A 72,089-nucleotide genomic window follows, 5' to 3' on the forward strand; every position below is an offset into this window, starting at 1 on the left:
TGGAGGAACCAAGAATAACTACTAATAAATAAATGGTTTCTTTTCAAATAACAAAAATATTTTAAAATCAAATAGGGTGATGGTTGCATAATTTTAAGAACATACTAAGAAAACCCTGCTGGATTGTATGCTTTAATAGAGAGAACCTACTACATAAGTGTCTTACATTATTATCTAAAGATTACACTTAGTTCATGTGTATTATGTTTGCCTACATGTATGTAGTACACTGTGTGCATGTCTGGTGCCTGTGAAGATACAAGAGGGTGCTGGATCCCCTAGAACTGCATTTACAGATGGTTGTGAGCTTCCATGTGGGTGCTGTTGTGGGTCACGTGGTTTGTAGCTGAGAGATATTGAGGATTACCTTTCTCCTCCAGTAGTGCACAAACTGCCTTCCAGTACCATGAACTCTGGTTAGTGGGTGAAGAATTTAGTTAGACATCAGTTCAACTTCTCAGTGTTCAATGATAGAAATGTTACCTTCAGAAACAAGACCTTAACATCAGCTTTGCAGAGCCCCCAACAGCCTTGGAAATAGCCTGTGCTATTTGGGGATTCTGTGGGTCCCTTTGGTTAGGGACTCAAGAGGCTGTACCCTGTTCCTGGCACAGGAGGTTTAAGATGGTGGCATAAGATGTCTAATTGGAGCCTTGTCAAACCTGTTATGTTTTGAGCCCGTTTAGATCCCTTTCACATATGTATGGTAAGCTTCTGGGGTAGTCAGTTTCCATATAGTTATTCAAAGGGTTTGCAGTGTTGACTGTCCCTGCCCATATTTCTCCTTTACCTTTCTATCCCATCCTTCTCTCATTAAATCCTTCTAATCTAGTGTTCATTTATATCTTCATAACACTATACACTTTCCCCTTCCTTGAGAGATACTCTCCTCCCTTCTGGTCCTTTACCAGGTACCAAACATCTGTGGTTATTCAGATTGTAGTTCCCATTGCAGAACCTTTAAAGAAAACAAAACAAAAACAAACAAACAAACAAACAAACAAACAAACAAACCAAGCCGGGCAGTGGTGGCACATGCCTTTAATTCCAGCACTGGGGAGTCAGAGGCAAGCAGATCTTTGTGAGTTTGAGGCCAGCCTGTGCTACAGAGTGAGTTCTAGGAAATGATGAAAGCTACACAGAGAAACCCTGTCTCGAAAGACAAAAAAAAAAAAAAAAGAAAAAGAAAAAGAAAAAAAAAACAATATTTGTCTTTTTGGGTCTGGCTTGGCCCCATCAGGATGAATTTTTTTCTAGCTCCATCAGGCCAGTCTTAGGGAGGTATTTTCTCATGGCTGCAGGACTGTAAGGACCCAACCCATTCCCCAGTGTTTTGCTATGGAGGCCCTGCAGGTAGCTCTACCCCAAAATTCCGTTTGACAGTGCTTTGCACAGGGGCTGGGCATGGTAGGCTTTTGCCACTGGAGTCTGACATGGGCATGGGCGGAGCACGCGCTCACGGTTCACAGCTGCTGAGCACCATTGTGTGCTCACAGCACATCACAATGCCAGGGCAGCTGTGTTGCTAAGGGTGAAGCAGAGTTTTGCTCACACTGAACCGAGGACCTGCGCTAGCAGGACGGTCCTGTGTGTCAGTGGCGAGACTTTAACCGAATTTCAAATTTTTAGTGTACCAGTGTTCTATTTTTTACTTTAGGGTTTGGGAGGGAGTGGGTGGCTAAAGGGGAGGGCGGGTAGGGCAGGGAGGGCGGGGAGGGCCTGCGGAGCCTTAAGGCTCAACATGCAGGAGGACATAGACTACGATGCCCCTGCTATTCAAGCCCCAAAGAGGGCTCGCTGGTACAGCCGCCTGTGGCCCTCATGCCTGGGTCATGGGTGCTCGTGTCGGAAACGACAACCGAAATTTACCCTCTACTCCATCGGGTACGACCCTGTCGGGGAACTCCAAAGGGCGGCCAGCGTGGGGGACGTGACATCAATAGAGCGATTTATCGACTGCCACCAACACTATGTGAATGAACAGGACACAAGGCGCAGGTAATGGGGCCCGGGGAAGAGAAAGGGCCAGGAGGGACAGGAAGTGTTGGCGACAGTCAGGGCCAACTAAGGAGAAACACACCTTCCAGGACTGAGCCCAGTGGGGTTTGTGCCTGCTTTAGGCTTCTAGGCATCTGGGACCAGCACACCTTGGAAGGACAGCACAGGCCTTCTTTAAGAGAAGCAAAAGAAAGAATTTCAGTTAATTTACAAATCCTTTTACATTGTCTCTTTTAGAGCACTTTATTGGGCGCTTTAAAGCGATTTAGCTAATGAAACTACATACATTTTATTTTTATGTGTATATTTAAATTTGTTTTAGATTTATGTATATAATCTTTTTGCCTGCATGTATTTCCAAAGCACTACGTGCATCAGAAGGTGTTGGGTCTCCTGGAACTGGAGTTACCGACAGCCGTGGGTGCTAGAAATCTAACTCAGGTCCTCTACAGGTGAAACTGGAGCTTGTAAACACCAAGCCATCTCTCCAGCCGTTAATGTCTATGTTTTTAGTACTATGTTATATACAACACAGAAAATGGTAACATGAGATAAATTTTCACATAAAATGTCAACTTTGAGCCAAAGAAAGAATCACCAAGAAATCTTACATCATTGGGACCCATGTTTGCTGAGGGATCTTATAAGGACATTTTTACCATTTGTGTACATGGTGTGTGTGTATGTGTGTGTGTGTGTGTGTGTGTGTGTGTGTGTGTGTGTTTATATATATGTGAAGGCTACAGGTTGACATTATCTTCCTCAATTGCTTTTCACCTTATTAAAAAATTGTAGGTGTGTGTGTGTGTGTGTGTGTGTGTGTGTGTGTGTGCACATGTACCCCACATATCTGCAGGTAAGTGTATGAAGGTCAGAAGAAAGCTATATTTGAGAGTTGTGTGTTCTGCCATATTGTGGGTTCTGGGGGTTGAACCCAGGCCATCATGTCTGCTGGCAGGTCCCACCACCTGATGAACCACCTTGTGGTCCCTACACCTCATTTTTTGAGGCTGTTTCTCTCACCCAAATCTCTACTAGATTGTCAAGGTGCTGGGGGTTCTGAACTCAGGCCCTCAGGCTTGCATGGCAAGTGCTTTACCAACTGAGCTCTTCCAGCCACCCCAGCCCTTCTTTCCTATTTCTTATTTCACACTGTGTTCTAAAGGGGAACCAATGACACTCAACAGTAGAATTTCCATAGCCATAGCGCATATGCTTCTTGATAATTTCTGTAGTTCTGAGTGGTTATTTAGTCTTCTAAATGAGAGCTTTCTACAAATAATGAAAATAAAGTGTATTTTCAAAGTATTCTTTGCTTAACAAACGCATTCTTTAAAAACATTGAATTTTCAACTGTATTTGTCCATTCTGTCAATCCATTTATTCCCCACATGGAACTTAGTTATTATCTACTATACAGAAAACACATTCTACTACATCTCAAGATTCTCTCATTCTTAAAATCTTTGTTTCTCTGCCCAGTTAGCTTTCCTTACATTCTATAAATTTAAATATTGAATACAATGAACCATGCTCATTTGAATCTCTAGTTTCTTTTGGTTTAAAGCTTTTTGAAAATCAAAGCAAGGGAGCTATGATGCAATGGGTTATCTCCTTATAGAGACATTTGCCCAATTTTGGTGTGAGTCCATGGACACACTGGGGGTGCAAGGCAAAGCACAATGGCCTGCTTTGCTACCATTTGGTGTCTGAATTATCATGGGCACTCTATTTTCTGAAGACTAGGCTGTGTCCCTGTTGGCAGCAATATAGAAATATTACTTTTGGGTATTGAGAAATGAAAAAAAAATTCAAAGTACTGATAACTGAGGATTTAGATTTTTGTTTGTTGTTACTGCTATTTTAAACCTGTTTGCCTTTCATAGTCTTTTTTTTTTTATTTTTCGAGACAGGGTTTCTCTGTGTAGCTTTGCGCCTTTCCTGGGACTCACTTGGTAGCCCAGGCTGGCCTCGAACTCACAGAGATCTGCCTGGCTCTGCCTCCCGAGTGCTGGGATTAAAGGCGTGCGCCACCACCGCCCGGCTTTCATAGTCTTAAGTGCTAAAATTTACATAGATACAAGTGGCCTGTAGAATTGCCATGGGTCTGTAGATTGTATCATATTTCCCTTAATGTAAGCTACAGTGGAATGCATGATAACCTTTTATTTTGTATAGTAGCAAAGTTAAAAATATTGTTGTTAGCATCCTGCCCTCACTCCTCTACATGTGCAGCTTGGGGTCTTGTGTCTTATGTCGTCGAGACATTGGCGACTATGTGCATGCCTTAAAACGCCAGATGTAGACCCCATGCTGCTTCTTTGCTCTCGCTCTGTTCTCCACTCTCCTCCTGCCATCTCTCTCTCTCTCTCTCTCTCTCTCTCTCTCTCTCTCTCTCTCTCTCTCTCTCTCTCTCTCTCCCCCTCTAGACCTGGCTATCCTCTTTCCTATCCCCTTCCTCCTTCCAATAAAGCTCTCTGTAACTCTGGTAGTTGTGGCCCTGGCTTGTGACTTTTCCACTGGTAATCAGCTGCACCACCAGTGCCATTGATCCTTTCATTTGGTGCTGTTACTTGGATCCTCCTGCCTCTGCCTCCTTTAGCAAATCCTACTGGCGTGCGCCACCCATGGGCCTGTAGATCGTATCATATTTCATTTAATGTAAGGCACAGTGAACTACATGATAAGCTTTTATGTTGTATAGTATCAAAGTTAAAAATATTGCCAATTATAGTCATAAAATATCATGGCATAGATTTTAGCGATGCTAAAATGTAAAATAAAGAGTAAGGTCGGCACAGTGGCACTGACCTGCAATCCTACCTACTGGGAGAATTACCAAGTTCAAGGTCATCTTGGGGAATATAGTTTTAAAATTTGGAAATATATTTGAATAAAAAAATTTTGTGTCTGCACATTAAGTAGAATTCTGTTATTTCTCTTCATTGAAATATTGTGTTTGTTATCAGTAGGAAGACTAATCATTATTGTATCCGCCAAACACTGACTGTCAGGTGCTAGAAGCACCTGTCCATCCTCTTGAAGACATGAATTGAAGCATCACAGTAGCACGATGTAAGATAGCTACAGTGTTGAACCTCTATCCTGTGAATGGGGAAATTGAGTTATGGAGCACATAGAAAGCCTAATATATAACATAATATTGCCAATTATAGTCATAAAGTATCATGAATTGTAAGTGGTAGAGATGTCAGTGATGCTAAAATGTGAAATAAAGAGCATGATAGGCACAGCGGCACTGGCCTGCAATCCTACCTGCTGGATACTAATAATATATACCTAGTTTATAACAGCAATTAGAGTAGGATTTAAATCCAAGCTGAGTTAAATCTATTGGGTGTTCTGTTATGCAGACGGGCTACTCTGAGGAAGGGTGAAACTTGTGCTAGAGCACTTACCTGAAATGGGACGGCCATGCACTGTATCCCTAGCATATCAAATGAACACTTGAGTGGAAAAATAAGTACATAATAAAATCCCAGTTACTTCTCTTACATTAGAAGGAAATGAAGTTTGCTATCTAGTATTTAGAGTTGAATGTGCCTTCTATGATAATCTGTAATTTCCTAAAATGTCCTCTCAATTTGTAGGACGTCACTCCATTACGCGTGTGCCCACAACCACCCAGACGTGGTAAAACTGCTGTTAAGCAAAAAGGCCTTAATAGATGTCCGGGATGATGAAGGCTGCACACCTTTGATTAAGGTAGCTATAGGACAGCAGTTTGGGTATAAATTGGATTAGATCTTGTTCTTGTTTGTTTTTTTGTTGCTGTGATAAAACACTGACCAAAACCAACTTGGAAGAGGAAATGTTTATTTGGCCTACAATTCCACATCAAAGTCCAGTCCATCATGAAGGGAAAGCAGGGCAGGAGCTCAAATCAGGAACCAGAGGCAGGAACAGAAACAGAGATCATGGGGGGAATGCTGCTTTTCCATGGCTTTTTCCAAGGCTTGCTCAGCTTTCTTATACTACTCTGGACTACCTGCCCAGTTGTGCCACCACCTATAGGAAGATGTACCCTCCCACATGAGCCTCAATCAAGAAAATGTTCCACAGACTTTCCCACAGTCCAATCTGATAGAGGTAATTCCTCAAACAAGGATCCGTCTTTCCAGGAGTCTTCAGACTGTGTCAAGTTAGCAAAACAAATGAACAAGCAACCACCCTCACTACAACAATAACCAACTAGTACTAATGAGATACTTCAATATCTAGGTGTTGTGGCATAGCCCTGAAATTCTACCACTTGAAAAACTTTGGTGGGGAGATTATGAGTTTAGGCAAGCCTGGCGTTCTTAAGAAGACCTGTCTCAAAAACAGAGGGATAATATGCATAACCTAAGCAATTTGTCTGATCTAAGGGTTAATATTCAATGAAATTTTAGAAATATCTATCTTGACTTTCTTGAACTGAATATCTCTTTCTTTATACAATACCCACAGGCCACACAGAGGGACAACGTGGAGTGTATGTCCATATTACTCTTTGAGGGTGCAGATCCCCACCTGCGTGATTCCAATGGGAACACAGCCCTGCACCACGCTGTTTCAAGGGGCAACAAGTCAACTGTAAGAACACTTTTGGATTTCAAGTCAGACATAGAAGCAAAAACCGAGGTAAACATCATTCAACGACATCCCCAGTATGCTTCGAGCAATGACACTCAGATTCACCGATCACATGCCAAAGCTCAAGCAGTGTCAATGAATCTGTTCAGAGTAAAACATTTCTCCAAATATGTTTTTTATATTTTTATACGTAGTTTAAAGGAGCACAGCACAGCCTATTTTGTTTTAGAATAGGGCTTAATTTTAAAATCCTTTAAACAGATAAAGGATTTGGGCCCACACATACTACACACACACACACACACACACACACACACACACACTAAAAATAAATTAATTTTAAAGAAAATGTCTGTAGAATAAACAGATAGTAATTCTCAGTTTAGGGAAGAAATAATTTGGAAAAACAGATTAACCAAGTGCTCCAGAGAGGCCACTTGTATCACTCATTGAACAAAGGCACTCCAAACCTAGATGCCACATGATGGGGTTGGGGCAATGGAGTCACATCTCCATGGAGCTAAGAATCTTGGAACCAGTGAGTGTTTGTGGAGAGTTCTGGAAAGAGGGGTACTCACAGGCAGTGTTGGACAGGGCAATGGTGTGTCAACAGGAAGAGGCTAGCGGTGTGTGTGTGTGTCAATGTGCAGCAAGGGATGAAGGAAAATCTGTTTTTTGTGACTGATTGTTTGCAGAATCTGTGATAAATTTTCAGTTGAGAAGCATGTTGATTTATAAAGTGTAATTTTTTTTTTACAGTATGGCTTGACACCATTGAAAATAGCATTATTTGAACAACAAGAGGAAATGGCACAATTCTTAATACTGAATGGAGCAAATGAACCTTTGGAGGTTCAGTCATATAGGTAATGTTTCTTCTTGTTTACAATCTTAGTCCTGTTCTTGAGAGTGACAATTCTTTAAGTAAGGAATACTAAAGTGATAGGAGGAAGATTGGCTTCAACTCAGAGGCACATAGTGAGTGGGAGCTAGAAAAAGGGACTGTTCCAACTGAAACAAAAGAAGAGTGTGCATCAGGGCTCAGCTTCCCATTTAAAAACAACAGTTCATCATTCAAAATCTGATTTGATTGGTGATTTTCTATTAGTTAAGGAAACCACATTAATGTTTACTTTGAAAAGTTTCACCTTTAATTATTTTTAACAGTGAAATTTGTCATCATTTTAGTATTTTCATTGTTTCTTATATATTTTCCTTTAAAATGTTTGTTTAACATAGTTTTTGAAAATCATGTTGTCTCTTTGATCACTCACTCTGCTTTAAATGGCTTTTGAACAATCATGACAGTTAGATGCTATTACCCCATTCCATTCATTTTTTTTGTCCTGTCTGAAATGTCTTGAAACTGTGTTGGTCAGATGTGAATCTGTGAACCCACACTCCTGAAACAGCAGTCATGGTTAGGGACAGTTGTCCACAATGAGTATAAAGAAATAAGAATCAAGGTTGGCTCTGCTGGGGATCCCATCAGCAGTACCTTTGGACATGTTTCTGTAGAGAAGGTTCACACAACTGGGTGAGCCCAACATGGACGCAAGAAAAGCACAGCTATTGCATCAGAGTTCACGAACTAAAAACCCCAGGTACCTAGATCTTAGCCTTAGCCAGGAAGGAAAGGAGACAGAGAGACTGTGCTCCCCTCCCATGAGTTTTGAAACAGGCTGTGACTTTACATTACACGGCAACATTTGGTGATGATTTGGCACCTACTAGCACACAGGTAACAACAACAACAAATACAAGGCCACCTATAACCTGTCAACCATATGTTGGCTTGTGAGAGTAAAGGCAAGAGTTGCTGTCCTGTTCCACCAAATCCATCTCTTGGGAGAACTGTGGTGGTATTGTATTCCCGAAAATATTGTGCCCACTAATAAACTTATCTGGGGTCAGAGAAGAGAACAGCCACAACATTAAACATAGAGGATAGGCAGTGGTAGCCCACGTCTTTAATCCTAGCATTCTAGAGGCAGAAATCCATGTGTTCAAGGATACAGCCAAGCATGGTGACTCACGCCTTTAATCCCAGAAAGTGAGCCTTTAATCCCAAGGAGTGATGGCAGAAAGCAGAAAGGTATATAAGGCGTGAGGACCAGAAACTAGAAGCTTTTAGCTGGTTAAGCTTCAGGCTTTTGTGCAGCAGTTCAGCTGAGATCCATTCGGATGAAGACTCAGAGGCTTCCAGTCTGAGGAAAAAGAATCAGCTGAGGAATTGGCAAGTTGAGGTGGCTGTGGTTTGTTCTGCTTCTCTGATCTTCCAGCTTTCACCCTAATAACTGGCCTCAGGTTTGATTTTATTACTAAGGCCTGTTAAGATTCCTGCTACAGAGAACAGAGAAGGGACTGTGTGCTGTAGGTTCAGGAGAGGAGGGATGAACTAGGAGTAATAATTGAACTGGTCATGTACATATGGAACTATAAAATATACTTACTTACTGCCACCATTAGAACAAAGAATGTGGAAGAACCCCCTCTCCCTGTCCCTGTGTGCATGCCTGTGTGGTGGTGGTGATTTAATTGGGGCCCGAGTTTTTGCAAAAGAGAAAAGGTAGAAGGACAGCAGTAACTAATCATAATCAAGTGCTGAAGAATAAATTCAAAGTCATTTGGCTAGGCCTGTTTTCTCATGCCTTTAATTCCACAACTTGGGAGGCAGGAGACAGAGAGATCTCTGTTATTTCAAGGCCAACATAGTTCATATAGTAGGTGTAAAGTCAGCTGGGCTCCAGAGCGAGATCTTGTTTCAAAAAATAAAATGTTATTTGTAAATATCTAATGTAAGGTATCTTAGGAACTTAAAAATAAAGAATTTGGAAAACATGCTAAGTGTTCTTCATACAAACAATAAAATAATGATCACTTTTAAACATATGTCACAGTGAACACGCATCTTCAGAGAGGGCAAAACACAATAAGAAAAAGCGCGTCAAGTTCAATCAAGGTAAGATTTGTGTAGTGAACTACTCTATCTGGTCCTGTTAACCCTGAATAAAATAAGTAAGAGTAAGGATTTTAGCTCCCCAAAAGGAGTTAAGGAAATCAAGTATAAATGCGTTTACACGGTTTTCATATTCATTTCCTAATATTTGGGAAAGTGAGAATTAAGGAATTATTTCTCAGTACTTTTAACTGTGAAAATATATTGTCAAAACGTTGCTTATTTGATTTTAATATTGATCCATGTGCTGTTTTTGGATAAATGAGAATAAAACTTATGAACCTGGCACATGTCCTCCATGTCACATTGTAGTAAATTGGAATGTCGGAAATATGGCTTTTCCTTTTGTTTTTATAACAAAAAATGCCTTGTGTTTTCTACCTCACACGGTTCCATAGTTCAGTACCACTAACATGCAATTGTGCACAAACAAAACTTCAATAATCAATCACTTTCATTAATTAATTTCTGACCTAATGATGTAATTAAAACCGTCTGACTTTTTAAATTTCTTTGCAATTTCTTTCTCGATTTAGAGAGTTTTCACCTACCCCCTGTTGTTGTTTTTTTTTTTTTTTTTTTTTTTTTTTTTAGTAATCTCCTGTTTTAGGATGGAAGTGTTGTGCTATAGTGAATGTAATACATTTTAGGAAAACTTGTCAATCCTGACATGTTTTTCTTTTCTTTCCCTTTCCTTCTTTCTTTTCTTTTCTTTTGTTTCTTTTCTTTTCTTTTTTGTTTGTTTTGTTGGTTGATGGTTTTAGTTTTCTGGGGTGGTAGGGGTTGAACACAAGGCTTTGTGAGCATTCTAGGCAAGCACCCTACCTATTAACTCTACCTCTAGTACTTTTTCCCTTTAGTTTTTGTTAAATAGATCTGAGTAAGATGATACATCACTTACCTGCTGCAACACATGGTTTCCAGAAAAAAACAATAGACACAAAAAGAGAGTTGAGAAAATGACATTGTTCTATATTTCAGAGAATTAGCTGCTCTTCCATGGAGTCTAGAGAGACTCTGTTGCAATGGAAGGGGCACTATGCTGAGTTTGTGCATCAGCAACTGTTTCATGCTGTCTTTTATACCTAACTTGCAATTGACAATCACACTAGGTACTGAATCCAAATGACCTTCTTCTCTCTAGAGGTAAGATGAAGAGAGTCGATATTATTGTAATGCAGGCAACATTTTGTATCACTTTAGTATGAAATTTGCCTTTCCTGTCATTTGTGGTGGTGAGGACTGACTGAGGGCTCCTGCCTGATAAGCATAGGCTTTACTACTGAGCCACAATTGCAGCCCACTAGTTGGTGGGACAAATGCCCTTCCTAAGTCATGGGGAATGCAAAGAAGATGCACTAAGTTTCTCTTAATTTAAACAAGACCAAAAAATGAAAGTTTTATTAAAATAAAAGCAAAGTGCAGGTGTACAGTGAGGGCATGAGTGAGTTCATAGTTCATGTATGTAAACATGCACAATGACTCCATGTCAGAAGATGACCCACGGAATCTGCTGCTCCAGCCCCACAGGTGCTTCTCTGCTGCCCTCTCACCTGAGGCAGAGCTCAGGATGCATTACTACCAAGGGAGGGATCTTTCAAATCATTCTTTTCAGGAGAGATGATGGATGTTTTCATGGGCATCCTTGAAGCTGCACATAAGGCTGAGAACACAACTAGATCTGAGGAGCTTCTTCTCTCAGAGGGTTGAGGAGAGTAAGGATGTTGTCCTCACTCATGCTGCTCCTTGAAGATCTTTGTCCATCTTCTGTTTCTTTCTGTGAGGTTTCATTATGATACAAAGGACAGTAGCCAACATCTAGTCCTAGTGGTAGGAATTTGCATCCTAACATGAACAGTTCCAACTAAAAAGCTGAACAAGATACTTTGTTTTCCTGAAGAAAAAGTATGTATAGGCTCATAGATATTTTTTCCTTTTTGGCTCTCTATTTTGTTTGTTGTTTTATTTTTGAGACACAATCTCACTATTACATTCTGGCTGTCCTGGTCCTGGAAGTCATAAGGATCCACCTGCCTTTGCCTCTCAAATGCTGGGATTAAAGTTGGGTGCCACCACACCCAGTCTAGACATTTTTTCTAGTATCATTAGCCCAAAGTCAAACAAGAACCCCAAGAAGCTATTTTGTGACACAGTCAATTGGTGATACTTTTACTGGTAAGGATGCTGCTCCCCATCAGTCTGAGAGAGCTCATTAAGATCATCACAGTTGTGTATGGGTGTTTATTTTTAGGTATTATGCTTGATGAATTTATGTCTTCTTTGATGTGAAATATACAGAAAATGGAAGAATTCTACCTGAAGTAATTGCCTAGAGATGAATATTTTCTCTAGAATAATCTCTAGATTGGTCTTGAAGAAATTGATGCTAACAATGAGTCTAATCATTTTTATATGCTATATTTTTCTAGAGTTGAAATAAAATGCATTTTGTTTTTATTTTTAGAAATACATTATAATACTGACCCACGGCCTCTTTGCAGGTAAGGTTTAACAATACACTAATCCTAAGGAAATCCAAAAATAACTAAGTTATTTCTTGGATGTACTCTCAGATAGACACAATTTTATATACTGAATTTTTGCTTTGTGTTACAGTACCCACAGTATTATCACTATATTTTAGACTAAAAAGTTGTTCTTTTTAGTTCATATGGCCATGAGGTTTATACTCAACCAGCATTTCCCAAGTAGCAACTCTGTGTATTAGAAAATGAGGCTCCTTGTGTTATCCATACACACTGATGTCCATTTGATACCCCTTACCTTTTCAAAACCTTTCTGAAATCAACTTTTGAACTAGACCTTCATTAGGAGGTCTAGTTTGAGGCCTTTATCTTTTCTGAGAGCTTACAGAATTGGGGATCATTCTGAGTTTTCAGAAAGTATTACATGGAGCCCACAAATTACTTTCCTCTTTGGACACCATCTCCATGTGCAGAGGCACTTTTTGTCAGGTGTAGCACCCTTTCCCGGACGGCGGAAGACCCCAGGCCTTCCGTCTTCCAGAGTGCCCAGCAATGAAATCTCTGAATCTCAAGAGATGATCTCAACGTAGAGAGCCACACCACAGATGACTGTTATTTATGTCTCTCTAAAGGGGGTTTTGTCTTCCCTATCGGTTGGACATGAACATAGAGTTGAAAGCCCATTCCTGTTGATGATCTGCTGTCTCAGACACTTGGGTTTTGCAGACATTTAAAGGTTGTATTTCAAGCCAGTTCTCTGTTCCTTTTGATTGATTCCTTCCATACTAGAGGGCAATTATGTCATCTTCTTTAGTGGGGCTATGTATCAATAAAACATTTCCTACACATTATTGAATAGCTTGTTTACTCCAAGTTAAAAGATCCCCAATTGTCACAGCTAATGTCCAAAGTGCAGATTCATAATGTTCCAGTAGCTACAACTGTTTAAAGACACACCTTGCAAAAACCACATGTTACATTCTACTGGGACTTCTAAACAGTTCCACAGTAAAAAACCTGAAATTATCCAGTAAGTTTTATTGTTGTTTGCTCATGTTATTATCTTGGTAAGTTCATAGAATTGCTTGTTTGGCATAGAAACAGCAGATTGTGGTTTCAGGATTCACTCATGAATGGGCTGCTAAGGAACAGCTTGAATATACCCAAGGCCATGGTAGCTTGTAAGATTAACTAGCAGAAGAAGGAATCTATTCCGTGGTCCACAAACCAACCTCTTGAGAGATAACATCACAGTCAGTGAAAATTCCACAAAGTATGGTGACAGAGAAGGTGCTGTGGTACTCTAAGTGCACAGAATGACATGACAAATGAAATCACTAATTACACTGAGCACATGAATATAAAACCATGAGTTACTGCAGCCATAAAAAAGGGCTGGGGAGGAACTAGTGTTTTCTTTCGTGTGTGTGTGTGTGTGTGTGTGTGTGTGTGTGTGTGTGTGTGTGTGCCTCTATGTGTGTTTTTATTGGGCTAATTTTTGTGGACTAAATTCTCCCTTTCTTTCACATGAGACTAAGTTGTAAGGAAAGTGTCACCAAATAATTAACCGCTTGAAAGACAAATTAAAAGGTGTGGGTAAATCTCAAATGCAATGTATATTAGGAAATTAAGCAACAAATAATTCAAAGAATTTGGTAAATGTTTTTATATGGATATTAAAATATCACTTTTTAAAATATGCCACAGTGGAGAAAGACCATCACAACCGTTAAAATCAATACTGAAGACATCTGTTCCAATCCATTCAGGTAAGATTGAAGGTGAATAATCCACTGCTATTACCCTAATTGCAAAAAAAAATGCTTTGTTCTTTCAAAGAAGGAACTAAGGATATGAGATATAAATGTAGTTATATCCTTTTTGAACATGCCTTTAATGGTTTGGAATTCAGAATTATTTAACTAATAGTTTATGAGAAATTTCAAATCTCAAATTATATCATCTGAAACATGTTTATTTTACATGAGTCTCTGATGCATGAAGTATCTTTATATAAATAAAAAGGTTTCTAAGCTGGGCAGTGGTGGCGCAAGCCTTTAATCCCAGCACTCAGGAGGCAGAGCCAGGCGGATCTATGTGAGTTCAAGGCCAGCCTGGTCTACAGAGCGAGATCCAGGACAGGCACCAAAACTACACAGAGATACCCTGTCTTAAACAAACAAACAAACAAACAAACAAAAAAGATTTCTAACCTAGTCCGCAGTATGTGTTATCTATAGTCATGTGACAGCCATGTGACATGTTATAAAATGGATTTTTCTTTCATTTTTTTTATAATAAATACACTGTATTTATGTTACATAAAGTTTTTTAACCTAGTCCACAGTATGTGTTATCTATAGTCATGTGACAGTCATGTGACATGTTATAAAATGGATTTTTCTTTCATTTTTTTAAATAAATACACTGTATTTATGTTACATATTTTATATACATCAGGGTCAATAAAATGTGATCATGTAAAAAGAAAACAAAAAATACAGTATTCAGTTACTTTCATTAAGTTTTTTGGGACTAACTATAACTTTTTCTGGTTTTTTCCTTCCTATAATTTCTCAATTTAGACATATTAGACAATTCACATATGGTTTTATATTTATCTTTAATTTGCCTCCATTTAATGTAAATATACCTTGCCATAAGAAATAATAGGCTTATCAATAACTTTTTAAACCATGAATGGATTTTGAGTTCTAGACACAGTGCTGGGGATCCAACACTACCATTAGAAGCATTCTAGGCTGGTGCTCTCCCTATTGGCTACACTGCCAACACCTCTTCCCTTTAGTTTTGTCAGTTAGTGTAGTATATGTTGCTTCTTGGTTTTTATGCTACAAGACATAATTTCCAGAAAAATTTGCCAGAGTGGGAGGGAGGCTGAGAAAAGAACACTGTTCTGTAGTAGACGGCACTGACTGGTCCATCAAGTCTGGATGAGATTCTAAGAGGGAGAAACACTACAGGGTTTGGGCTTTCAGCAACTGTCACCATGGACACTTCCACACCTGCCTTGCCTTGGGAAAGCACAGCAACAAGTGAACAGTGTAGAGGAATCGGAATGACCCTCTTCACATAAGTGGTGAGGTAAAAAGAGTCAGTATTATTGTAATGTGGGTGAGTTTCTTCATTATTTCAGCATTGGAATTTTCTTTGTGGTGAGGAGGGTTGATGCAGGCCTCCCACATGCCAAGCATAGGCTCTACCATAGAGCCACAATCTCAGCACATTTGTTGGTGGGACAAATGCTCTGCCTCAGCCATGGGCAATGCTAAGATGTTTACACTCCAGTTTTACATACTGTAACTGAAAAAAAGAAATAAGAATTGTTTTTATTCCTTTGTAGAGGGCAAACTGTTAGCATAGAGTGAAAGCTTGACTCCTACAAGTTTTAAATGTGGAAACAAATAAAATTGTTTCCTCATAGAAGGAGTTTGGTAATGTTCCTTCTGTTTCTATTATGTGGAAAAATTTAGAGAGTATTGGAATTAACTCTTCTTTGAAAATCTGGTAGAATTCTGCTCTGAAACCATCTGGTCCTGGGCTTTTTTTTTGGTCGGGAGACTTTTAATGACTGTTTCTATTTCCTTAGGGGTTATTGGACTATTTAAATAGTTTATCTGGTCTTGTTTTAACTTAGGTATGTGGTACCTATCCAGAAAATTGTTCATTTCTTTTAGGTCTTGCAGTTTTGTGGAGTAGAGGTTTTTGAAATATGACCTGATAATTCCCTGGATTTCCTCAATGTCTGTTGTTATGTCCCCCCTTTCATTTCTGATTTTGTTGATTTGGATTCTCTCTCTCTGTCTTTTGATTAGTTTGGATAAGGGCTTGTCTATCTTGTTGATTTTCTCAAAGAACCAACTCTTTGTTTCATTAATTTTTTGTATTATTCTCTTAGTTTCTATTTTATTAATTTCACCTCTCACTTTGATAATTTCCTGGCGTCTATTTTTCCTGGGAGACTGTGAGGTTCTACTCCCTTGGAATTGGTGCTCTGGCCCCACGTTTCTTCTATGCTTCTCTTCCTGGAGGTAGAGTCCAGGTGCATAACTACTGCAGAAGTCTTTCCAATGGCTCTTACCATGGAAGGCGATAGCAGCTGAGAGTGAACTTCTTTGCACTGAACATGAGCAAGAGACCAGAGCTGGAACCCAGAGGCTTCAGCATCCTCCTCGGAAGCAGTTGAGGAGAGTATACACACTGACCTCTGTGTGTATATATTTGGCCACACTGGCAGCTGGAAATTCTTTGCAAAGGTCGTTGTCCTTGGTCTGTTTGTGTTTCTTATGTTCTGCTGTGCTGCAAAGAGCAGTCACTGTAGACTGAGCTTCCTTGTGTCTGGAATTTTCATCTTCAATGGAACAAGTTCAACTGAATCCTTGAAAAATCTCTTTTCACTTCTATACAGGATGTGTGTACTCACTAACAGTTCTCCTAGCACCACTAGTCCAAAGACTAATCCAGCAGCAGCAACACTGTGCTATCCCTTTAACACTTCAGTTTGTGATGTTGATTCTGGTTAAGATGCCAGTTTCTCTGTCTGATAGTACTCAAGGTCAAAGGAATTTCACACAACAGTTTATTTTAAGTAGTAACTTGTGATAAATTCATCTTCTGTATTTGAATATACAAGGAAGTGGGAATTAAGAGTTCTCCATGTATTTATTGTTTATCAATCAATATCCACTTTAAAGGGTATACAGAATTGGTGTCAAGTAGTAATAAAATATTGGCCTTGACATTTAATACCCATATTTTCTGCAGTTGCTTCTACCATATTTTGCCTTTTTCTTTTGCAGTTACTGGAAGAGTTAAAGAAAGACCTTCACTGTGGTAAGAGAGTCTGCATTTTAAAATACACTGAGTAATTAGAGAATATAAAATTCAGAAACTGTAACCATGTTTTCCTCTGTGTAAGACAATTTCAGCTTCTTTATTTTTTTGTTAATCAAAGCTGAATAATTATTTGTGGAGCACTCATACTGAAATGACTGATTATACCTCTGATACAGTATGAAATGCTGTTAATAAGCCATGGCTAGGGAAATGTTTCAGTGGATAAGGTGCTTACTGTGCATATGTGAGAATGGGAGTTTGGATGCCCAGAATCCACATGAGGCTTGATGGTCTTGTGTGCATCTATAATCCTGGGGAGCTCATGGTGAGATTGGAGGTGGAGACAGAGAATCCCCTGAAGTTTCATGAATAAATAGCCTGGGGTTTGGATTTGTTAATGAGAGACCCAGTCACAAAAATAAGGTTGAAGGTGAGTGTCAACGCTCATGTGTGTATTCCAGTCACCACACCAGCACACTGGCATGTATGTACCTGAAATCACACATACATACAAATACACTGCACATCACATGCCATGCACATATGTGTAACAATATTAGTTTGCAGGGCATTAATTTGGTTCACTGTTACATTTGGGTGAGCTGTCTGCTGGAGAGAGTGTGAGTAAACTGGCAAGGTTCAAGACTCTCCCAGGCTTTGCTGAAGATCGCCTCAGAGTGGCCTTATGGATATGCTTCTGTACAGAAGGTTAATAGTCCCCTCAATGAGTTCCACAACTGGGGTGACAAGGGATGTGTCAGGTAGGAAAAAAAAGTGGTTGCCCCAGAACTTATAAACCATAAGCCCTGAAACGTGGAGATCTTCAGTGTAGTGTGGATGGAGTAGAACTGAGGGGACAGTGTTGCTCTCCACTGCCTCATAAAGACTAAGCATTAAACAGAAACACTTGTAGAATATAAGAATAGTCCTGTCACAGTTTCATAATATGCTTGTGAATGGACTATCAAAAAGCATTTCGAAGCACCAAAAATGTAGTGAAGTCTGAATTGGTTGGCAGCTGGGTGCTTCAAGATAGAGTATACTTCACATTCTACCAAACCAATTTCTTGGGAGAGAGCATGACACACAATGATATGCCTAAAATGCCTAAAAATTTTCTTGACAGAGAAGAGGCCATGGTGCTTTAGGGGTAGAAGAAGAAGAATGAAATAAGAGCTTTAAGTGCTTTGAGCAACAAGAAAGTCATCAGTTACTGCAATCATCAGAAAAACGTGTGTGGAAAAACCACCATCCTCCCTCTAGTGTTTCCAGATGTGTGTGTGTGTGTGTGTGTGTGTGTGTGTGTGTGTGTGTGTGTGTGTGTGTATTGTATGTTGTACATTTTGCATATGTCTGAGTGCAGACATGAAGAGAAGAGGAGGATATTGGTTTCTTGTGTCATTCTCTCACTTACCCACTTGACATAAGGTCTCTGACTGAACCTGGAGCAGCTCTAGCAGCCAACAAGCCCAAATGATACCCTGTCTCTTCCACCCAAAGACTGGGTTACAAGTGCATGTGTCCATGTCCAGCTTTTTATGCGGTTGATGATCATTCAAACTCAGTGTGTTATGTGTGGGCATCAAGCACTCTTATTGACTGAGGCCTCTACCAGGCCACTGACTGTTTTGATTTTGATTTTTAAATAGAACTAAGAGTGAGTCTTTACTGAATGTTTTATAGATTGAGTTAAGTTGAAATTCACAAAAGCAACAAAAAACTGTAAAATTCGGTTGTATGTTGAAATACGTAATGCAAAATGTTGCTTAATATGCAGGTAACCAATCTTTCAACAGAGTCGGTCAAAGGACCAAATCCACCCATTATTGCATGTTTTTATCCTAAAGGCTCCCTGAAAAATGTGATGCTCTCACACCTGTCCCAGAGGATAATGGAACTCCATCCCTTCCTATGGTAAAGTGATCCTTTGTGAAATTCATTTTCTTATGAATGTTGTTAAAATGCAGCAGTAGTCTACCTACCTCAGTTTTGTATGAAAATATGGCCAGAGAAAAATATTTTGTTGGTGTGAACCATCACTTGATAAATTGTAAGTGAGCAATAAGTCCTGGTAGGGAGTGGTGACCCCATAAAGGAATGGACTGGAAAGACAGTGATAAGAAGACAAAGGTCAGTCCTCATGGATTAGATGTTTCATGTTTGACCAAGGATGTTGTGCAGAAATAAATACACCTTAGAGTGATTTGAAAACACGACTGTGGTAACACACCTGCATACATTTTAATGGGTCCAGTTGTTTCAGTGATCTAGGAATCGTCCAGGTGCTTTTACCTTTGGCATAAAGGCAGGTAGCTTCTATCTTCCCATGGACACTCCTACTTCAGGATCACATATGAGAGCCTCTCCTCTCTTTCTCTCTTTGCTTCTGTATTGACACTAGCAGGAAATAGTGCAAATTTAGCCACGTGTAATTGGCTCATCAAAACTTTTCATTATGAAGAGATTACAGCATGTTTTCTATTTGAATCCCTACGAGTATGTTGACAACTTCCCCTAGTTACATAATAGGAATCCTTGCCCCACTTACCAGCAGTTGTAGAAGGGAAGATTCAATTACCATATAGTACCACTCTAACTTCCGGATTTTTTGTTCTGTGTTTTAAAACAACATAACCTTACATTCTTTGTGCCACATGCAAACATTTAAAATACTGGAGGGTTGTAATTAGATACTTATCTATTCATATTAAAGCGACATCATCACCTTGAGCTGCTGGAGGTTAGGAAACTTGTTTGCTTGTACCAGGAGCACTAGAGTGAGGGTTTGTGTGAATCAGAAGTTGCATATTTATGGCTTTTGAATGTCAATCAATGGACAAAAGCAGTTTCCTAGGTACTATGATATGGAAGACACTAGTAATTACATCAGAGTTTATTTCTAAATGGAAAATAACATGTATTTTTGCCTCCCCACCATGATAGAGAAACACTGAGGGAAGAGGCCAAATTAAAATTAATAATCATGTCATATAAGATCAAAAACTCTAAAACCAAGGGAATTCAGTTTAATCTCAGCAACAGGGCAAGACCAAGTTTCTCAGTTCATGATTTTCTCTTACTCTAGGCTAGCATAATTACGTTTTGGTTTTTTTTTTTTCTTTTTCTTCTTAGTTTTTCTGAGACAGGGTTTCTCTGTGTAGCTTATCACCTTTCCTGGAACTCACTTGGTAGCCCAGGCTGACCCGGAACTCACTTGGTAGCCCAGGCTGACCTCGAACTCACAGATATTGGACTGGCTCTGTCTCCCGAGTGCTGGGAATAAAGGAGTGAGCCACGACCGCCCGGCTACCTTTTAGTTCTTGATGAGGTTGTAGTAATTTATAAATACATGAGCATATTTGAAGATATTTCACTTTTCAGTGAGAGTTTCTACTTTCCATGTTTCAATTTTCAGTACCTGCTAAGGAATAAAGTAGTTTCAAAATTGTGCACTCCAAAACAAAAGAATTAATTTCAGACCCAAACCAAGAAAGTTAATCCTCTACCTTTCCATTGCAGAAAACAGAAAAACATCTTTCTGATGATAGCAAGACCTGGGCATTAAAGAAGTTTAAAACTGAAGTCAACCTCCTTTCTCTGGGAGAGGTAATAACTGATAGCTTTAAAATAAAAAAAAAAATACTTAGTGGTAATTCCCACTAATTTGAAAACTAACATATTTGCTTGTGAGAGGAATGATGCTTCTGTGTTCCTATGTCTACATTATTGCAAATAGTGTCAGAGAAGAAGAACCCAGCCTGGAACATGTCCTTCACCTCCTTTAAACCCTCACTTCTGGGAACACCCGAACTAATGACCTTCAAAGGCTGCAGTTCTCATCCTTTCTAATGCTGTGACCATTTCATGCAGTTCTTCATGTTGTGGTGACCCTCACCATAAAATTATTTTCGTTGCTACTTCATAAGTGTAATTTTGCTAAGGTTATGTCTCATAAGGTCAATATCTGTATTTTCAGAAGGTCTTAGATGACCTCTGTGAATAAGAGTCCTATGATTACCAAATGGGTCTGACCCACAGGTTGAAAATCACTGTTTTAACGGGTAAGTGATAGTAAATTAGACTATGGAGAAAAAAAAATCAAAAGTTGAGCATCTTGCAACACCAAGAGAAGATCTCATAGAAATGAAGAGTATAAATAATGGAGACTCGGGTAGCTCATGTCAACATGAATGTACCCAACATACCTGTATATTTTAAATTGATTTATTTTATGTGTTTTAAAGTTTTGCATACATTCTCTCTGTGCACCTTGTGTGTGTGTGCTGCCCACAGACATCCAAGAGGGCATTTGATCCCCGGGAATTGCAGTTCTGCATGGTTGTCAGACAAGAAGTGGGTGCTGTGAATCAAACCCAGGCCCTCTGCAAGAGTAACAAGGGTTTTATAAGAATGAAACAAAAGCAATAAGTGTTTATACTACTGAGCCATCTTTCCAGACCCCAGAATGAATATGATTGTAATGCAGATGATCAGAGTGTAAGCCAAGATATCATAAGTTGTTATAAGTAGCCAGCACCAACATGTCTGCTACTCCCTAGACAACAGTCCTCATCAGCCTGCCAGTTTGACACATTGAAACCCAGAGAACATATAGGCAGGAAGAACATCAATAGCAGGCTGGGCATGGTGATGCCCACCTTTAATCCCTGCACTCATGAAGCAGAGGCAAGCTGGTCTTTGTCAATTCGAGGACACCCTGGTCCTGAGTTATTTGGTGGATGAGGGAAGGCAAGAAACCTGTGTGCCATAGCAGAAGTGTGGAGGTCAAAGGATAATTTATAGCAGTCAGTTCTCTCCTCTCACCATTTCAGTCTCAGGGATCAAATTCCAATTGTCAGTCATCCTGGCAAGTGCCTTTATCACCTTAGCCCTCTCACTGGCCCTCTGATTTATACATTCACTGTAAATATTTTAGTATTCACACACACACACACAAACACACAAACACACACACTCACACATACTCGAGTGTCAGCAGTGCATTCTCCTTGCAAGAATAGTGACGAGGGATCATCCCAGGAAACACAAGAATTGACAGCAAACCGCTTGACTACAATGCAGATATTGAAGCAAAAACCAAGGTAAACAGCATTCAACGACATCCCCAGTATATACCCAGCAATGACACTCAGGTCCACCCATCACATGCCAAAGATCAAGCAGTCTCAATGAATCTGTTCAGAGTGAAACATTTTTCTCCAAATATGTTTTTTATATTTTTATACATAGTTAAAAGTAACACAGCACACAGCCTACTTGGTTTCAGAATTGGGCTTAATTTTAAAATTAAACCAAGGAAAAAGACCCCCACACAATTCCCATACATACACAATAAAAATGAATTAGTTTTAAAGATAAATATCTGTAGAATAAACAGAAGTCTGTTGCAATTACAAAGTTACTGATGGGGCTTGATTCTCAGAGATAAGGCTGGAGTGGAAAATGAGAAAGGTCACTGGCACACAGGCAAGTTTGGAAATTGATCATTGAAGAAGACATACCAAGAAGACATTTTTTATTTAATTTGTTCAAATTTTCTATGTGTATAGGAAATGCTGTTCAGGTTGGGAGATAATAATTCACAGTTTAGGGAAGACATAGTTTGGAAAAATAGGTTAACAAACTGCTCCAGAGAGGCCACTTGAGCTCTCTTACCGAACAAAGGCACACCAAACCTAGATGCCACATAATGGGGTTGGGGCAATAGAGTCACATCTCCATGGAGCTAAGAAGCTTGGAACCAGTGAGTGTTTGTGGAGAGTTCTGGAGAGGAGGGGTGCTCACAGGCAATGTTGGACAGGGCAATGGTGTGTCCAAAGGAAGGGTCCAGCTGTGTGTGTGTGAACTTGCAGCAAGGGATGAAGGAAAATCTGTCCTTTGTGACTGATTCTTTACAGATTCTCTGATAAATTTTCAGTTGAGAAGCATGTTGATATATAAAGTGTAATTCTTTTCTTTACAGTGTGGGTTGACAGCAATTAAAATGGCTTCTAAAGGAAAACAAGAGATGGCCCAGTTTTCAATGGAGGACCAGGTTGAGTCAAATAGGTAATGTGTCCTGTTTTTTACAATCTTAGTCCTGTTCTTGAGAGTGACAATTCTTTAAGTAAGGAATACTAAAATGAGAGGAGGAAGATTGGCGTCAACTCAGAGGCACATAGCCTGAGCTGGCAAAGGGACTGTTCCAACCAAGACAAAACAAAACAAAACAAAACAAAAAAAAAAAAAAAACAAAGAAAAACAAACAAGAGAACATTGTGCGTAGGGCTCAGCTCCCATTTAAAAACAACAGTTCATCATTCGAAATCTGATTTGATTGGTGATTTTCAACTAGTTAGGGAAACCACATTAATATTGTTTACTTTGAAAAGTTTCAACTTAATTTATCACAGTGAAATTTGTGATCATTTTAGTATTTTTTAGTGAAGGTTAAATGCTATTACCAGACACTATTCTTTTTTTTTTTTTTTAATCGCTACTTCTTTTCTTTTTTTTGGGGGGAGTGGATTCTGTCTGAAATGTCTCAATGCTGTGTTGGTCAGATGTGAATCTGTGCACCCACACTCCTGAAACATCAGTCATGGTTAGGCACAGTTATCCACAATGAGTATAAACAACTATGACTCAAAGTTTTTGGCTCTGCTGGGGATCCCATCAGCAGTAGGCTTCAGACATGGTTCCGTAGAGAAGGTTCACTCAACTGGGTGAAGCGCAACATGGAAGCAAGAAAAACACAGCTATTGCATCAGAGTTCTCCAACTACAAACCCCAGGCACCTAGAGCTTAGACATAGCCAGGAAGGACAGGAGACAGAGAGACTGTGCTCCCCTCCCATGAGTTTTAGAACAGGCTGTTACTTAACAGTCCAAGGCAACATTTGGTGATGGTCTGGCTTCTACTAGCAAACAGGTAACAACAATAACAAATACAAGGCCACCTATAACCTGTCAACCATATGTTGGCTTGTGAGAGTAAAGGCAAGGGTTGCTCTCCTGTTGCACCAAGTCTATCTCTTAGATAACAGAGAACAGAGAAGGGAATTTGTGCTATAGGATCAGGACAGGAGGGATGAACCAGGAGTAATAAAGGAACTGTTCATGTACATATACAACTATAAAATATACCTACTGCATCAAATAGAACAAAGGATGTAGAAGAACCCCACTTCCTTGTCCCTGTGTGCCTGTCTGTGTGGGGGTGGGGGTGGTGGAAAAAGCAGCTTCAAAGCACCAAAAAAGGAGTGACTTCTGAGATTGTTGGCAGCTTGTTGCTTAGAGATAGAGTGTATTTCATTTTCTACCAAACTATCCTGGGAGAGATGATTAGACTCAATGAAATGCCTAAAAGTTTCTTGACAGAAAAGAGGCCGTGGTACTTTAGAGGTAGAGGGAAAAGAATGAAATAGGAGCATTCAGTGCTAGAGCACACAACCACAAAGCCATCATTTAGTTACTGCAACCATCAGAACAAAGTGTGTGCAAAAACCACCATCCTGTCTCTAGTGTGCATAGATGTGTGTTGCCTGGTTTGCCTATGTCTGTGTGCGACATGAAGAGAAGAGGAGGATATTGGTTTCTTGTGTCATTCTCTCACTTACCCACTTGACATAAGGTCTCTGACTGAACCTGGAGCAGCTCTAGCAGCCAACAAGCCCAAATGATACCCTGTCTCTTCCACCCAAAGACTGGGTTACAAGTGCATGTGTCCATGCCCAGCTTTTTATGCGGTTGATGATCATTCAAACTCAGTTTGTTATGTGTGGGCATCAAGCACTCTTATTGACTGAGGCCTCTACCAGGCCACTGACAGTTTTGATTTTGATTTTTAAATAGAACTAAGAGTGAGTCTTCACTGAATGTTTTATAGATTGAGTTAAGTTGAAATTCACAAAAGCAACACAAAACTGTAAAATTTGGGTGTATGTTGAAATACGTAATGCAAAATTGCTGCTTAATATGCAGGTAACCAATCTTTCAACAGAGTCGGTCAAAGGACCAAATCCACCCATTATTGCATGTTTTTATCCTAAAGGCTTCCTGAAAAACGTGATGCTCTCACACCTGTCCCAGAGGATAATGGAACTCCATCTCTCCCTATGGTAAAGTGATCCTTTGTGAAATTCATTTTCTTATGAATGTTGTTAAAATGCAGCAGTAGTCTACCTACCTCAGTTTTGTATGAAAATATGGCCAGAGAAAAATATTTTGTTGGTGTGAACCATCACTTGATCAACTGTAAGTGAGCAATAAGTCCTGGTAGGGAGTGGTGAGCCAATAAAGGAATGGACTGGAAAGACAGTGATAAGAAGACAAAGGTCAGTCCTCACGGATTAGATGTTTCATGTTTGACCAAGGATGTTGTGCAGAAATAAATACACCTTAGAGTGATTTGAAAACACGACTGTGGTAACACACCTGCATACATTTTAATGGGTCCAGTTGTTTCAGTGATCTAGGAATCGTCCAGGTGCTTTTACCTTTGGCATAAAGGCAGGTAGCTTCTATCTTCCCATGGACACTCCTACTTCAGGATCACATATGAGAGCCTCTCCTCTCTTTCTCTCTTTGCTTCTGTATTGACACTAGCAGGAAATAGTGCAAATTTAGCCACGTGTAATTGGCTCATCAAAACTTTTCATTATGAAGAGATTACAGCATGTTTTCTATTTGAATCCCTACGAGTATGTTGACAACTTCCCCTAGTTACATAATAGGAATCCTTGCCCCACTTACCAGCAGTTGTAGAAGGGAAGATTCAATTACCATATAGTACCACTCTAACTTCCGGATTTTTTGTTCTGTGTTTTAAAATAACATAACCTTACATTCTTTGTGCCACATGCAAACATTTAAAATACTGGAGGGTTGTAATTAGATACTTATCTATTCATATTAAAGCGACATCATCACCTTGAGCTGCTGGAGGTTAGGAAACTTGTTTGCTTGTACCAGGAGCACTAGAGTGAGGGTTTGTGTGAATCAGAAGTTGCATATTTATGGCTTTTGAATGTCAATCAATGGACAAAAGCAGTTTCCTAGGTACTGTGATATGGAAGACACTAGTAATTACATCAGAGTTTATTTCTAAATGGAAAATAACATGTACTTTTGCCTCCCCACCATGATAGAGAAACACTGAGGGAAGAGGCCAAATTAAAATTAATAATCATGTCATATAAGATCAGAAAGTCTAAAACCTAGGGAATTCAGTTTAATCTCAGCAACAGGGCAAGACCAAGTTTCTCAGCTCATGATTTCTCTTACTCTAGGCTAGCATAATTACGTTTTGGTTTTTGGTTTTATTTTTTTTTCTTTTTCTTCTTGGTTTTTCTGAGACAGGGTTTCTCTGTGTAGCTTATCACCTTTCCTGCAACTCACTTGGTAGCCCAGGCTGACCCGGAACTCACTTGGTAGCCCAGGCTGACCTCGAACTCACAGATATCGGACTGGCTCTGTCTCCCGAGTGCTGGGAGTAAAGGCGTGAGCCACGACCGCCCAGCTACCTTTTAGTTCTTGATGAGGTTGTAGTAATTTGTAAATACATGAGCATATTTGAAGATATTTCACTTTTCAGTGAGAGTTTCTACTTTCCATGTTTCAATTTTCAGTACCTGCTAAGGAATAAAGTAGTTTCACAATTGTGCACTCCAAAACAAAAGAATTAATTTCAGACCCAAACCAAGAAAGTTAATCCTCTACCTTTCCATTGCAGAAAACAGAAAAACATCTTTCTGATGATAGCAAGACCTGGGCATTAAAGAAGTTTAAAACTGAAGTCAACCTCCTTTCTCTGGGAGAGGTAATAACTGATAGCTTTAAAATAAAAAAAAAAATACTTAGTGGTAATTCCCACTAATTTGAAAACTAACATATTTGCTTGTGAGAGGAATGATGCTTCTGTGTTCCTATGTCTACATTATTGCAAATAGTGTCAGAGAAGAAGAACCCAGCCTGGAACATGTCCTTCACGTCCTTTCTACCCTCACTTCTGGGAACACCCAACCTAATGACCTTCTAAGACAGTAGTTCTCACCCTTCCTAATGCTGTGACCATTTCATGCAGTTCTTCATGTTGTGGTGACCCTCACCATAAAATTATTTTCGTTGCTACTTCATAAGTGTAATTTTGCTAAGGTTATGTCTCATAAGGTCAATATCTGTATTTTCAGAAGGTCTTAGGTGACCTCTGTGAATAAGAGTCCTATGATTACCAAATGGGTCTGACCCACAGGTTGAAAATCACTGTTTTAACGGGTAAGTGATAGTAAATTAGACTATGGAGAAAAAAAATCAAAAGTTGAGCAACTTGCAACACCGAGAGAAGATCTCATAGAAATGAAGAGTATAAATAATGGAGACTCGGGTAGCTCATGTCAACATGAATGTACCCAACATACCTGTATATTTTAAATTGATTTATTTTATGTGTTTTAAAGTTTTGCATACATTCTCTCTGTGCACCTTGTGTGTGTGTGCTGCCCACAGACATCCAAGAGGGCATTTGATCCCCGGGAATTGCAGTTCTGCATGGTTGTCAGACAAGAAGTGGGTGCTGTGAATCAAACCCAGGCCCTCTGCAAGAGTAACAAGGGTTTTACAAGAATGAAACAAAAGCAATAAGTGTTTATACTACTGAGCCATCTTTCCAGACCCCAGAATGAATATGATTGTAATGCAGATGATCAGAGTGTAAGCCAAGATATCATAAGTTGTTATAAGTAGCCAGCATCAACATGTCTGCTACTCCCTAGACAACAGTCCTCATCAGCCTGCCAGTTTGACACATTGAAACCCAGAGAACATATAGGCAGGAAGAACATCAATAGCAGGCTGGGCATGGTGATGCCCACCTTTAATCCCTGCACTCATGAAGCAGAGGCAGGCTGGTCTTTGTCAATTCGAGGACACCCTGGTCCTGAGTTATTTGGTGGATGAGGGAAGGCAAGAAACCTGTGTGCCATAGCAGAAGTGTGGAGGTCAAAGGATAATTTATAGCAGTCAGTTCTCTCCTCTCACCATTTCAGTCTCAGGGATCAAATTCCAATTGTCAGTCATCCTGGCAAGTGCCTTTATCACCTTAGCCCTCTCACTGGCCCTCTGATTTATACATTCACTGTAAATATTTTAGTATTCATACACACACACACACACACACACACACACACACACACACACACGTACACAAACACACACACTCACACATACTCGAGTGTCAGCAGTGCATTCTCCTTGCAAGAATAGTGACGAGGGATCATCCCAGGAAACACAAGAATTGACAGCAAACCGCTTGACTACAATGCAGATATTGAAGCAAAAACCAAGGTAAACAGCATTCAACGACATCCCCAGTATATACCCAGCAATGACACTCAGGTCCACCCATCACATGCCAAAGATCAAGCAGTCTCAATGAATCTGTTCAGAGTGAAACATTTTTCTCCAAATATGTTTTTTATATTTTTATACATAGTTAAAAGTAACACAGCACACAGCCTACTTGGTTTCAGAATTGGGCTTAATTTTAAAATTAAACCAAGGAAAAAGACCCCCACACAATTCCCATACATACACAATAAAAATGAATTAGTTTTAAAGATAAATATCTGTAGAATAAACAGAAGTCTGTTGCAATTACGAAGTTACTGATGGGGCTTGATTCTCAGAGATAAGGCTGGAGTGGAAAATGAGAAAGGTCACTGGCACACAGGCAAGTTTGGAAATTGATCATTGAAGAAGACATACCAAGAAGACATTTTTTATTTAATTTGTTCAAATTTTCTATGTGTATAGGAAATGCTGTTCAGGTTGGGAGATAATAATTCACAGTTTAGGGAAGACATAGTTTGGAAAAATAGGTTAACAAACTGCTCCAGAGAGGCCACTTGAGCTCTCTTACCGAACAAAGGCACACCAAACCTAGATGCCACATAATGGGGTTGGGGCAATAGAGTCACATCTCCATGGAGCTAAGAAGCTTGGAACCAGTGAGTGTTTGTGGAGAGTTCTGGAGAGGAGGGGTGCTCACAGGCAATGTTGGACAGGGCAATGGTGTGTCCAAAGGAAGGGTCCAGCTGTGTGTGTGTGAACTTGCAGCAAGGGATGAAGGAAAATCTGTCCTTTGTGACTGATTCTTTACAGATTCTCTGATAAATTTTCAGTTGAGAAGCATGTTGATATATAAAGTGTAATTCTTTTCTTTACAGTGTGGGTTGACAGCAATTAAAATGGCTTCTAAAGGAAAACAAGAGATGGCCCAGTTTTCAATGGAGGACCAGGTTGAGTCAAATAGGTAATGTGTCCTGTTTTTTACAATCTTAGTCCTGTTCTTGAGAGTGACAATTCTTTAAGTAAGGAATACTAAAATGAGAGGAGGAAGATTGGCTTCAACTCAGAGGCACATAGCCTGAGCTGGCAAAGGGACTGTTCCAACCAAGACAAAACAAAACAAAACAAAACAAAACAAAACAAAACAAAACAAAACAAAACAAAACAAAACAAAACAAAACAAAACAAAACAAAACAAAACAAGAGAACAGTGTGCGTAGGGCTCAGCTCCCATTTAAAAACAACAGTTCATCATTCGAAATCTGATTTGATTGGTGATTTTCTACTAGTTAGGGAAACCACATTAATGTTGTTTACTTTGAAAAGTTTCAACTTAATTTATCACAGTGAAATTTGTGATCATTTTAGTATTTTTTAGTGAAGGTTAAATGCTATTACCAGACACTATTCTTTTTTTTTTAATCGCTACTTCTTTTCTTTTTTTGGGGGGGAGTGGATTCTGTCTGAAATGTCTCAATGCTGTGTTGGTCAGATGTGAATCTGTGCACCCACACTCCTGAAACATCAGTCATGGTTAGGCACAGTTATCCACAATGAGTATAAACAACTATGACTCAAAGTTTTTGGCTCTGCTGGGGATCCCATCAGCAGTAGGCTTCAGACATGGTTCCGTAGAGAAGGTTCACTCAACTGGGTGAAGCGCAACATGGAAGCAAGAAAAACACAGCTATTGCATCAGAGTTCTCCAACTACAAACCCCAGGCACCTAGAGCTTAGACATAGCCAGGAAGGACAGGAGACAGAGAGACTGTGCTCCCCTCCCATGAGTTTTAGAACAGGCTGTTACTTAACAGTCCAAGGCAACATTTGGTGATGGTCTGGCTTCTACTAGCAAACAGGTAACAACAACAACAAATACAAGGCCACCTATAACCTGTCAACCATATGTTGGCTTGTGAGAGTAAAGGCAAGGGTTGCTCTCCTGTTGCACCAAGTCTATCTCTTAGATAACAGAGAACAGAGAAGGGAATTTGTGCTATAGGATCAGGACAGGAGGGATGAACCAGGAGTAATAAAGGAACTGTTCATGTACATATACAACTATAAAATATACCTACTGCATCAAATAGAACAAAGGATGTAGAAGAACCCCACTTCCTTGTCCCTGTGTGCCTGTCTGTGTGGGGGTGGGGGTGGTGGAAAAAGCAGCTTCAAAGCACCAAAAAAGGAGTGACTTCTGAGATTGTTGGCAGCTTGTTGCTTAGAGATAGAGTGTATTTCATTTTCTACCAAACTATCCTGGGAGAGATGATTAGACTCAATGAAATGCCTAAAAGTTTCTTGACAGAAAAGAGGCCGTGGTACTTTAGAGGTAGAGGGAAAAGAATGAAATAGGAGCATTCAGTGCTAGAGCACACAACCACAAAGCCATCATTTAGTTACTGCAACCATCAGAACAAAGTGTGTGCAAAAACCACCATCCTGTCTCTAGTGTGCATAGATGTGTGTTGCCTGGTTTGCCTATGTCTGTGTGCGACATGAAGAGAAGAGGAGGATATTGGTTTCTTGTGTCATTCTCTCACTTACCCACTTGACATAAGGTCTCTGACTGAACCTGGAGCAGCTCTAGCAGCCAACAAGCCCAAATGATACCCTGTCTCTTCCACCCAAAGACTGGGTTACAAGTGCATGTGTCCATGCCCAGCTTTTTATGCGGTTGATGATCATTCAAACTCAGTTTGTTATGTGTGGGCATCAAGCACTCTTATTGACTGAGGCCTCTACCAGGCCACTGACAGTTTTGATTTTGATTTTTAAATAGAACTAAGAGTGAGTCTTCACTGAATGTTTTATAGATTGAGTTAAGTTGAAATTCACAAAAGCAACACAAAACTGTAAAATTTGGGTGTATGTTGAAATACGTAATGCAAAATTGCTGCTTAATATGCAGGTAACCAATCTTTCAACAGAGTCGGTCAAAGGACCAAATCCACCCATTATTGCATGTTTTTATCCTAAAGGCTTCCTGAAAAACGTGATGCTCTCACACCTGTCCCAGAGGATAATGGAACTCCATCTCTCCCTATGGTAAAGTGATCCTTTGTGAAATTCATTTTCTTATGAATGTTGTTAAAATGCAGCAGTAGTCTACCTACCTCAGTTTTGTATGAAAATATGGCCAGAGAAAAATATTTTGTTGGTGTGAACCATCACTTGATCAACTGTAAGTGAGCAATAAGTCCTGGTAGGGAGTGGTGAGCCAATAAAGGAATGGACTGGAAAGACAGTGATAAGAAGACAAAGGTCAGTCCTCACGGATTAGATGTTTCATGTTTGACCAAGGATGTTGTGCAGAAATAAATACACCTTAGAGTGATTTGAAAACACGACTGTGGTAACACACCTGCATACATTTTAATGGGTCCAGTTGTTTCAGTGATCTAGGAATCGTCCAGGTGCTTTTACCTTTGGCATAAAGGCAGGTAGCTTCTATCTTCCCATGGACACTCCTACTTCAGGATCACATATGAGAGCCTCTCCTCTCTTTCTCTCTTTGCTTCTGTATTGACACTAGCAGGAAATAGTGCAAATTTAGCCACGTGTAATTGGCTCATCAAAACTTTTCATTATGAAGAGATTACAGCATGTTTTCTATTTGAATCCCTACGAGTATGTTGACAACTTCCCCTAGTTACAGAATAGGAATCCTTGCCCCACTTACCAGCAGTTGTAGAAGGGAAGATTCAATTACCATATAGTACCACTCTAACTTCTGGATTTTTTGTTCTGTGTTTTAAAATAACATAACCTTACATTCTTTGTGCCACATGCAAACATTTAAAATACTGGAGGGTTGTAATTAGATACTTATCTATTCATATTAAAGCGACATCATCACCTTGAGCTGCTGGAGGTTAGGAAACTTGTTTGCTTGTACCAGGAGCACTAGAGTGAGGGTTTGTGTGAATCAGAAGTTGCATATTTATGGCTTTTGAATGTCAATCAATGGACAAAAGCAGTTTCCTAGGTACTATGATATGGAAGACACTAGTAATTACATCAGAGTTTATTTCTAAATGGAAAATAACATGTACTTTTGCCTCCCCACCATGATAGAGAAACACTGAGGGAAGAGGCCAAATTAAAATTAATAATCATGTCATATAAGATCAGAAAGTCTAAAACCTAGGGAATTCAGTTTAATCTCAGCAACAGGGCAAGACCAAGTTTCTCAGCTCATGATTTCTCTTACTCTAGGCTAGCATAATTACGTTTTGGTTTTTGGTTTTATTTTTTTTTTCTTTTTCTTCTTGGTTTTTCTGAGACAGGGTTTCTCTGTGTAGCTTATCACCTTTCCTGCAACTCACTTGGTAGCCCAGGCTGACCCGGAACTCACTTGGTAGCCCAGGCTGACCTCGAACTCACAGATATCGGACTGGCTCTGTCTCCCGAGTGCTGGGAATAAAGGCGTGAGCCACGACCGCCCGGCTACCTTTTAGTTCTTGATGAGGTTGTAGTAATTTGTAAATACATGAGCATATTTGAAGATATTTCACTTTTCAGTGAGAGTTTCTACTTTCCATGTTTCAATTTTCAGTACCTGCTAAGGAATAAAGTAGTTTCACAATTGTGCACTCCAAAACAAAAGAATTAATTTCAGACCCAAACCAAGAAAGTTAATCCTCTACCTTTCCATTGCAGAAAACAGAAAAACATCTTTCTGATGATAGCAAGACCTGGGCATTAAAGAAGTTTAAAACTGAAGTCAACCTCCTTTCTCTGGGAGAGGTAATAACTGATAGCTTTAAAATAAAAAAAAAAAAACTTAGTGGTAATTCCCACTAATTTGAAAACTAACATATTTGCTTGTGAGAGGAATGATGCTTCTGTGTTCCTATGTCTACATTATTGCAAATAGTGTCAGAGAAGAAGAACCCAGCCTGGAACATGTCCTTCACGTCCTTTCTACCCTCACTTCTGGGAACACCCAACCTAATGACCTTCTAAGACAGTAGTTCTCACCCTTCCTAATGCTGTGACCATTTCATGCAGTTCTTCATGTTGTGGTGACCCTCACCATAAAATTATTTTCGTTGCTACTTCATAAGTGTAATTTTGCTAAGGTTATGTCTCATAAGGTCAATATCTGTATTTTCAGAAGGTCTTAGGTGACCTCTGTGAATAAGAGTCCTATGATTACCAAATGGGTCTGACCCACAGGTTGAAAATCACTGTTTTAACGGGTAAGTGATAGTAAATTAGACTATGGAGAAAAAAAATCAAAAGTTGAGCAACTTGCAACACCGAGAGAAGATCTCATAGAAATGAAGAGTATAAATAATGGAGACTCGGGTAGCTCATGTCAACATGAATGTACCCAACATACCTGTATATTTTAAATTGATTTATTTTATGTGTTTTAAAGTTTTGCATACATTCTCTCTGTGCACCTTGTGTGTGTGTGCTGCCCACAGACATCCAAGAGGGCATTTGATCCCCGGGAATTGCAGTTCTGCATGGTTGTCAGACAAGAAGTGGGTGCTGTGAATCAAACCCAGGCCCTCTGCAAGAGTAACAAGGGTTTTACAAGAATGAAACAAAAGCAATAAGTGTTTATACTACTGAGCCATCTTTCCAGACCCCAGAATGAATATGATTGTAATGCAGATGATCAGAGTGTAAGCCAAGATATCATAAGTTGTTATAAGTAGCCAGCATCAACATGTCTGCTACTCCCTAGACAACAGTCCTCATCAGCCTGCCAGTTTGACACATTGAAACCCAGAGAACATATAGGCAGGAAGAACATCAATAGCAGGCTGGGCATGGTGATGCCCACCTTTAATCCCTGCACTCATGAAGCAGAGGCAAGCTGGTCTTTGTCAATTCGAGGACACCCTGGTCCTGAGTTATTTGGTGGATGAGGGAAGGCAAGAAACCTGTGTGCCATAGCAGAAGTGTGGAGGTCAAAGGATAATTTATAGCAGTCAGTTCTCTCCTCTCACCATTTCAGTCTCAGGGATCAAATTCCAATTGTCAGTCATCCTGGCAAGTGCCTTTATCACCTTAGCCCTCTCACTGGCCCTCTGATTTATACATTCACTGTAAATATTTTAGTATTCATACACACACACACACACACACACACACACACACACACACACACACACACACGTACACAAACACACACACTCACACATACTCGAGTGTCAGCAGTGCATTCTCCTTGCAAGAATAGTGACGAGGGATCATCCCAGGAAACACAAGAATTGACAGCAAACCGCTTGACTACAATGCAGATATTGAAGCAAAAACCAAGGTAAACAGCATTCAACGACATCCCCAGTATATACCCAGCAATGACACTCAGGTCCACCCATCACATGCCAAAGATCAAGCAGTCTCAATGAATCTGTTCAGAGTGAAACATTTTTCTCCAAATATGTTTTTTATATTTTTATACATAGTTAAAAGTAACACAGCACACAGCCTACTTGGTTTCAGAATTGGGCTTAATTTTAAAATTAAACCAAGGAAAAAGACCCCCACACAATTCCCATACATACACAATAAAAATGAATTAGTTTTAAAGATAAATATCTGTAGAATAAACAGAAGTCTGTTGCAATTACGAAGTTACTGATGGGGCTTGATTCTCAGAGATAAGGCTGGAGTGGAAAATGAGAAAGGTCACTGGCACACAGGCAAGTTTGGAAATTGATCATTGAAGAAGACATACCAAGAAGACATTTTTTATTTAATTTGTTCAAATTTTCTATGTGTATAGGAAATGCTGTTCAGGTTGGGAGATAATAATTCACAGTTTAGGGAAGACATAGTTTGGAAAAATAGGTTAACAAACTGCTCCAGAGAGGCCACTTGAGCTCTCTTACCGAACAAAGGCACACCAAACCTAGATGCCACATAATGGGGTTGGGGCAATAGAGTCACATCTCCATGGAGCTAAGAAGCTTGGAACCAGTGAGTGTTTGTGGAGAGTTCTGGAGAGGAGGGGTGCTCACAGGCAATGTTGGACAGGGCAATGGTGTGTCCAAAGGAAGGGTCCAGCTGTGTGTGTGTGAACTTGCAGCAAGGGATGAAGGAAAATCTGTCCTTTGTGACTGATTCTTTACAGATTCTCTGATAAATTTTCAGTTGAGAAGCATGTTGATATATAAAGTGTAATTCTTTTCTTTACAGTGTGGGTTGACAGCAATTAAAATGGCTTCTAAAGGAAAACAAGAGATGGCCCAGTTTTCAATGGAGGACCAGGTTGAGTCAAATAGGTAATGTGTCCTGTTTTTTACAATCTTAGTCCTGTTCTTGAGAGTGACAATTCTTTAAGTAAGGAATACTAAAATGAGAGGAGGAAGATTGGCGTCAACTCAGAGGCACATAGCCTGAGCTGGCAAAGGGACTGTTCCAACCAAGACAAAACAAACCAAAACAAGAGAACAGTGTGTGTCAGGGCTCAGCTTCCCATTTAAAAACAACAGTTCATCATTCGAAATCTGATTTGATTGGTGATTTTCTACTAGTTAGGGAAACCACATTAATGTTGTTTACTTTGAAAAGTTTCAACTTAATTTATCACAGTGAAATCTGTGATCATGTTAGTATTTTTTAGTGAAGGTTAAATGCTATTATCAGACACTATTCCTTCCCCCCCCCCCTACTTCTTTTCTTTTTTTGGGGGGGAGTGGATTCTGTCTGAAATGTCTCAATGCTGTGTTGGTCAGATGTGAATCTGTGCACCCACACTCCTGAAACAGCAGTCATGGTTTGGAACGGTTATCCACAATGAGTATAAAGAACTAAGACTCAAGGTTTTTTGCTCATGCAATGAGCACAGTACTTGGTCCCACTGCCTTGTTGCCTCCCAAACTCATCAAGCCAATCAACTGTCTCACCTATTCAGAGGGTCTGTTCCAGCTGGGGGCCCCTCAACCAAATTCACCGAGTGTTCCAAAGAGCTCCCAGCAACTAAAAGAATGAGAAATATAAGTTAGACCACAGAAATTGTTTAAAATATTTGAAGATTTTTGGACTCGAAATCTCATAATCTTTGGCACTAGTATATATGATTAATAAATTTCATGCTTTATAATGAACTTTTAGGCATTTCCTAGCACCAGAAAAAAAATGATTCTTTTTTTCCAATAATATTGAAAATACATCACATAAAAATAACAGTTGAAAAAAAATAAAAAAAAAAAAATAACCGTTTAGTCCAATAAAACTGCCCAAGTAAAGTTGGTAGGTACATGGTTGTCTCCTATTCTAGAATGAGGGAATTACTTTCACTCCTAATGTGAATCTTGTGTTTTCTGAATGGCTAAGCAGAGAAATATAACTGTTAAATATTAGTTTCTATTTTTGTTTCCATACACTGTGACTTATGAGGAGGGCATCTTCTTGGAAACAAACACTCCAAAAGAAGCCACATCTGAGAATAAAACCAACAAAATAAGGCTCTACATTCTCACACCTTCTCCAACACAATGATACTAATGTCACTATATAAGATTATACTGATGATGCCACTGCTCCTGCTGATCCTGACCATGTCACCAGGGTTGTTCTTTATGCAACTGATAATTCTTGCTTTTCTTTGTAGTTGCTGCTGAAGCAGAACATTAATTCTTTAAAAGAAGAACACATCAAGTATCAATCTGTCAGGAAGATTTCATAAAAAATAGAAATTGTAAATTTAAATATTTATCTGAAAGGTGACACAGTATATATTGAATTCTGTAAGTGTTTGTAATATTTCCCATTAAAATGCATTATGCAAATATTTTAAGCTGTTTCTTGGTATTGTACAAACTGATCACCTGACCTCTCAGTTATGTGTTTAAGGGGGAGGATTTTATTATAGATACAGAGATAGAACAGATAGAGTCATCTGGAATGTCCAAAGCAGAAGAAGATGGTTGTACATAGTCAGCTAACTGGACCTGGCTAATGATAGACAGAAACAGATCAGAGAGGAAGAGAGAGAGAAAGAAACAGAGGAGGAGACAGAGAGAGAGAAGGAGAGGAACATGGAGATAGGAGGAGACAGAGACACAAAGACACTGAGAAGCTGTGAGAAGGGATGCATGTGAACTAGAGGGAGTTTAGGGGAGGGGAAGAGGGAAGAGGACCTAGGACACTAGCATAGACTTTGAAATGCATAACAAGTACTTGTGACGCTGAAGGAGCCTGGAGGCTAGCATGTGCCTCATTATGGTAATACGTACCACAGGCAGCCATTTTCTCTACTGCCAGTCATAAGAGAAATGACATCTTTGGGTAGAGCTTCACAAGTTTTTGAGGAATCTTGGCTTCTAGCTACCTTCCAGAAATCCTCCTAAAGTCCAGGTTGGGGCTGCCCTTAGAATTTTGGGAACTGGAGTTTTCTTTGGACATAACAGGTATCAATGAATCTTAATGGATTTTCCAAGTCACAAACCAGCCTTGTTGAGGTTTACATATTCAAACTGCTCAAACACAAGTAAAAACACCCCCCAAAGTGCCATATTGTCCTTAACATCCATAGAGTTCAAGTGTGGTTGCATACCTGCATTTCCTTTTCCTTTAATTTGATGACATCCCATCCCCCAGCATACATTCACTGCACAAAGTCCCTCACTGAGGGGAGGGGCCTTATGAGCCCCTCACTGTATGAAGATCATAGTGTCCTGGACACCCTTACACAGAAATCATCTACAACCTCTGCCTCCCTCTTCCAAAGTAGTCCCTGATCCTTGGAGTGTGTGACTCAGACATCCTGTTGAGGTCTGAGCACTTCATAGTTTTGCATTCTTTAAAGTTTGGCCAGGTGTGAGTCTGCGCATTCACCACAGCCCACTGCATAAATAAATGTCTCTGATGAGGGATGATAGTTGCCCTAATGGACAGGTATAAGCCTGAGTATTTAGAAGGCAGCTTGATGCCATGTAGTTTGAACAAAACAACAATAGAGAGCCTGCTGTATGGACTCAACGCATCAGCCATTAACTCAGATTACAATAGTGCATCAGTGCTGTGTTAAGGAAAGAAAGACACGCACTTCCACTTGGCGTCCTTCAACCAAAAACAAGTCCAGGTTTGGATTTTCTACTTCATGCTCCCTGTCTTCCCTCATCTGTCTGGTACATGACTCTGAGTCTGGGCCTGTCTGAAGAAGTCTGTCTGTCCCTGTCTCTGTTTTTTAACAGAGTCTGTGCCTGTCCCTATGTCTGTCAGTGTCTGTCTGTCCCTGTGTGTGAATGTGAGTGTCTGTCCCTTTTGTTGTGCTCTCTTTTATTGACTTCTCAGGAAGAATCACATGGGGAAGGAGTGGGATACTTTACAGAAATCATTCGTGGAGTCTTACAAGAAATTAAGCCAATAACTTCAACTGACCCCAACTCACCCAGACAACAAACAGTATTATAAACTCTATTGTTTACCCAGCAATGCTACTGTGTTCAACAGTTTTGGTGGATATTCATTGAAGAAGAGTGTTTTCAACTTCTATGTTTGCTATTTTCTGCAAATGATACACATGCATTGTTCTGGATGGGGGCATAGAAGAGAACATAACAAGATTACAGTTATGTACTAGTTTAGGTTGTAAAAGTTGATTATATGGGAAGTTCAAGGACAGTAATGGTGATTGATACATTGTTCTATAAAATGTGGGTTTAACAGTCAGTTTGAGTACACAGTAGGGCTCACAGTCAGTGGAAGGTGTGGGTGAAGAAGCATCTGGTTAACTGCCATCCTGGAGCCCTCAGGCATCTGTTTCTTGAAGGAGCAGAGAAGTCAAGTTGCTAGGGAAAGAATAGATTATTAAAACCTGCCCTATGACTGCCAGAAAGAATCCTGGTTGTTCTGACAAAGTCAAATGCACAAGGCAGAAGAGCAGATAGGCCCTTTATTGGGACTTCTTGGGAAACTGGAGGGTAGGGGGTCCCAGCTTCTGCACAGTTCATGTATGCTGAATAGGTGTCCGCTTGAGCCTGGAGAGATATACCAGCTTTAGTGCCGAGGAGCTTGGCAGTCAAAGGGGTGCTGAGGATCACAGTGTAGGGTTCTGTCCATCTGGGCTCCAGAAACTTAAGTGCTAGGTGTTTGAGGAGTACTTGGTCCCCCAGGGAGAGTGGGGCAGGTTCAGGGGGCAGTTAATTCTATTGGTGTGGGGGCAGGGAGATAGCTATCAGCATGTGAATGGAGAAGGGACCTCAGAAGGGAGAGGTAGGGGAGGCACCCTGCCAGTGAAGGAGTTTGGGCTGGAAGGTAGGTGACTGAGGAAGAAGGACCTTCCATAAAAGGATCTCAAAGGGCTTAGGCCTGTAAGAGAGCATGGGATGGCTCAGAGGCAGGTAAGGGCAATGAGGAGATGGGAGGGCCAAGATAACCTGAGTTCAATGGAGAGCTTTGGTGAGGGGTTGTTTGATGAGTCCATTGGCCCTCTTAACCTTTCCTGAAGATTGTGGATGATAGGGGATGTGGAGCTTCCAGGAAATGTTGAGAGCTTCAACATGAGCTCCATGACCCTTGAAGGGAAGGCTGACCCATTGTCCATATGTATGGTCTTGGCAGGCCAAATCAAGGGATGATGTGGTCCAGGAGTATTTGAGGCACTACATCTGCTGTTTCCCTGGATGTAGAGAAGACTTCTATCTATCCTGTGAAGATGTCAACAAGAGTTAGGAAATAATGGAGTTTTTTATGAGAGGGCATGGGGCTGAAATCAATCTACCAATTGTCACTCCATTGGTGTCCTCGAAGCTGGTGCAGATGATGACATATCTGGAGGGGCGCCTGTGGGTTGGCCTCACCACAAGTCTGGCAGGAGAGTAAACCTGTGAAATACAAGCTTAAATATGGGTGAGGTAAAAGAGGGCCTCTAAACAATGGAACAAAATGGGCCTACATGTGAGGTCTGGTGGATGTTTGAAATGATGGCCAACTCTGCTGACTCCCCATGGGAGACCTTGGTTTGGGGGATATGGGGATATGGGGTCACTTGGGAGGGAGGTCTGGGGATTAGGAGGAGGGAGGAAGTGGGGTCTGTGGGTGGTATGTAGAGTGAGTAGAAAATTTCTTTTTTTTTCTTTCTTTTTTAAATATATATATATATAATTTTACAATACCATTCAGTTCTACATATCAGCCATGGGTTCCCCTATTCTCCCCCCTCCCACCTCCTCCCCTTACCCCCAGCCCACCTTCCATTCACACCTCCTCCAGGACAAGTCCTCCCCCGAGGACTGCAATCAACCTGGTAGACTCAGTCCAGGGAGGTCCAGTCCCTTCCTCCCAGACTGAGCCAAGTGTCCCTGCATAAGTTCCAGGTTTCAAACAGCCAACTCATGCAATGAGCACAGGACTTGGTCCCACTGCCTAGTTGCCACCCAAACTGATCCAGCCAATCAAATGTCTCACCTATTCAGAGGGCCTGATCCAGCTGGGGCCCCCTCAGCCTTTGGTTCATAGTTCATGTGTTTCCATTCATTTGGCTATTTTTTTCAATAATTGAGTAAAACTGAAATTTATTATAAGCCACAGTCGTCCTAGGGACCTCCATGCTATATATATAGCCTCTATGGTTCTATGGGTTGTGGTCTGATTGTTCTTTATTTTATATCTAGAATCCACCTATGAGTGAGTACATACCATAACTGTCTTTCTGGGTTTGGGTTACCTCACTCAGGATGATTTTTTTCTAGTTCCATCCATTTGCCTGCAAATTTCATGCTTTCATTGTTTTTCTCTGCTGAGTAGTACTCCATTGTGTATATGTACCACATTTTTTTTCATCCATTCTTCCGTTTATGGACATCTAGGTTGTTTCCAGGTTCTGGCTATTACAAATAGTGCTGCTATGAACATAGCTGAGCATGTATCTTTATGGTATGAATCAGCATTCCTTGGGTATATGCCCAAGAGTGGGATGACTGGGTCTTGAAGTAGTTTGATTCCTAATTTTCTGAGAAACCGCCATACTGATTTCCACAGTGGTTGTAGAAGTTTACATTCCACCAACAGTGGAGGAGTGTTCCCTTTGCTCCACATCCTCTCCAACATTGGTTGTCATTGGTTTTTTTGATTGTAGCCATTCTAACAGGTGTAAGGTGGTATCTCAGAGTCGTTTTGATGTGCATTTCTCTGATGATTAAGGATGTTGAGCATTTCTTTAAATGTCTTTCAACCATTTGTGAAAATTTCTTAATAAAGAAAAATGAAAAAAATAAATGATGACCAGTGCCTGGTCCTGGGGAAGGATGAGACAGTTATTTAAGTAAAGCCATCCATTCTTTTCTGCATGGCCCCATTTTTTCAGGAGTTCGTCAGTCTCTTCTGGTTGACAACAGGTCTGATAGGAGGTTACCAAAAACAAAATATGCTCTGTTGATTCAGAGATGCTACAGGCCAGGCTCTGGGCTACTTAGTTTGCCTTGGCATTGTCTAAGGCTACTGGTTCCTTGGAGGACTGATGTCCTCAGCAGTGGATTCTACTACTGCAGTGGTAGAGGGCCTCCAAAAGCTTGGTTATAAGGGGACTGTTAACTATGGGAGTACCCTTGGTAGTGAGAAAGTCCCTTTCTCTCCAAAGAGCAGATGGATATGGTCTATTAAAAAGGCATATTTAGAACTGGTATATATGTTAGCCCATTGACCCTTGGCTTCTTGGAGTGCTCTATTGAAGGTCATTAATTTGGCCTTTTGTGAAGAGGTGCCCATTGGCGGGTGGGTCGATTCAACTGTTTTAATAGAAGTGACCACTGCATGTCCTGCCTGGCAGTTTCCTATCTGTCTATAAGAGAGCTTACATCAACAAAGATGGAGAGTTGGGAATTTGTGAGGGGTTAATGTAAGAGACTAGACTGGGGCAAGCATAAGACCTCCACAGCCTCTGGGCAAGTGTGAGAGGAAGTACCAGAGGAAGAAGTGACAGAAGGGGGATTGCAGGTTTTAGGGCAAGGATGAAGGTCAAGGTAATTTGGGGTTTTTCTAGAAACAGTAGGTAAAAGACTTGAACTTGTGATTGCCCAAGGAGGAAGAGACAGGAGTGACTCAGAACGTCTGAGAGGCAGTAGGTAGAGTATACCATGATTGGCTGGAACAGAGGAGAGAGTGTGGAAAATGGCAAATTCCAAAAAGTGTGTCAAAACCTGGTCAATTTCAAGTTTTACAGAAAATAGGAATGTAACCAGAAGTTTTCCTGTATCCTGCCCATTCTTTCAGCCACTAGGTCCCAAGTAAACACACAGAGACTTATATTAATTACAAACCAAATGGCCTATGGCTCAGCTTCTTGCTAGCTACCTCTTACAACTTAACTCAACCCATTCAAATTAAGCTGTTTTGCCATGTGCCTTTCTGGTATTACCTATGTTCCATTACATCTTGCTTCCATGGTCGTGGTCAGCATCCCTGTGACTCCACCATTTTTCTCCTTGTCTCTATGCTTGGATTCCATACCTGGCTCTATTTTGCCTTGCCATTGGGCATAGCAGCTTCTGGTAGCAACACATATTTACAGCATACAGAAAGACCATCCCACAGCTCTTCCCCTTTTCTGTCTAATCAAAAGGAAACTTTTTCATTGTATCATAGTAAAATTACATATAACAAAACAGTTATCCAACAAGAATTACTCTTACAATATCTAGTCTATTTGTATTTGGCAAAATTAAAGAAAATATTCTATCATTTATCCTATATTTGTGAGTCTCAAGTTTCATATCTAATTTACCTTTTATCCTAACCAAGAAAAACTATAATTATAACTATCTAGTCTTCAACTCCATCAAAGACCTCAGAAGGATATAATATTATCTGAATAAATAGGAAGCACATTGTATGCAACTTTCAAAATTCTAGAAATAACAGAGACATCTGACTGCCTAGAAGGTCACCCAAAGTTCTTATGCAATGTTGGGTAATCTATCTTCAGCTCACAGGCCTAGAGTCTCTGGCATACTTTTCAGTGAAGCAGGAAATTTCAAGGACTGTTCTGCCTAATGGCAAAGTTCATCAGTCACTTTTCTCTGTGTTCTGCAGTTCATACAACATACTGTCAAGCTGTCCAGGCAAGAGCAGTTTCTTGCCCCAATGGGTAGTCTTTTCCACATTGTAAATAAACTTCATAATGAGTTTCTTAATGATGCCCAGCAACCTCTTTGAAGTAATTGGTACTGCCAGGAGCAGACGTGTCTCACTGTCCAGAAAAGTCTAAATTCTTAAAACATTTCAAATGCCATATTCTGTAGATTTTGAAGTGTTTGAAGATTACCTATGTAATTGAAATATTTGTTTGTATATCTAGAAAATCTAACATGACTAAAAGTTTGATTATTATACATGACTATTAATTTGTATTTCTTAGCTGTATATTATATTTTTAAATGAACTGCAGAAAACATAATACCTTAAATGAGAGTAGAAATATACACACAGTATAACAAAATTAACATTAAATTTGCATAAATAAACCAAAATTCATACTAATGTAAAATATCTAAGATTAATTGTTGGTTTTTTGAATTAAAGTAGATTCAATAATCTACCCTTTTATCGTATGATTTCTATATCATATCCTCCTTTCTTCTTTTAGAAAGAGATCTCTGAATTTAACTCCTTTATTTAGCCTTTTTTTAAAACTATGACCAATAACAATTTGTAACCCCTTAAATGAAAACAAATATTTATAAAGAATACTTTGGTAGTTTGGTCATAGTGTTCTATACTACTTCCTGCTAATTAAGGGCACATTTTCATTTAATTCTGGAAAGTCCTTAATTTCTTTATTTCTTCCTTGATCCATTGGTGATTCATTTGAGCATTATTCAGTTTCCATGAAATTGTAGGCTTTCTGTAAATTTTGATGTTGTTGAAATCTAACTTTAAGCCATGGTGGTCTTGGTAAAATAGAGGGGGTTATTAAAAACAGGAGCATTGACCCACATCACCAATCACACAAGAATCAAAACTTCCAGGCCAGAAGAACTTAAGGTCATGGGAACAGGAAGAAAATTTTTCCCAAAGGGTCAATAGGAGTGATAGTGATTGGAACTATTTCCTTTTCTACCACCTGGTGCCTGGACCCCTGGATCTGGACTATGGAGAAACCTGCCTCCTGACTAATCCTACACCAAACCTCCAGGTTGTGGCCACTTCATTGGCTCTGTAACTTTCTCTTCCAAAGTTCATAACAGCTGCTCCAGGAAGTCTGTGAACCTGGTACAACCAGTGGAATGCATGATTGTGGGCCAGAGTTGCACCTCCCTGTCTGAGAATTTAGTATCTTGGTCAGAAGCTATACTGTGTGGAACACCATGATAGTTGAGAAGGCAGTTAGACCTTGAGTGGTAGTTTTGGTAAAATCATTACAGGCGGGAAATGCAAATATATAACTAGAATAAGTATCTACTCCAGGATGGACATAGTGTTGTCCATTCCACAGAGAAAGTAGTCCAATGTATTCATTCTTTTCACGGCCTTGTTGGCTGGTCAGACCAGGACATGGTGACATATCTGGTGCTCTGTGTTGGTCTCTGTTGTTGGAAGACCTGGCTGGCATTCAGCAGCAGCTGTAACCAGGTCACTCTTGATGAGTGGATATCCAGGTTGTTAATTCCATTCATAAACCCCATCTCTGATGCAATAGCTACTTTGAACTTGGGCCCATTGGGCAATAATGAGGATGGCTAGTTAAAGAGTCTGACTGTCTGCATAGTGGGTCATCTTATCTACTTGATTATTGACTTCATCCTCCTCTGATAAAGGTATCTTTTATCGGGCTGGAGAGATGGTTCAGTGGTTAAGAGCACTGACTGCTCTTCAGGAGGACCCAGGTTCAATTCCCAGCACCCACATGACAGCTCTCAACTGTCTGTAACTCCAGTTGCAGATTTTCTAACACGCTCACATAGACATACATGCAGGCAAAACACCAATTCACATAAAATAAAAATAAATTATTTAAAAAAAAAAAAAAAGCCGGGCGGTGGTGGCGCACGCCTTTAATCCCAGCACTCGGGAGGCAGAGGCAGGCAGATCTCTGTGAGTTCGAGGCCAGCCTGGTCTACCAAGTGAGTTCCAGGAAAGGCGCAAAGCTACACAAAGAAACCCTGTCTCAAAAAAACCAAAAAAAAAAAAAAAAGGTATCTTTTATCAGCACAAACAAGGGACAGGGATTTTCACATTCTTTGCTGATTTGAAGATCTGTCCAAATACTTCTTCCCCAAATGTCTTTCCAATTTTTCTTTATTTCCTTCTTTGTTTGTATTTTTTCTTGTCTCATACAGTCCCAAATGACCACAGTCTTCCCTCCCTCCACTTCACAGAGATGTACTACTCCTGTATTTTCCTACAGAAAAGCACAGGTCTTTTGGGGATATCAACTGAATACAACAAAACAAAATGTAATAATAGTGGGCAAAAACCTATAGCATGATTCTTAGAGATCTTATTAATAAAATTAAGCCTGAGGCTAGTTATTTGGGTGAATGCTGGAAGATCAGAGAGACAGAACAAGCCACAGCTTCCTCACCTCGCCAGTTCCTCAGCTGATCCTGTTTCCTCAAACTGGAAGCCTCTGAGTCCTCATCCAGAATGAATCTCAGCTGAACTGTTGCTCAAAAGCCTAAAAGCTTAACCAGCCAAAACCTTCTAGTTTCTGGTCTTTACTCCTTATATACCTTTCTGCTTTCTACCATCACTCCCTGTGATTAAAGGCTCGATTTCTGGGATTAAAGGTGTGAGTCACCATGCTTGGCTGTATCCTTGAACACATGAATTTCTGCCTCTGCAATGCTAGGATTAAAGGCGTGTGCTACCACTGCCTATTCTCTATGTTCAATATTGTGGCTGTTCTGTTTCTGACCCCAAATAATATTTTTAGGGTGCACAATATTTTGGGGAACACAATACCACCACAAAACCCCTCATATCAAGGCTAGAGAAGCCAACCCAGAAGGAAGAAAAGGTTTTCAGGTTCAGACAAACAGGTCAGAGACTTCCCTACACTCACCCTGTTAGGACTCCCACAAAACCCCTGAGATCAACAACCACAGTGTGTACACAAAGGACTACGTACAGATGCATGCATGCTCTGTGATGGCCTCTTCATGCTCTGAGCCCCTATGAGCCCTATTTAGTTGACACTGTGAGTTCTGTTCCCCTTGTGTCTTTGATGTCTCCTACAATCCTGTCTTCCCCTCTTCCTTGAGGTTCACTGAGTTCTGCTTAATGTTTGGCTGTGGATCTCAGTATCTGCTCCCAACAGCTGTTGGAGAAATCCCAAGTGATATCCACTGAACTAGACAACAATCTCTGAGTGTATCAGGATTTCATTAGGTATTGTCTCATTGATTTGTGTGTGTGTGTGTGTGTGTGTGTGTGTGTGTGGCATTGAAGACACTGTATAAACTTCCACAGCTGAGCACAGGTGGTTGGACTAAAATGGTCATCTTCTAACAAGAAACACCACTGGAATCCACAAACTGATTTTAACATTTTTATTCATTTGCTTTTTTATTTGGGTATATATTGTTTACAGAGATGGATGTGACGATGGAGACAAGAGGAGGACTGAACAAGGGTCCTCTGCAAGAGCAAAAATTGCTTTTGCAACTGACTCATCTCTTTAGTCCCATACACTGAGTTAGGAGAAAAAATGTCTTCATTCTCTTCCACTTCCCTTGTAAGCAAACATTCATGTTTATTTTCTCCTTTCCAGAGTCCTTGACCATAAGTTCTGCTCAGTCCAATCCAAACAGGTTTCTCCAAATAAACCCTGTTGTAATATGTTTGGGGCCAGCAACTAAAATGAATTCCAGTTTCCAACTCATTGACAAAAATCAAACCAGGACAGTAACGGCGTAGTATACCACATAGTTCAGCACTTCCCCTCCATTAACCTGACAACTCATTCTAGTTTCCCTGAGCCACCATGCTGTCTTTCCCCAGTTCCACTGGAAATGTTCCACACATACCATAGCCTAGACAGATGTCATTGGTAACAACATTTAGCTGCTGCTTCTGGGAGACAAGTGTAGGACAATGCTGACCAGGTCCTAGGATTCCTTCAAGCGTTTGAAAGGGGGCTCCAAGAAAGGGAGATGAGCAGAAGCCAAGGAACGGTATGCTTCAGCCACTAAATGGGGATATGAGCCCACCATTGCCTTCCAGCCTGAGGTCTCAGAGACCTCAGAAGCATGAGCTGTAATGAAATCCAGTGCCTGGGTTTTCAGCTGCCCTGAGCTGTGGAGGTCAGCCAGGAAGAGAGTGTGGGCAGCATTCTCCACAGAGAGGTCCCTGCAGAGGGCATCCTCACACATCACCTTCAAACGCTCCAGGCCATACTTGTCTGCAGCTGCCAGCAATGCATCTGCCATGCTGTCCAGGTCTGGCACCTTCCCAGTGTAAATGAAGCCCATCATTGCCTTGAAGACTTGTGGCTCCAGGTCAGGGATCTCAACACGCTTCTTTCTGCTCTCTTCCATGTCATGTTGAAACATGGCTCTGAAAACTGGAGAGCGAGCTGCTAAGATGGCCTTGTGAGCCCGGAATTCCTGGCCAGATACCACCAGGCAGCAGTCTGTGAATTGGGAATTCTCCCACAGCTCTCCTAGCTCATCTGCCAATGTGCATGGGGGAACTTGAATCCCTGGATTCCTGTTCTGGTCAGAGATTCTGAAGGAGTCCTGGACCACACTCACAGTGCAGAGCAGCCTGAGCTTGTCATCTGGGAGAAGACGAGGAGCATTTGAAAAGAGGAAATCTCGAAGGATGTACTTTTTGAATCCACAGGCACGGCCTGGCACGAACCTAATGGCTCTTGGGCTCCTCATAGTTTGTGTTTTCTCTCCTTCGGCAGTTATGATCCAGAACTGGAACTTTGCCCAAACATGACTCTTTAGACAGCTGAGCAAAACTAGGTTAACTGACAGGTAATCCGCACTTACTTCATCAACTCCATTCGGGTTTACTGTCAAACGCCATTTGCCATTGGCTTCTCTTGAGAAAGCTGGGCTTCTAATGACTTCTGTCCTTTCCTCCACAAGAAAACGCAAGTTGTTGATGGTCCACAAGTAGGAGAAATTCTGAAGGCTGATATGTGTGTGGTCCCATCTCTGGGCTGTCCCGTCTCCTGCCATTTCTCCTCCAGGTAGTTTGAAGGTTCAACTAGATCCAAAATGAAGAACTAGCAATTGTTTTCTCTTCACTTTGTGAGACGCAATAATAGACATGAATTACATGTTAAGTTTTTGTTTTTCGTCTATTCCCTTTTTGATGGGGCTAGAAACTTGGATCTCTGAAATTTTCTATACAGATTTTAATACTAGTTTCAGAGAAAACAGTCTAGGCTTACTTGGGGCTCTTACATCAGTCCATTTTTGGTCTAGATTGAATCTTAGGTCGATAGGTAACTGATTTTGACAATTATGCACAGCTGTTTAAAAATCTGGAAAATTCTATCACTCATATCAATAAATGTTGTACTATGGTCTCTAGAGTAACAGAACATATACAAGCAATCTCTCTGTGTATAAAGGAAGGGGATTTATTAGAATGACTTAGGGCTGCAGTCCTGCTAATCTCACATTGGCTAGCTGTGAAGGGAAAGTCCAAAATTCCAGTACTTACTCAGTCCAGGAGGTTGGATGTGTCCACTGGTCTTCAGTATGTGCTGGTGTTCCAAATAGTATCTAACACCAGGGGAGGGATGGACTTGCTGCAAGTTGAGGGCAAGCAATCAAATAGCAAGGGTTTCCTGCTTCCATGTCCTTTTATAGGCTTGCAGCAGAGGGTGTGGCCCAATTTAGGGTGTGTCTTCTATCCTCAAGATCTGGATTAAAGGTGGGTGTCTTCAGGCCCTGAGATCCAGATTAAATGTTTGAGTCTTTCTACATTCCAAGTATGTACTTGAAGTGGATCTACCTGTAGCATGAATCTTAAAAGTTCTTATTAATAAAATCAAACCTGAGGCCAGTTATTGGGGTCAATGCTGGTAGATCAGAGAGACAGAACAAGCCACAGCTATCTCACCTTGCCAATTCCTCCGCTGGTCCTGTTTCCTCAGACTGAATGCTTCTGTGTCCTCACCCCAATGGCTCTCAGCTGAACTGTCAGCTGAACTGCTGCTTAAAAGCCTGAATACTTAACCAGCCAAATGCTGAACCAGCCAAATGCTGCTAGTTTCTGGTCCTCACGCCTTATATATCTTTCTTCTTTCTACCACCACTCTCTGGGATTAAAGGCTGGCTTTCTGGGATTAAAGGCGTGAGTCACCATGCTTGGCTGTTTCCAATGTGGCCTTGAACTCACAGAGATCCACAGGGATTTCTGTCTCCGGAATGCTAGGATTAAAGGCGTGTGCTATCACGGCCTAACTAGTGGTTTTTCTGTTCTCTGACCCCAGATAAGTTTATAAAGGTAAACAATATTTTGGGGAACACAATACCACCAAATTTCCTCTCTTTTTGTCTAAAATTAAAGAAAGCTTATAGCTAATACAAGAAAAACTATCCAATAAGTATATACAATATATACAGCCAAAAATTACATTAATGATGTCTAGTCCATTAACATTTGACAGATTCAGATAAAAACTCCATTATATATATTAACAATGTCCAGTCCAGTAACATCTGATAAACTCAGACCAAAAAATTTTCATTACTTATCTTATTTAAAACAAGTAGTTCCTTTTTAAAAGTAGATTCCATAATCTCCCTTTTTATCTTATCATATCCATATTAATCCCTCTGGATCTCTGTGAGTTCAAGGCCACATTGGAAACAGCCAAGCATGGTGACTCAAGCCTTTAATCCCAGAATTCTCCTCTCTCCTTGTCCCACCTACTTCCTGCCTGGCCACTGGCCAACCAGTGTTTTATTTATTGACCAATCAGAGCAATTTGACATATAGACTGTCCCACAGCACTTTTTTTTTATTAAAATAGAAAAGGGGAAATGTGGTGGTATTCTAATTGTACTGAAATGTGATTTTGATTGTATGTTAATAAATAAAGTTATCCGGGGGTCAGAGCTATTAGAGCCATAGACAGAGTGTGGCAGTGGTGGCACACGCCTTTAATCCCATAGATCTCTGTGTGTTCAGGGATACAGCCAGCATTGGAGACATATGCCTTTAAGACCTACGGGGCTGTAATTCAGACGGTGACGAGGCAGTCACGTGTTTGGGTTTACAACCAATGAGAAGGCAGAATGACTGGAAAATCGAGTTACACACAGGAAATAGCTCTCTTTTCCAGAAACTGGGACACAGAGGAGGAAGGGTGAGATTTTAGCTCTGAGCTCTGACCTCTTGGCTTTCTCTTTTACATTGTTTCTGTGTTTCTTATTTAATAAGACAGTTGGTTACATCAACATCTGGCACCCAATGTGGGCAAAAGTTTCTACCTAAAACCTGAGAAAAGATTCTAAAACGGAGCAAAAAACAGCTTCCTAATTGTCTCTCTCAAATGAGCGGCAGCCTGCCGGTTTGAGCTACTGTCGGGTTCCTAGCGTGCGAGCTCGATCTGCAGTATGGCGGGAATGAGGCCTCTGCAAGTGGCACATTAAGCTGCGTGGTGGATTTAGCCTTTACTAGTACAAAACAAAAAGAGGTTTCTGGGCTACACGCTGCTTGGATAAAAGCACAGACCCACGATGGCTCCCAGAGCTGGCGGAAAACGTACCACCGCCATGTTGGGAAGCTGAAATGGGAGGAGCCAGCAGCCACAGCGCCTTTTCAGGCTTAGAAGGCTGCAGTTTAAAGCAATAGGCTCAAGGTAATATAAAACATAAGCCACATAAAGATGGCTACCACAGAGAGAATCTGGATTATGTTCTCTTTGATATTCGTAACTGAAGAGAAACATTTGATTGCGAAAGCTGTTGAGTTATGCCAAAATGTGTATTTTAAAGGTACATTAACTTCAAAATTTGGATGTAAGGATATGTTGCTTTGGAAAGGAGGCTCTGCTTTTGTTTCTACAGAAAGCCAGAGGCTATGGATTTGTTCCAGATTAAGATACATCAGGTTTGACCAGCCAAGACCACCTGAAAGGTCTCCGATGACACCATGGCCCAGATGATCCAACATCCAGAATCGTTTCAAGTCACGGACTACTCCATGATCCTGAAATTTTCTTTGTGTCCCTATAAGATACAGCGCCCCCCTCCAGCAGGAAGTAGTAAGAGAAGTTACGCCCAAATTCCCAAATATACCAAGCTGACTTTGGAGATGTGTAAAAGTTAAAACCTTCCTTTTAAAAAAAAAGAAAGGGGAAGTGCTGTGGGACGGTCTATATGTCAAATTGCTCTGATTGGTCAATAAATAAAACACCGGTTGGCCAGTGGCAAGGCAGGAAGTAGGTGGGACAAGGAGAGAGGAGAATTCTGGGAAGCAGAAGGCTGAGGCAGAGAGACACTACATCCGCCGCCATGACCAGCAGCATGTGAAGATGCCGGTAAGCCACCAGCCACGTGGCAAGGTATAGATTTATGGAAATGGATTAATTTAAGCTATAAGAACAGGTAGCAAGAAGCCTGCCACGGCCATACAGTTTGTATGCAATATAAGTCTCTGTGTTTACTTGGTTGGGTCTGAGTGGCTTTGGGACTGGTGGTTGACAAAGATTTGTCCTGACTGTGGGCAAGGCTGGAAAACTCTAGCTACATCTACCCACTTCAAATGAAGCATAACACTTCTCACTGTTGTGCCCTCCATGTTAGGGTTTTAGTTAATTCTATGTCTTCTTAAATTGGGAACCAAGAATAACCACCACAAGTGTATATTTTATTGTGATTCATCTTAAATAAAATAGGGATGGTGTCCATTCCTACACAGCTGTTATTTCCACTTCTCAGGGTTTTACACTAAAACACTCTCCCCATCCCCCAGAAAACCCTTACCCTTGCATTTTTGGAGTTATAATAACCCCATTTCTCCATTGTCCTAGCTATTCTCTCAGTCCAAGGATTAAGTAGAAAACCTATTATGGCAGGAAATAATGCTTATTTAATTCAACTCAAAACATTTGAGTCAAATTAGTTAATATTGAGACAAGTAAAAGGTCTTGCTAGTCATTATATTTATGTTAAAGGCAACCATTCAATATTGTTTGTCTAAGACTACCAGTGTGGTTACTGGTGATTAAATAGAAATTCATGAACCAGGCATGATGTGATAGTCTATGGCACTGATCAGAGTAGTCTGATGTCAGTCTAAAGCTCACTTGGTCCATGGAATAAATTCAAAAAGAGCCAGACATGCAGAGTGGGAAGACATCAAAAACAGAAGAAAGATGTAGAAATGAAATTATGATGACCTCTTGAATTCCTGCTAAAACATTTCAGATGCCAAAGTATGAGGTTATGACCTAGTATTTCAGATCAGTTCCATCCTCTTTAAGAAAGTAACTGATATGGGATGGAGAAATGGTTCAGCAGTAAACGTTGCTGGATACCCTTTCCAGAAGACTGCCATCCAATTTACTGCATTCAAGGGTACCTGACAACAGTTGGTAACTCCAGTTATCTAGTTACCAGGGGATCCGACAGCCTCTTCTGAACTCTGAGGCCACCATATATGCCCATGGTGCACAGACCCTCCTGTTAACAGGGCCCAGGCACTAGCAGGCCCCCACACCTAAGTACAACTGTCTCCATGACAGAAGTAGTATTCAAGGTGAAAAGTCAGCATTTCTGTAAAACACAGCAAAACCCGGCCACAACTAAAATGAAGGCTTAATCCACCTAAGTCCATAGTCTGGGAATATCTCTAAATGTTTAAATCTTGCTTGAAATACAGTAACATTATGGCTTCTGTAGTGTGACTTCTGGCTAAATGTTCTTGTTAACTGAAGATTCTCAACCCAGAATATGGTTTTGTGCTTAAAAGCCCACCCTGAGAAAGGCTGGTTGCTGCATCAGAATCCAGAAAGCCTCATATGGTTGCCAGCTGGCTAAAAAAAGACTTTCTATTGTCTTAAGTCCATGTTCAAGCAGTCTCTCTCTCTCTCTCTCTCTCTCTCTCTCTCTCTCTCTCTCTCTCTCTCTCTCTCTCTCTCGTGTGTGTGTGTGTGTGTGTGTGTGTGTGTGTGTGTGTGTGTGTCTCCAAAGCTTTCTAAGTGTTACTGTCAGTCTTGTTGTGCTGTATTGACCATTGGCTTTCTCTGTTGTATGGACACCCCTGCTGCATAAGACTTATGCCTTCTCCTCTTGGGGACCTGAATACTTTTGTCTGTGCCATGTCCCCCAGAGAACCACCTCCCTGAAATAAAAGCTCCACCTGCTCCCCTGATCCTAAACACATAAAGAAGAGTCACTGAGGCTACTAGTTAGGCACCTGACAAACATTCTTCACTGAGGAACCAAACTTTCAGAGGTCAAAACCAGTTGATTGATTTATCCTGGATTTAAGGAAGAGCAGCATTAAAGCCACAGGCTGGGAATTGCTGAGTGGATTGAAACACTGAAGGTATTGTCGAGTACTATAAGCTTAGTGAGTCCCTACAGACATGATGAACTGGACAGAGAAAGACGTGGGTAGCATTTTACTGATTACATGAAAAAGGGAACGGTCTCAAAAGCCCATCGCTGGTTAACTGTTGAATATATTCTGCACCTTTTAAAAACCAGAATACTGTCTCACTTTGAAAGCCCAGCAGAGTAAGCATGGAAGTTCAAAGCTTAAAGAGGACAGAACTCACCAGGGAAGCATGAACATTATGAGGTATTGAGAAGCTGAATCTTGGCAGTCAGCATGATGAAATTGAGAAGCACTTAGGATCTTTTCATAGCACACCCTGGAAGAGTGTTTCTAAGGAGAATTATCTGGGCGGGGCATGGGGAGGGGCAAGACAACCACTGAAAGTTGGTGGAGATATACCAGAGACTGTGAGTCTGGATGGAAAGAAGACTGCCACTTTCACAGGTTCCTTCCTGTCTCTGCTTCGTGACCACCATGTATGAATTGTTCCATCCTCATCTCCAAGTTGTGAACACTGAGACCCCTGACTGGGAAAGGAAGACACCTCTTCCTGGATCATGTTAGTGGAAGGATTTAGTGTAAAACCCTGAGAAGAGGAAATAACATCTGTGTAGGAATAGACACCATCCCTATTTTATTTAAGATGAATCACAATAAGCAGAATACACTTGTGGTGGTTATTCTTGGTTCCCAATTTAACGAGACATAGAATTAACTAAAACCCTAACATGGAGGGCACAACAGTGAGAAGTGTTATGCTTCAGTTGAAGAGGGTAGATCCACTTCAAGTACATACTTTGAATGTAGAAAGACACAAACAAACATTTAATCTGGATCTCAGGGCCTGAAGACACCCAAGTTTAATCCAGTTCTTGAGTCAGGAAGACACACCCTGAATTGGGCCACACCCTCTTCTGGAAGCCTAAAAAAGGACATGGAAGTAGGAAACCCTTGCTATTTGCCTGCTTGCCCTCAACTTGCAGGAAGTCTATCCCTCTTCCTGGCTGACCTCCACAGCACAGGGCAACTGAAAACCCAGGCACTGGATTTCATTACAGCTCATGCTTCTGAGGTGTGTGAGACATCAGGCTGGAAGACAATGGTGGGCTCATATCCTTATTTAGTGGCTGAAGCATATCATTACTGGGCTTCTGCTCATCTCCCTTTCTTGGAGCCCTCTTTCAAAAGCTTGCAGCAATCTTAGGAACTGGTCAGGTGTGACCTACACTTGTCTCCCAGAAGCAGCAGCCAGTGTGTCACCATTGATAACTGGGTAGACTATGGGATTGTGGTGCATTTCCAGTGGAACTGGGGAAAGACAGCATGGTGGCTCAGGGTATAATATAGCTGTAAATGAGTTGATTGTCAGGTAAAGGGAGGGGAAGTGCTGAACTATGTTGTATACTACGCTGTTACTGTCCTGGTTTGATTTTTGTCAATGAGTTGGAAACTGGAATTCATTTTAGTTGCTGGCCCCAAACATATTACAACAGGGTTTCTTTGGAGAAACCTGTCTGGATTGGATGAGCAGAACTTATGGTCAAGGACTCTGGAAAGGAGGAAATAAACATGAATGTTTGCTTACAAGAGAAGTGGGAGAGAATGAAGACATTTTTTCTCCTAACTCAGTGTGTGGGACTAAAGAGATGAGTCAGTTGCAAAAGCAATTTTTGCTCTTGCAGAGGACCCTTGTTCAGTCCTCCTCTTGTCTCCATCGTCACATCCATCACCGTAAACAATACCTATTTTAATAAAATGTCAAATGAATTAAAATTTTAAAATCAGTTTGTGGATTCCAGTGTTGTTTTTGTTTGAAGAATCCCATATTAGTCCATCTAGCTCTGTTCATCTGTGGAAGTTTATGCAGGGCCTTACTGCCACACTCATACAAAAACTATCAGACAATAACTACAGAAATTCTGTTTCACTCAGAGATTGGGTCTAGTCCAATGGACATCAGTTATGCTTTCTCTAGCAGCTGATGGTAGCAGATACTGAGATCCACAACCAAACATTAGGCAGAGCTCAGGAAAAATCTCAAGGAACAAGGTAAGGCAGGATTATAGGAGGGTTCAAAGACACTAGGTGAACAGAGCATACAGATTCATCTGAATAGAGCTCATTTTGTCTCCCAGAGCCCGAAGGGGCAATCACACAGCCTGCATGGGTCTGTATTAAGTCCTCTGCATACAGGCTGTGGTTTAGCGCAGTGGTCAGTGGGACACCTAAGAAGGGGAGTATGAGGAGTCTCTGACCTTTTTGTCTGATCTTGGCAACTTTTCTTCCTTCTAGGTTGGCTTCTCTAGCCTTGATATGAGGATTTGTGACTACTATTGTTACATCTTAGTATGTTGTGTTCAGTTGATATCCCCAAGAAAACTGTGCTTTTCTGAAGGGAAATAGGGTAGTAGTACATCTCTGTGGAGGGAAGGAGGGGAGACTATGGACAGATGGCATTGTATGAGAGAAGAAAACATAAAAACAAATAAGGAAATAAGGACAAATTAGAAAGACATTTGGGGGAGAAGTATTTGGACAGATCTGCAAAGGAGCAAAGAATGTGAAGATCCTTTGTCCTCTGTAAACTGCCATGAAAGGTGATTTAGGCAGAGGAGGAGGTCAATAATTAATTAGACATGATGACCCATACCATGGACTGTCAGTCTCTTTCCCAAGTCACTTTTGGTATTGCCCCATTGCCCATGATCACAGTAGCTGTTCTACCTGAGGTGGGGGTTATACTTGAGATCAACAACATAGATATCCACTCATCAAGACTTACCTGCTTACAGCTGCTGCTGAATGTCAGATCCGCCAACAGCAAAGACCAACACAGAGACCCAGAGATGTCACATTCCCCAGGCTAACCATCCAACAAATTCATGACAGGATGACTACATTGGACCTTTTTCTCTGTGGAATGGACAATACCTCATCCTTACTGGAGCAGATTCTTAGTCTAGATATAGATTTGCACTTCCCACCTGTAATGATTTTACCTAAACTATCACACAGGAACTAACAGAATTTCTTTTCTTTTTTTTTTTTTTTTCTTCGAGACAGGGTTTCTCTATGTAGCTTTGCGCCTTTCCTGGAACTCACTTGGTTGCCCAGGCTGGCCTTGAACTCACAGAGATCCGCCTGCCTCCGCCTCCTAAGTGCTGGGATTAAAGGCTTTCACCAACACTGCCCGGCTTCAGAATTTCTTTTTAACCATCATGTTATTCCGCATGGTATAGCTTCTGACAAAGATTAAATTCACAGAGAGACAAGTGAACCTGTGGCCCACAATCATGGAATCCACTGCTTGGTGCAGATTCACCAACATCCCGAAGCTTCTCTAGTGACGTTTAGAAGACATAGTTATGGAGCCAATGAAGTAACAACAACCCTGAGAGCTGGAGTAGTATTATCCGGGAGGCAGATTTCTCCATAGCCGAGATCCATGGGTGCAGGCACCAGGTGTTAGAAAAGAGAATAGTACCACTCACTATCACCCCTAGTGACCTCTTGGGAAAAATGTTTGCTTTCTTTTTACATGACCTTAAGTTTTTTGCTTGAAAATTTGCATTCCAGTGTGATTGGTGGTGTGGGGCAGTGCTCCTGACTGGAGCTACAACAAACAGATCATTGAACTGGAAGCTCAGACTTCTCCCAAGCTACTTTGAGCTTTGGCTGTCCTTAATCCAAAGCCAAGAAGGAAATAACAGTGTTGGAGGGATGAATGACCAAGATAAACATCAGGTAATTACATGGTTTCTCCACAATGGAGGTAAGAAAGATTATGGCATTCAGAAAAGAAATCGTATAGGGGTCCTCATGGTGCCACATTTTCCTATGATTAAATATGATGGGTGACTGTCACAACATAATGCAGAGAGATGAGAAAAAGTACAGACATACCAGGAATGAGGAAATATATCATAAATCCATAAAAGACGTCAGGGTGTGTAGTGATATTCCCACTGAAAGAAAGTAAACCACCAATCAATTTATTTTGAGTCAAATTAAATACGCTTTATTTTCTGCCATAATAGGTTTTCTCCCTAATCTCAGGTTTGAGAGGATAGCCAGGAATATAGAAGAAGTGGGATTTTTACACCCCCAAAAATGCAGGAGGTAGTTTTATTGTATAGGATTCTTTTGGCTATCCTGAGTTTTTTGTTTTTAAATATGAAGTTGGGTATTGTTCCTTCCAGGTCAGTGAAGAATTGTGTTGGAATTTTGATGGGGATTGCATGGAATCTGTAAATTGCTTTTGGTAAGATTGCCATTTTTACTATGTTAATCCTGCCTATCCATGAGCATGGGAGATCTTTCCATTTTTTGACATCTTCTTCAATTTCTTTTTTCAGGGACTTGTCTTATAGTTCCTTCACTTGCTTGGTTAGTGTTACCCCAAGGTATTTAATATCATGTAAAGGGTGATGTTTCTCTGATTCCTTTCTCAGCCCATTTGTCATTTGAATATAGGAGGACTACTGATTATTTTAAATTAATCTAGCATCCTGCTACATTACTGAAGTTGTTTATAAGCTGTATGAGTTCCTTGGTTGAATTTTTGGGGTCATTTATGTATGCTATCATGTCATCTGCAAATAGTAAAAGCTTGACTTCTTCCTTTCCAATTTGTATCCCCTTGATCTCCTTTTGTTGTCTTATTGCTCTGGCTAGAACTTCAAGTACTATAATGAATAATTATGAGGAGAATGGACAGCCTTGTCTTGTTCCTGATTTTAGTGGAATCACTTTGAGGTTCTCTCCATTTTCTTTGATGTTGGCTGTTGGCTTGCTGTAAATTGCCTTTGTTATGCTTAGGTATGTTCCCTGTATTCCTGATCTCTCCAAGACCTTTATCATGAAGGGGTGTTGGATTTTGTCAAAGGCCTTTTCAGCATCTACTGAGATGATGATGAAGATTTTTTTCTTTCAGTTTGTTTATATGGTGTATTACATTGACAGACTTTTGTATGTTGTACCGCCCTTGCATCTCTGGGATGAAGCTTACTTGATCATAGTGGATAATTGTGTTGATGTATTCTTGTAGTCTGTTTGTTGATATTTTATTGAATATTTTTGCATCAATGTTCATGAGGGAGATTGGTCTGTAGTTCTCTTGGTTTGTAGTGCACTTTGTTTGGCTTGGAAATCGAGGTAATTGTAGCGTCATAGAAGGAGTTTGGTAACATTCCTTCTGTTTCTATTGTGTGGAGCAATTTAAAGAGTATTGGTATTATCTCTTTTTTGAAGATGTGGTAGAAACCTACCAGATCTGGCTAGGAGAAGTCTTTCCAATTCAATGGTCTTAAGAAGCAAGCTGGTGTAGCTATCCTAATGTTCAGCAAAATAGACTTCAATCTAAAATCATTCAAAAGATGCGTATGTAAGGACATTACATATGCATCACAGCATAGATGAACCAAGATGAAGTTTCAATTCTGAACATTTTTGTTCCAAACACAAGGGCACCCCATATGTTAAGAAAACACTAGTAAAGTTTAAATCACACATAAAGCCCACACATCAATAGTGGGAGACTCCAACACCCCACTCTCACCACTGGACAGATTTGCTAAATCGAAACTTAACAGAGAAATAAGGGACTTAACCAATGTTATGACTCAAATGGCTTTTTGTATTTTCATATGAAGGTGAGAATGATCTTTAAAAAATTGTGTTGAGATTTTGAAGCAGAATGCTTTGAATCTGTAGACTGCTATTTTTAGATATTAATCCTACTGACCAATGAGCACGGGAGATTTTTTTCATTTTCTGATATCTTCTTCACTTTCTTCCTCAAAGACTTGAAGTTTTGATTATACAAGTCTTTCACTTGCTTTGTTATTGTTTTCCATAAGATATTTTATACTATTTGAGGCTACTTTGAAGTTTTTTTTTTTTCTGTGTTTCTTTCTCTGATTTCATTCTGGATCCTCTTAAGAAATTTTGGCGGTGGCTAACTAGTAATAGCAGTGACTCTTCTTTATATGAGTTTGGGGTCAGAGTTTCAGATACTGCTTCCCTCAAACTCTCTGGTCTTGGGTTTTTTTTTTTGTGGGGAGCCTTTTAGTGATTATGCTCTTTTATTAGCTTTTCATGATCTGTTTAAATTACATGTGTGATCTTGATTTCATTTTGGTCAGTGGGACCTATTCTTTCTGATGTGTTTATCTTAGTGTACTTAGAAGGATCTGGAAGAGTATTTCCAAGTAGGATTATCTGAGATGTTGGGAAAGACCACCACTAAAGTTTCCTGGAGTCATCCTGGAACTGTGGGTCTGGATGCATTCAAATGCAGGGAAGAAGAGAGCCACCTTCAGAGGCTCCTGGTTCTGCTTCCCACTCACCATGTATGAGCTCTTTACCTGCCATCCATCTTGTGAAAATTAAGACCTCTGACAAGTTAAGTAAAACACCCCTTCCTTGATGGTGTTTATAGCAGCAAGTATTGAAACAACATACAAGAGTAAATAGTAGCTGTGAAAATGTGACATGATCCCTCTTTGATGGAAGACTAACCATAAGAAATAAAACACGCTTGTGATGGCTAAACTTGGTTCTCAACTTGACTCTATCTGGAATTTACAAAACTACAAAATGGAGAGCACAACTGTCAGAAATTATTAAGATGAAAGTAGGGAAACCTCCTATTTGAAAATAGGGACTTTTAAGGAAGGTAGACACATTCCTTTATTCCAGACCTAGAGGCTGAGGGGGTCTGGATGTCAGATCATCTGGGCCATGGTGTCATTGGGGATATTTCAGGGGGTATTGGCTGGTCAAACTTGATGAATCTTAATCTGGAATAAATCCATAGCCTCTTGCTTTCTGTGGAAACAAAAGCAGAGCCTCCTTTCCAAAGCAACATATTCTTATATTCAAATATTGGAGTCAAGGTACCTTTAAAACGTACATATTGGCTTAACTCAACAGCTTTTACTATCAAATGTTTTTTTCTGAATTTAAAAGTCCTAAAGACAACACAATCTAGATTCTCTGTGTAATATCCATGTTCACATGGCTTTTTTTAATACTACCTTTATTGTCTCTTTAAAGACTTTATTTTTAAGAACTATTACTTTATATAACTGTATATGTTCCTTTTGATCTCTCTTTCAAGCCACATACATTTTTACACACCTCGTAAAGCATTTAAAGTCTTGTTTCATCTGAATATGTCTTATTGTGAATCTAATGTTTTTAAACTTCAGCATTACTAGGACTCAAATGGCAGCTTTGGCTGGTGGCTCTGCCCACTTCAGCTTCCCAACATAGCTGTGGTACATTTACCACCAGCTCTGGGACCCACCATCAACTCTTAGAAACAGTGGTTCTATGCTTCCATCAAAGCAGCATGTAGGCCAGAAACAACTTCTTCTTCTTCTTCTTCTTCTTCTTCTTCTTCTTCTTCTTCTTCTTCTTCTTCTTCTTCTTCTTCTTAACTAGCAGAAACTATATCCAATACACAGCATAGTGCACAGCTTGGAGGCACCTCTGTGTAACATAGCATAGGTCAAGCCTGCATGCCACGAAACCCCCATGGAGTACCTCAAACCCACAAGCTGCCACTAACTTGAGAGAGACAACTAGGAAGCTGTTTTTAGCTCCATTTTCGAATCTTTTTTCTCAGGTTTTAGGTGGAAACTCTTGCCAACCTGTTGGGTACCATTATGTTCTAGGCCAGCCAACCTCCCTGGCAGAACACTAGCATAAAGCAATCCTGATAAACAACATCTGCAGGCTCCAAATGTCCTTCTGATAAACGTTGTTGGAAAATTCCTCTGGACCCCAACCAGAGAGCTCAAAGGTTACACATCCTGACCTAGTCCTATGACACAAAGCCTTTTAACACCCTGCTTGCAAATTTTCCCTTAAAAAACTCCATTCTGAGAGCTCAGGGATGTCCTCCTTCCAGCCCCTGTGTCAGAGAGTTGGACACAGACCAAGCCCTAGCTTGCTTGTAATTCTTAAACCCCTGTGTGTTTCACATTGGATATCAGCTCTGTGGTGGTCTTGCTCTGGGGTCTTGAGATTCGGGCACAACAGCTACATCTCATCTCGCTCCAGTTAGTCCTGTCTTGTTGAGACTCTCTAAGCCTAGAGGACACAAATAAGTACAGATTCAATCAGCTCAGCCATTCTCATGGCTTTCCTGTAAGTCTGGCTCCAACATTACTTAACTGTCAATTCAGGAAAAAAAATCAATCAATATTTTTGGTCCCTTGATTTTGATTAATCTCAACTACGTGAGAGGGAAACTGTTCATTAAAGGAAAAAAAATTGACAGAACCAAACTGAAACACACACACACACACACACACACACACACACACACACACACACACACACACTCTAGACCAAAGGATTACCCAACACATGTTCATACACATGAACATACAAGGAGAATCAGGTGAAGTCTCACACAAATTCTTAACCATGGATAGTGGCACCATGCACACAACTCTTGTTTGACCACAGAGAAAGTGCCTTTACCAGACATTCCTCAAGACTTGAGAGCCAAACAACTCCTAAACTGTTTCCTTCATTTGTGGAAATGATAGATTCCTCTGAAGTGTAATGCAGCAATTAAGCAAAGGATGTCTTGAGAGCCTGGAACTCAGGAGGACCACACCCTAAGACAGTCTTGTTCTCCATACCCATCCCTACATCAAGGGGCTCTGAGTCCCACACTGTATCTATTTCTGGTCTCTGGGAACTCAGTGGAACCTTCCTAAATGTAGGGTAATTACCAGAGAACACTGCTAGGACATGGATGTAATCCAATAGAAAGTCTGGATTGTCAGGCTTTCAATTTCCCTGGGTGTTTGGGGACCCACTGTACCATGGAGCCTTTCTAGGGTAGCTCTCAAGCACAGATTGCATATTCTGAATTCATACAATTCTGTTAAAAAGAAGAGTTAGCCAGAACCAGAATAAAGCAAGCAAAACAGTAGGGGGAGAACATAATTGATTTATTATGCTGTTGTTTTAATTTTGGCAGCTGGTGCTGTGGAGGTGATGGATTTTGTAGTCTGAGCTGTACTTCCCCATGGGATCTGGTGATATCTCACACATATTTTGGACAGTGAAGCAGCTGGCCATGGCACGCTTCTCCTATGAGTCCAGCAGGGTTTTTGTTTTTGTCTTTCAGGAGAATGAAGACTGAGGAATCTGAAGAACACTGGACAAATAAGACATATCCTCTAGAAAAAAAATGTCCCAAGAAAAGGAGTAAATTGGCCTATTGGTATATCACATATAAAATTTCATAAATCTTCCTAAATGATTATTTCTGCTTTTCTCTACATACATTTAACACAAATGCACTTTATGTAGCCCCAGTTCAATTAAAAATTAAAGCTGTTTTTGGAATGGAGAATGGCTCTCTCCTTCTCTAAACCCAAGCATGTTGGTAAAAGGAAAATGCAAAATCTGTGTATCATGTCAGAAAAAAGAGCCATCTGATATGGGACAGAAGAAAACCAAAAAATTAAGGAACTATTTTATTGCCATTAATCTCAAATCTTTGGTTCAGTTTCTATTCTTTAAACTTTTATTAAGGTATGAATTTTACAACAAAAATTATAAGATTTATATATATATATATACATATACATATATATTAAGCCTTTGTATGATTTAATTGTCATATAGTGTATGAACTAATTCTAGTGATTAAAAAGGCTTCATTTAGTTGCCTATACATGTTTTTTGTGTTGATGTTTCTATCAGGTTTATGTATGGAATCATGCCCAGGTCTAACAGCAAATTTGAAGTCTCCAAAAAGATGATGGAGTCCTACTATGAAGGGTCCACATGGACAATAATAATACCACTAAGCTGACATCATCACCCAAAGATCAGCTTTGGACTACAAACTGCTGCTCAGAACAATTTCGAGATGGCTAGCTGAGATGATCCAGCCTCACAGACTATTTGAACAAAGATTTGAGATAAGGCGCCCTGCACTTTTGCATTATGCAGAGACTGGACCACAAATGATACATCTACCACTCCAGAACTTGACAATTAACCCCAAATTTGTCTTTTCATCATCCTCTAAAGACGTCTTCACCAAAGAGAGCAGAATGTAATTTCAAGAACACAACGCCCATATACCCAATAGATGGGATGGGTGGTTTTTGGTTTTTCAATGTGTTTTGGGTTTGGGATAGTTGTCATTGTTAAGGATGGTTGGTTATAAGTTGTTATTGTTAATGGCCAAGAAAGAGGTTAAATAAAGGAGATTATATTTTAGATTCTTATTTGAAAAAAAAGAAAAAAGAGGATATAGATAAGAGGTAGATTATTGAATCTACTCTGAAAAAAAGATATAGAAATGATAGAATAAAGGGTAGATTATTGAATCTACTCCGAAAAGAAAAAAAGTACAGGATATAGATATGATATAGACAAAAAGTTATATTATTGAATCTACTTTTAAAAGCCAACTACTAGTTTTAAATACATTGGATTGGATTTTATATATTGTATACAAATTATATATATATATCTATTGAGATTTATATTGTTAGAAGAAAACGCTCTACATATATTTCTAATCTTGTCAGGATATTGTAGCTATACAGTTTCTTTAACAATGTAATGCAGTTTGCTAATCCTTGGATGTTATTATTACCAAATATCAGAATATAAAGAAAGGAAAGATAGTAGTTAGACATTACAATCAAACTTGTAATCATATTAGGTATGTTTTCAAGGCCAAGCAGTGATAAATTTTTGATAGACAGGTCATCTTCAAACCCTTTGGAGATCTACAGAATAAGGCATTTAAAATGTTTTGGTAACACAGATTTTATTTCTTTTATAATGACTATGAGACATTTCTGCTCCTAGCAGCAACAGTCTACTTCAGAGAAGATATGGCCATTGAAAAAGCTATATAAAGAGATAACTTTCATTATTGCAAATGTTAGCCCCTGTGCAAGTAAGTGCCCTTGCATTGACTGCTGACAGTATGCTATCCAAAATGGACAAAAAGTAAACAAAACAAAGGATTACCAATCCTTGCCAAGATAAGAGTGGTTGCAGCTTTGGCACCAGGTGTCCCCTGAGGCCAGGACAATGTGGCACCATTGCTGAAGTGGCTTTGCAATCTGGAAAAGGTACAGTGTCCCTTTCTTTGAAGACATCTAAACAGGCAGTGGACCGATGGCTTCTGGTGTTTAGTGGAACAGTAGCTGAAATATTTATTCTTGAAAGAGGAACTAGGCTGATAGAGTCTAACCTCTCAAAGGTAGACTGGCATTTAATAAAGGAGATGAAGTCACCCACAAGCCAGGGAAGCTGAATTCCAAATACACCAGCAATTTCCAGAATTTAAAATCCTGAATCATGACAAGATACTGGCAGAATTCACGTTTATCTGGTACATGGAATACTCAAACCCAATGTGAGATCGAGCTGTAGGCCTTGTGTACATCCCACTTCACAAATGAGTCTGTCAGACATGCTAAACCTGTAGGCCAAAGATGATGCTCCAAGGTGCATAGAAACCTCAGGTGACTGTTCAGGCAGTTGGCTGTTTTTGTAGTAACTCATTTTTTAGAAGTTACTTGTTTGCACTTCCTGTTTTACTAGTTAATATTATTTCCTTCTCGGGTCTCTGAGGGAGTTGAAGATGAGATATTTATGGTTACAGTTTTCCTTGTTAAGAAATTTCAGAAAAGAATTTCACTAAGGAGGTGTAAGTTTATAGATTTCAAAGACACCATAAGATGCTTTTCTATTGGTAATACAAGATAGAATAGAAAGTGAATTAGGTACATTTTGGACTCAACAAAATAAGATAGATAAAGAAGCCATTTCTATGAATTTGTCGAATGCAAATGGACTACACATTGTTGATGTATATTTTGCTTGTTTATATTGTATATAGTTATTGTACTAATGTATATAGTCTTTCTCATATTAGTTATAATTTTTTTAGACAAAAAAGGGGAAATGTGGTGATATTTTATTTGTGCTTTAATTAAGTTTGCCTTGAGATCAGAGGAAAGCCAGCCACTATAGTAAACATAGAAGTCAGAGAATGCACATCCTTAATCCTATCACTTAGCAGGCAGGGTCTCTGTGTGTTCAAGGTAGGGAACAGAGCCAAGCATGGTGACACATGCCTTTATTCCCAGTACCAACCATAGAGACCTAGAGGTCTGTACAGACAGACAGAGGGTGACTGAGCTGTGTAGGAATTGGAAGTGAGGGAACTGGACTAAGAGGGCCAATGAGAGGGCAGAAAAGCAAGGTTATAAAGGCACGGGCAGACAAGAAGTAACTTGCATTTGGAATCTGCAGAGTTGGTGAGGTAAGGTTGGCTGGTGGCTTTCCCTATTTTCCTGATCTAATGCTTTCACCCCTGTATTGGCTGGGTGGTTTTATATAATAAGACCATTTTAGAAATTCTTCTACACAAACACATAGGGAGAGACAGAGAAAGAGATGGAGAGAGTGAGACTGAGAAAGAATGAGAATAAGAGACAGATACTTAGCAACACAGAGACACAGAGAGGGAGACACTATAAAGACAACCAGAGGTGGTTACCACACTTTCCCACACTAGAACAAAGGGAATGAGACTCTCTCTCAGTGTGTGTGTGTGTGTGTGTGTGTGTGTGTGTGTGTGTGTGTGTGTGTATGTGTAATTATTAGAATGATGTACAGGCTGTCTGTATTCTTGCTAATCCAACAATGGATGGCTATGAACAGAAATTCCATACATCCAAAGGATGCTCAGTCAATGAGGCTGGATATCTCAGCTGGTCTTCAGTAGATGCTGGAATCCAAAAGGAGTAGGCTCTAATGCCAGTGAAGGTGAACAAGCAGGCAAACATGCTAGGAAGGTAAGAGCAAGAAGGCAAAGCACAAAGACTTTATCTTTAGTGTGTCTTTACAAGCTTTCAGCAGAAAGTATGACCCAATTAAAAAGGTGTTTTCCTGCCTCAACGCCCAGCATAAAGGAGTGAGTCTTCTTGCCTCAAGATCCAGATAGAAGTGGTTCTTCCTACGTGGTGGTGAGTTCAAGGCCACATTGGAAAGAGCCAGGCATGGTGACACATGCCTTTAATCTCAAGAAGTGAGCCTTTAATCCCAGGGAGTGATGGCAAAACCAGAAAGATATATAAGGCGTGAAGACTAGAAAGTACAAACATTTGGCTGGTTAATCTTTTAGGCTTCTAGCACCAGTTCAGCTGAGATCCATTCAGATATGAGGACTCAGAGGTTTCCAGTCTGAGGACGCAAGATCAGCTGAGGAACAGGCAAGGTGATGTTAGCTGTGGCTTGTTCTGTCTCTCTGATCTTCCAGTGTTCACCCCAATAACTGGCCTCAGGTTTGATTTTATTAATAAGACCTATGATTTCTGCTACATCTGACTCCCAACGTTCATAGTATGAATTCACAAAAAAGCTGCTTGCCTGTGGCCTTGTGGGCCCCTGCTCAGACCCGAGTTACTTTGAGCCAGTTTGATGAAGCACACTGGCTGGATTTACTGAAGGAGGCAGAGGCATGAGGATCCTGAGTTTGAAGCCGGCCTAGGAATCTGGCTAAGGAGAAGCTTTGGCTGAGGATCAACCACAAAGGTGGCAGTGGAATCATGGATGCAGCCACTGCCGCTCCCAGTTGCTGGCTGCTTCTCATCCTGTTGGTGACTGCGGTGATGCTGCTACCTGGGACGAAGTGTTTACTGCTGCTTGTTCAGAGAATTGCCAGGACCATCATGTTACAAGAAAGCATCAACAAAGGTCAGTTTGGAAATGTTTGGCAAGACAAATGGTGGGGAGAAATTGCTGTCATGATTTTCTCTTCTAGGGAAGAATGTTCATGGATCTCAGAGACCGACATTTATCAGACTGTGATTACTTCAAACCACAGAGGAGACAAAAAGAAAAGTCTGCAGGGAATCATGACCATGCTTAACAGCAACTTTGAAATCTTTAAAAAGCTGATGGGATCCCACAATGACGATTCCACACAGACTATGATAAATCTATTAACACCATGGAAAGATCGACTTTGGACTACAAACTACTCAGAACAATTTTGAGATGGCAAGCTGAGATGATCCAGCCTGACAGACTACTTAAACAAGGACTAGAAACAAGCCCTGCACTTTCTCATTATGCAGTGACTGGACAAATGATACAGGACTTGACAATTAACCCAAAAACTTTTCTTTTCAGGATCCCTTAAAGATGTCTTCACCCCCAGAAAGCAGGAAGTAATTTTAAGAAAATGACACCCACATTCCCAAGAGGTTGGATGGGAGGTTTTTGGTGTTTAATAAGTTTTGGATATTGTCATTGTTTATGACGTTTGGTTACATGTTCTCAATTGGTGTAGGGTGTGCTTATGTCTCCAGTTTTCACTTGTGTTCCTGGGGGCTGTTTTCTTGGTGAGGGGGCTGCAGAAAGGGCAGCTAGCCACTCTCTGGGGCTCCAATGAAGTGGGGGAAGGGGTACAGGATGTGCCCCCAGGGCTTGGGACTAGAGACCTGGTGTTATCAGTTCAGAGATGGGGCCTTACCTATTCCCAATCTAGGCAGATTGGTCTTTTGCCTGGTTTTCACTAGTGTCACAGGGGGCTGTTTTATTGGTGAGGGGGGCAGGGGAAGGGTCAGCTAGCCCAACTCTGGGGCTCCAGTGGCTTGGGGGAGGGGTACAGGATGTGCCCCCAGGGCCTAGGGGCTAGGGAACTGGTCTGCCCAGTCCAGAGATGGGGCTTTACCTGTTCCTAATCTGGGCAGGTTGGGTTTATGTCTCTGGTTTTCATTTTTTTTTTTTTTTTTGGTTTTTCAAGGCAGGGTTTCTCTGTGTAGCTTTGCACCTTTCCTGGAACTCACTTTGGAGGCCAGTCTGGCCTCGAACTCACAGATCCTCCTGCCTCTGCCTCCCAAGTGCTGGGATTAAAGGCGTGTGGCACCAGCGCCCGGCCTGGTTTTCACTTTAAATGCCATATTCTATAGGTCTTTGAAGTATTTGAAGACCATCTATCTAAAATATATCTCTATATGATTGTGAAAACATACTTAACTATCTATAAATTTGATGATGATAGACAACTAACTGCTGATATTTCTTGAATATCTTAAATAGTGTATAATAATAGTTTTCAAATATTAGAACTTTAGATTATATATTTTAAAACTGCATAGGTATAGTATCTTAAAAAAAAGTAGAAATATACAGACAGTATAACAAAATTGACTTTAAATTTATGTCAATAAACTAAAATCCATACCAATGTAAAATATTTTGAGATTAACAGTTGTTTTTAAGATTAAAGTAGATTCAATAGTCTACCCTTTCTTAAATCATGATAATCTACTCTTTTACCCATCATTTCTATATCATATCCCCTTTTCTTCTTTAGAAAGATACTGACTGTGACCATTAACCATTTATAACCAACCCCCCCCTTCAATGAAAACAAACATTCATAAACAATATTTTGGGAATTTGGGTGTAGTTCCCATGACTCCTTCCTGCTGATTGTGGGTGTTGGTAATCTTTTTTTTTTTTTTGTTTTTTTGAGACAGGGTTTCTCTGTGTAGCTTTGCGCCTTTCCTGGGACTCACTTGGTAGCCCAGGCTGGCCTCGAACTCACAGAGATCCGCCTGGCTCTGCCTCCCGAGTGCTGGGATTAAAGACGTGCGCCACCACCGCCAGGCTGGTGTTGGTAATCTTATGGGGACCCTGAGAAAATTTACAATTATGGTAAAGTCCTGAATGGGGTATTTTGTGCTGCTGGTCGATCTCAGCCAGAAGCATTGAAACTGTTTTGGATGCAGAACTCAGAAGAAACTGTAAGTGAGGTGTATTGAATTGTTGGATCATCTGGGACATCTGTTTTATTGGTGTCCGGTCCACTTGTTCTGAAAATATAGAAACTTCTAAAGGTAGCATATGTATCTGCATCAGTATAAATATAAACTGTATTGTATACAAACCAGTCAAAGATAATTTTTGTATTATATTGAGGCAGGTAAAATATATGTTACATGTCTTATAGTTACTTTAGGTTTATTTTCTCATGTCTGTATTTAAGATTTCATGGGGTCTTCCCAAATAAAATCTGATTTTTTCTTAATCCATAATAAATATATAGTTTCTCATTTCCTGTGTAAACAAAAACAGAACCTCTTTTTTCAAAGTAACATATCTTCTGACTTAAACATTGCAAACAAGATTTTTCCAAAATGTACAGGTTGGTTTAATCCAGCAGCCTCTACAACTAAATGCCTCATAGCAGTTAAAAATCCCAAGACATCATAATAATATACAGAATCTAAACTGTCTATGTATTTCCATCTTTATTTAGCTTTTTTATATTATTTTATTTCCTTTTTAATGAATTTATTTTATTATTTTAAAACTATATATCTTTTTATGACTTTCTATACTTTCTCTTTTTTCTCTCAAGTCTGCACACATTTTTTAAAATAAGGTGACCCATTTAGAGGATGTTTCCTTCTGAATCTGTTTTATTGTATATCTATAATCTTTTTCTTATCACTGCTTTAAACTGCTAAGGAGGCAAGGACCAAAGTTGTGGCTTTGGCTATTGGCTCTGCCCTGCTCAGCTTCCTAACATGGCAGAGGTATCCAGGAGAGTTGCACTTATTCCCCCTAACTCTGAGGTCCATGATGCCATCAGGTAGCATGAAGCTGGCCCACAAACCTTTTTTTTTTGTCTGTATGAGTAAATGATAAATCCACCATGCAGCATGCTGCGTGGTTTGGAGACACCTCTGCGTACGTAGGCAGGAATCTGTCATGTTATGCTGAAGCTAAAATGCTGCAGCATCTCTGTACTGTGGCCTGCATAAGAAACTAGGAAGCTGGGTTTTTTTGGGGGGTTGTTGTTGTTGTTGTTGTTGCTCCATTTATGTGTTCTAGAACATTTTTAAAGCTTTCTTTGGTCTTATGTGGGAATTCCTGCCCCATGTGGGTTGCCATTTGTAAATATAGGCTATTCTGTCCCACCCAGTTCCACAGTCACTTTTAAAATAATCATTGAGAGGCTTAATATCAACTACAAATACATATTCACAGCACACAGAAATATATCCCAAAGCAACTACATATATGTCTCTATATAAATATGTAAAGAACATCATCTGGGCATTTAGTGTTGTTCATCTCTATATGTGTTTACATCAGAACAACTGGGATTGGATGACACACTAGAGGATCATCCCTGGAAATACTTAATCTCCCTCTCTCAATACTCAATACTTAATTGCCTACAGCTCTTCATTCAGGGGAGGAACCATCTCCATCCATGCTGCCATTTCAATTGGTGTTGTCATTTTCAGGTCTGTTTAGATGGACACATGGTTGACATTTCTTGGATGCAGCTTCCCTGGCATATATAGAAGACACAATCTCACATGACATGACATGGTTCTCCGACTCTTAAATTTCACCACCTCTTCTTCAGAGATGTGCCCTGAGCCTAAAACAAGAGGATTACATTATATTCAAAGATCAATTTGGGCTGGGGACGCTGTGGTGTTTCATTGTTCTTCACATTTGGACAAGTTTTGGGTTCCATTGGTGGCCTCCACCAGTGCAAAAAGAAGCATCTTGGAGGATGCTGAAAGAAACACTTGTCTGTGGGTTTATCTACCACAGGGTGGGATATATCCTGAATCTCAGATCTAGGTGTTAAAGCTACCATGTTCTTTCTCTCCACTGGGCTGGAGTTGATGATTGTAGTTAGGTCAAACAGTGCTGTGCAGACAACAGAGAGAAGATAGCCCTGTGTGGGACCTCTGACCCTTGCAAAGACATGTTTCCATGGGTGTTAGTCATTAACCTCCCTGGCAACCAAAATCAGAAGAAAATATATAAGAAAATGAATCATAGTCAGGTGCAAGAAGATCTAAGAGATCAGAGATAGTGGGGACTCCTTACAGTAGGGGACGAACACAGACTTTTCATGTGTGAGCTGAGCTACAGAGCTTGATGGTAGACAGAGCAAAGACTGACTTGTAGGATGAAGTGCTGTGTCCCTCCAGATGTACTGTCCTCAACTGCTTAGCTTGGACCAAAGCTCTTCAAGGCTTTGCTGTCTAAGGCCGTCCTACAGATAGTTGGTAATGAGAGTTCCATTGCACTTCACTGGGAAGCCTCACAGTCTGTCCTACAGACTTGACATGTAAAAAGAAACCTCAGACAAGATACCAGGAACAGGCTTCCTTTCAGCTCAGTGGTCCAGCAGGACCACAACATGAGCCATGACATGAGCCACTGGTTCCCTAAGGATGAAGAGTAAATATAGGAATGATCTAGGAATGTGAAGGAACAAGGTAATATTTACAACAGAACTACCTTTGAACTTACATGTTAACACCCCTTCTCTTAGACACATTAACCGTATAGACA

The 72,089-nt window shown here is 40.4% G+C and overlaps 1 protein-coding gene and 1 pseudogene across 1 annotated transcript; one reads left to right on the top strand and one right to left on the bottom strand.

Moving 5' to 3' along the window:
* The first annotated feature begins 1,550 nt into the window (after positions 1-1,550).
* On the top strand, positions 1,551-36,999 carry LOC143272080 (uncharacterized). The gene is made up of 18 exons (XM_076565870.1): positions 1,551-1,998; positions 5,610-5,724; positions 6,469-6,642; positions 7,354-7,460; positions 9,495-9,556; positions 12,018-12,054; positions 13,747-13,808; positions 16,860-16,893; positions 18,744-18,810; positions 20,416-20,502; positions 22,880-22,965; positions 24,949-25,015; positions 26,629-26,715; positions 29,120-29,205; positions 31,223-31,289; positions 32,904-32,990; positions 35,403-35,488; positions 36,820-36,999. Exons 1-18 carry the CDS (start codon positions 1,742-1,744, stop codon positions 36,827-36,829), a joined length of 1,578 nt encoding a protein of 525 aa, XP_076421985.1. The 5' UTR covers positions 1,551-1,741; the 3' UTR covers positions 36,830-36,999.
* Positions 37,000-47,257: 10,258 nt separating this feature from the next.
* Positions 47,258-48,340, bottom strand: LOC143272312 (speckle-type POZ protein pseudogene; annotated as a pseudogene).
* Positions 48,341-72,089: the final 23,749 nt, after the last annotated feature.

Source organism: Peromyscus maniculatus, chromosome 1, assembly GCF_049852395.1.
Source record: "Peromyscus maniculatus bairdii isolate BWxNUB_F1_BW_parent chromosome 1, HU_Pman_BW_mat_3.1, whole genome shotgun sequence".
Lineage (NCBI taxonomy): Eukaryota > Metazoa > Chordata > Mammalia > Rodentia > Cricetidae > Peromyscus > Peromyscus maniculatus.

Excerpts from the sequence above, each read along its gene's own strand:
- LOC143272080 (XM_076565870.1), top strand. The coding sequence starts at position 1,742 with ATGCAGGAGGACATAGACTACGATGCCCCTGCTATTCAAGCCCCAAAG. Across the intron at positions 6,643-7,353 it reads ACATAGAAGCAAAAACCGAG|TATGGCTTGACACCATTGAA; the intron begins GTAAACATCATT and ends TTTTTTTTACAG. Across the intron at positions 7,461-9,494 it reads TTGGAGGTTCAGTCATATAG|TGAACACGCATCTTCAGAGA; the intron begins GTAATGTTTCTT and ends CATATGTCACAG.